This window comes from Puccinia triticina, chromosome 1A (genome assembly GCF_026914185.1).
Source record: "Puccinia triticina chromosome 1A, complete sequence".
NCBI lineage: Eukaryota > Fungi > Basidiomycota > Pucciniomycetes > Pucciniales > Pucciniaceae > Puccinia > Puccinia triticina.
The window spans coordinates 4485006-4535629 of record NC_070558.1 but is presented as its reverse complement, the minus strand read 5'-3'; the positions used below and the strand labels follow the sequence as shown (position 1 = coordinate 4535629).

The window sequence follows — 50624 nt, the reverse complement described above, 5'->3', positions numbered from 1 at the left end:
CCGGACCTGGCGCAGTCGGCGGATGAGGGATCAGCGGGTGGTGAACTCCAGCTTTTGAATTTTCGGGTTGTGCCGGTGTCTGCCTGGGGCCCCGTTGGTGCGTCAAGACAATTACGGGACAGGGCGGTTGTGGAGTCAGTCGCCTGGCTGCCAGCAGTGGGCCCTGGGGCAGGAGGTTCGCTTTGGCCTTCACCAAGGGTTTTGTTGGATGAGGATGCAGGCTTGTTGAGGAGATCAACGGGCTTTTGGCCTGAGGGCTTCTTTGGACGTTTGCGAGGGCAGAGTTTGCGAGGTGCCGAGTGCTTGGATGTCTTAGAGCTGATGGTGGCCAAGTGGGTGATTTTGATGTCCTCCTCAGCCGAAAGCGCCCCATCTGCTTCCCACTCTTCTCGAGCCCGCCAGAGCGTCAGTTTTGCGTGGATAGTGTTTGTGGCAGGATGATTGGTTCACGGAACAGGCTTACTTCGTTTGCAGGCTGTGATAGACAAGGCTAGCTTTTTGGCAACCCGTTTGCAACTTCGAGGGAGTTTGAGAGCGAGGATTTCTTCGGCTGATCGGGTGGCTGCTTCGATGGATCGTCCGAACTCTTCTGCACTGATCTCCTGTATCTCAGTAGGAAGGATCGCCTTTTTAGGTTGTAATAATCCCGGAGCGACTGACGACGGGCTCTGGAGTGCAAACTGTGCAAAAGATGGTGCAGTCAGTAGTGGCCTCCGCGAGGTGTTCTGTTCGAGTTCCTGTTGGGCTTTGGCAATGGTAGTGTGTCAGCTTGAGCTCAGGGCACTAGGCGCAGATTTTGCCGGTTCTTACTAGGAGGAGGAGTACCATCCGATGAATTAGAAGATTCTTCTGAAGACTCAGACTGACTGAAATCGGTACTGGGAGGTTGCATCTTTTGGTTGGCGTTTGACTTCTGTTGATGGGAAGGGAGGAGGAGGATTGAAATCACAGAGGGTTGGCCGGATTGAGTGGAGGGTGGGACAAACGAATAGGAGCTGAAATCGGTGGGCTTTTACACCCCAACTGAAAAGAAACACAGCCTTTGCGAAGTTGTGTCCACCCAGCCTTTGTATTCATGCTGTGAACATCTCCCTTGTTCAAACCTGCCAGCTTGCTTGGCTGCTCAGCGCAACGATGCAGCTGCCTTATTTGGGACAAAATGATGACATAATGTGCTCATGTGGGCAGTTTAAGATTCTTATTTTCAAGCATTGGTGATGAAATCTTGCTCACTGAAGAGTCAAGACTCATGCCTGTAGATGTCAGCCGTATCTGAGACGCAACTTTGTGAATGGCAGAAAGCTGAGGTCACTCTTGTGTTTGCCCGTCAGCAGAAATGTGTCTGCTTGTGGGCAAACACAAGAGTGGTTCCTCACTCATCGGTGTGGAGGCGTTAAGATGCGCTGCGTACCGACTTGGTAATCGTATATGCCTGTCCATGTCCACCGCAACGGACGGCCGTACGTTGTGGTGGACACTGATTTTGAAGGTGAATCTCGACTTGGTGGGGATTTGGTCCAAGCCTAATCATCCCTGAGTCCAACCGGAACAGCCGGGATACGACCAAGTTCGAGGACGCATCAGCACTGCCACGTCCCAGAGATCTCACTGCCAAGAAGTTCAGCTGATGTAGACTTGGCGTGGTCTACCTCCAGCACATGACTGATTCCCTTTCTGGTCCCACACAATGAGTACAGTCCACTGCGTGTCAGTGCCTGAAGTTGTCCACCGTAACGTTCGGCCGTACGTTAGGGTGGACACCCAATGCCTCACAGTGTCTGCACTGTGCACGAGTGACCAAATGTTTTAAGCAACGGTGCACCCTTCATGACACTTACATAGATCGTTCACCGAGGTGGGGGGGCCGAGGTGTTTGTGCTGTAGGTGCGTGCGTGAGTATCTGTGGCTGTGCGTCACAGTCACTTCAACTCGGACACAGACATCACGGGTTGGGCTTTGAGGAAGAGCCTCATGACAATTGGGCTAAAGTGGGCTGCGGCGCGAATTTGGGGGCTCCTTACACACTGTCCACCGCAACGTACGGCCAAACGTTACGGTGGACAACCATTATCATGGTTCTCCCCGTCACACCCATCTGAGCTTTTGCATCACTCTCATTTGTGCTCTGGGCCTCCACATGGCATCAACGAGTGAGCCCCAGATGTGAATCATCATAACTCGCACTCAGTCTCATGGACATCGGTCTACTGCAACGGTGCACAAGCTTTGCAGCGCGGTGAATCAAGATTAATCCCACCAATCCCTCACTCTTCAGCGGGTCGAGGATGAATAATTCATTACTGATAACACATTTTGAAAACGGTAGAACCGACCCCGTGGATGTATCTTGAGATTTTGAGACGCGGAAGAAGGGAGGAAGGGCGCCTCAATGATCTACTTCCATTGAGCCCCCTGGTGCTGACCCCGCCGGTCCTGATGCGGGTCCCTGCCCAGAGCCTCCGCCCGTCGATCCACTCGGCCCGGGGACTCCTCCAGGTGTGGAATTCGTGGCTGCCAAAGAACTGCTGGATGCCGAGTTTCCAACGTGCCGGTGGCAGAGTTTCCTCATGTTTTCGGCAATAGTCTTGAGATCCATAGCGGGGACTTTTGAGACGGTATCTCGCTCAAAACCGCTGAGCTGCTTCCAATATGACTGACTATAGCAATTGATTGGCAACCCGCGTGGTACCCCGACAATTCCCTTGGTGTGGACCGCGTGTATAGGTTGTGGTTCGCGGCAATGGTCTTCGGATGCTGGGCCTGCGCAATCACCATTTTGTCAAGGCAGTGGAGGATAGTCGTGAGATCGTCACTTCGCCAGTCCCCCACAACACCAACAGGTGCCAATCCCTTCCCAGAATCTTCAATATCAGAGCCGCATTCCTTTCGTTCCACGATGCTGGCCAAGTTGATGTTTTTGTCAAACGACTTGTCGATAATTTCACATCTCTTGTCCTTGATCTGAAGCAGTATACCATCACCCAGAAAACAACAGGTAAGTCAGCTGGCAGTACAGGAGACACAGAATATTATTACCGGGAACGTACCCTCTTGCGCCATCGTTGATATTGCTCTTTTGTAGCCTTCAATTCCTTCATCTTGTCGTAAGCGGCTTGATCCATATTTCGGTATTCCCGAATCTCACGTGACTTGGTGTTGAGCCATCGGCGGATGATAGCGGGAGCTTGACCAGCCTGCTGGTCAGACACCGAGGTCGTTCGCCGAATCCATTTGACTGCCTTCAACGCCAGCACTTCCGTTATAGATGAGTTCCAAGCAGAGGTAACATCCCCGCCGGCTTCCCACTGGAAGGTGACCCGTGAGATTCCAGCCAACGCCAGGGTCCTCTCGACATCGGCTGTAGTTTGGGCGTTGATTGGCTGAAAGCCTCTCCCTGGGCCCTTCAAGACGGCTGGAGTAAAGGGTGGTTGGGTCATGTTTTTGCGGATTTCTTTCTCAGCCACAGACACATAGTAGTCGATCTCTGCCTCTGTCTTGCCAGCAAGAGATGTTCGGACCCTATCCAATTGAGTGAGGATGGTAGCACTGCGCTGCTCAATCCAGTATCGGTTGTGCAGCTCACCATTGTTTGGCGAGACGGGGTAGTCTTGAGGCTTGTCTGGATTGCCAAGAAAGAATTTGACAAATCCCTGGATCTTCCGAGAGTAGAGGTCGTAGTGCTCGGCCAGTGATCCCTTTTGCGCTATTCCTTTGGCGCGTCGGCCCGATCGCCGCTTGCCCTCCGCATCCTCTGCTTGTTGTCTGGCTTGTCTGGCCTTGGATACCACAAAGTGAGGGTCCAAGCGCGATTCGTCAGCGACCTCAGGGCTCATTTGCTCTGCCAGAGGCAACCCTACCAAAACGTGAGGAATGTCAGTCCGGAGATCCTCTGGTGATGTGTGCAAGCTCTTCCACTTGCCTTGATTGTCAGTCCCCATCGAGGAATCACCGCCGACGCGGGTTCCTTCGGCCTGGAATTTGGGAACAAGGCGATCCACCAGCGAGGAAATCCATCCGTCCTCAGGAGCTCTCATTGGGGAAGAATCACCCGTATCCTCGGGTTGGTCACCTGGGGGACCACTTGCATCATTCATGACCACCTGTTATCGCTGGAAGGATTGAGACAGCGCGTGGAAGTACGGATTTTAGTTATCAAAGGGGCACGGCGGAGGGTCTGATTAATTCAAGCTTGATACGTCTGAGGCTAATTTCTCGGGAGATAGGGTTGCAATGATAAGAGAACTAAGTCACAACAGTGACTATGCTCAGAAGATAAAAAAATTCAGACAGACATTGGACTGAGATAGCTCTGACGGTGAACAGCGGAGTATCTTGGTCTTAGATTATGTGCGTATACAGCAAGAGTCAATTGAATCCTCTGGCTCCTTTGTTCCACTCCTGACTCGTTCAACTTGCCGAGGCACAGCACACCCTTTCACAGATACTTCATATCAGCTCTCCACCACGCCCTCCCAACCCTAAAGCAAACAATAACCAAAGCATTGTGCTCAGATTAACCACACACATCAGTTTGAATTGTAGCCAAACAAACTCACCCCGGTCCCCAATCCAACAGCACTCACGGTTTCAATAGGCAGTCCAAAGGTCCCCGCTGCGTGTGACATTATGGCAACATGCCCAATAATTCGATCGCTGTCGATCACCACTGCACTGTCATGCTTGGCCTTGACTAATCGACAGTTGAGATCCGGATAATCGCCATAAGGATCCTCACTCCTTTGAAGCTCGTCGAAAGGGTTGATGACCAACCAAGTTTTTGACGGTGTTTGGCCGGAACGGAAAATTAGTTCTGTCTCGCCAAACCGTTGATTCTGGCCTAGGAAGAACTCAACCAAGCAGTTTCCATGGTGCTGCTGCTTTGATGTGAAGGATTTTCTGTTTAGCAGAACACTTTTCACCGCTTCAACCGCGGGGCTCAAATGTTGATCTAACTGAGCCGAGCCCCGCCTGCCGCTGGATCCACTGTTGCGCGCCACCGCGCGTTTCCACTTCTGGAACAAAGGCTTGTCAAGGTTGAATATTGCGCCTTCCTTTGTCTCTAAATCATCTCCACCTGAAAAGCTCCGGCATGTGGGGTCATTGAGGAGAAAGGAAAAGTTTGAGTTGATATGCCATTTCGTAATCAAAGTCTTGGGTATCTCGTCTGTTGCAGAATGAATCAATGAGTTATCAACTTTGTCAGCAGAGAAGTACACATGAGCAAACACTGACTGAGGTGGTGGTTTGTCGGTAACCTCTGCAACATCCCGTTTACCCTTTCCTGCGCCCAAGCTGCCGTGGATCGAGGAGGGCCAAAGCAACGGATCACTTCGCTGAAATGCTGTGTGAGATGCAAGTTTGGCGTGCTGGGTTCTCCTGGCCACCCACTATGTAAACATTTTCGGTACTCCAATATCATACAGTCGAGTTCGCCAAGATCTTGCCGCTTGATCTTTGGGAGGGTCAGAAAGTGTGCAATTTTCGACAGTGTGGAGGTTGATTCTAGGAGGAAAGAAATTCGCCTCCTTCTCTCCTCTGTGGCGGCGTCCCGGTGAGCTTTGACCCACAGGGGAATCAAGGCAATAGTGTAGTACACCTTGTAAAGTATTAGCCACTCAGCAGCCTTCAAGGAACCATGATTGGCCGCGCCCAAATTTCGCGGCAATCTATCAATCCAAGATGGCAAGACCGTGTGTAGAATTGTTCGGCGCACAACGTCAAGTTCCTCTGGCAGCAACCTGGGACTATCAGAATCTTCACCTGTTATGGGTCGGGCGCGCGATTTCCTTTGGCCAGCTGTGATAGTATCATCGCTCCGGCCATCCTCCTCTGTCTCACTGATCTCCTCTTCAACATACAACTTTGAGAGGTCTTTCTTCCTTGAACGGAGCAGATAGGAATTTGTGGATGTGGATGAAGAGTCAGAGCTGGCCTGAGTTTGAACGATAGCACTTTTGGAAGGCCCAATGCTGGAGGCTTGTCGTGTTCTCTTCCTAGTGTGATCCGCGGCAGGAGGGTCCTCACTCGGATTGGCACGCTTGCGTTTGCTCCTGCGATTGACGTGCTGGGCCTGATCAGCAAATGGAGGCTCGCCGTACGATTTAGCATTCTGCCAGTTTTCATCGAGCTCTTGCATAGATTGGAGCCGGGCTCCAGCTGAGGCCAGATCCATAAAACGCATGCTGTGGTCCTTCAGGTCACCCAGGATCAACGCGTGCATGAGTTCAATTGAAGAGTGCCAAACGGGGCGCCAATAAGGAAGCTCGTTGAGAACACTCCATCGGACACCGTGCTCCTTGGAATACTTCTGGCGCTTGGTGTAATTGTCAATCCGGAGCCACTCAGATGCTTTTTGCAAATGTATGTCATCCGACCGGCTGGCAAATCGAGCTGTATTTGTCTCTTCTAGATGATTCCTGCTTAGGCAGCAGAAGGAACAAAACCAGGTGGCCGCGTGACTTCCAAATCCGGCCGTCTTCCGCAAGGCTGGTAGATCCCCAATAAGTGGGAAGATAGCTACTCGAATTGTTCTACCAGTGGGATGGAGACTTGTCGATTCAAAGAAAACACCTTTCCAAAATTCTTTCAGCTCGTTGACTAAGGGGCGCAATACGTGATTGATCTCTTCTAGCCTTGGTTCCTTTGGTCCTGGGATGATGCCAAAGAGAAAAATGTTTGCAGGCTTATATCGATCTTGTGGTGGCAGATTGAGACAAACTAGCATGATTGCCCCTATGTAAATGTGCTTGCCAAGATTTGAGCTGCCTTCTGGTCTGAACCAATCGAGATACAGGCTGAAGACAATATTTCCTGAACTGCGTGTATACAACCCCGAACCGTCATCCACATTTGGAAATGTTTGCCAAACAGTTCCATGCCATACGTCCTCCATTGGTTGATTGTCGTTCCAATTGTTAGCAGTAAGACTCGAATCAAGCAAAGCTTCAAACGGAGGTTGTGCAAGACGGCTGCTTAACCAAGATTTCAGGGAAACATACGTGAAGGTTCGAACTGGAACAGTTTTTCGATCCTTGTTAACCTTGAAGAGGGGTTCATCACAAGTTGGATTGATGTTCTGGGCTTTGGCCCACTTGCAGTAACCTTGCTTGTGCGAAAGAAAAGGCTTGGAGCATTGTGGAGGATCTTCACCGTTGTTCAAGTACAGTGCAAAGCATTTCTTGCAACACACCCGCGTTGTTAACTGGGGATTCAAGCCGAGGCAATGGAAGACGGCGTCGGGAGTCTTGGGGATTTGCTCAAAAATTGGCATCGGATCAATATTTGTAGAATTCTTCATGCTCCAGATCTGCGCAAGAAGTAGAACGTTCGCCCTCGCAGCCTCCAAGAAATCAGCGGCACCAGCTTTACTGAGCTTGTTGGAAAAGATTGAAGACACCAGCTGAGTCATTACTTGCTTGCAAAAAGATTCTTCCAGAAAGACCCGCGTCGCACTAGTAGTGGTGCCGGCAACTTGTGAAGAGCCCAATGGGTGGACAATCGGAACACTCTGCTAATACTGAATCAGCATGTGCTTTCATCTTCAAGCAGTAAATCACATTGATTCCACTCACAGCATCACTGGTTGACGGTTGGGGAATGCGTTCGGAGTGAGGTGGCTGATGTTTTGACCTTTCAAGCTCCGTCTTTCTCTGATGCGTTTGGAAAGCGCGCTTAGACAACACTCTCCCAGCAACGACGCCTCTGCCCTCTTCTTCATGTTGCTGTGTGTTGCAGCCATACGAAACACAGTGACAGACATGGAGAGGCCGGTTGACCATTTCGTGTTGTGCGTTTGTTGTTAGAGGAAGTGACGTTCAAGTATCAGAAATGGGAGTCAACTGCCGCCTTCACCAACAAGGACAACTAGAACTGCACGTCACGTTGAAGGCCTCTCTGCATGCAGGAGGCACAACCTGATCATGCCAGGCAAGCCACTTAATTTGACGCTGAAAACAGAACCATGGCTGATGGTGTTCTGGTGGCACCCTGATGTCAGCGCTGTATCTGTGTCACATCTGTCCCCTCAAACAGCGCCAGTCTGTTGGTACAGTAGAAATATATAGAGAGATTTGCAGGTCTGCCAAAAAAGCCAGTTACATAGTGTCACTGGGTGACTGGTGCTGCACATTGGAGGCGCATTCCATCCTTCCTTGGAAAAGCAAGGAAGTGCGTACACAAACTTGCAACAGTAAGCCCCTTGTTAAATCCTCCTTGGCTCCAACAAGAGACTATCAACATCACAGCAGACAAGCCACCGGCGGAATAAAGCAGGACCCCTGGCTCTCGTTGAAATATCTTAGTTCCTGTGGACAGACACAGGCTGTTGCAGCATTCATCTATCCAACTCATCATTCGCAGCCTGCCCACACTAGGTTTCCTTCAACTGCTAGTAAAGACCATCATCCCACAAACATCCCCACCCCCACACACACCCAAAATGCAGGACAACTCCGCTTTCACTCCCACCCAACTCAAATGGCTGCAAGACAGTCAGAAAGTGGTAGACTCTGAAATGCAACGGACCGTGGACAAATCACCGGGCGATGCAGATCATCAAACCGTCAACCAGAATTTGGCCTACCGGTTTCAAGGCAAGTTGCTGGCAGATGCCTTCGACAGGAAGATCCCCCGCTGGGCTGTTCCAAATGTTACCGCAACTTGGAATGCTATCAGAACCCGTCAGGGACTCGGTAAGAGCCTTCCCACCTCCCTGGCCCCTCTGAAGATGGAGGTTCTGATAACTCTGTTGAATCACTGCTCCCAGGTCCAATCAACTTTGAGGCGTGTATGGGTTCTACACAAGCGATGGCCAAAGAAGGAAGTTTGTGACTTCGCCACTTCCATGCAAAAAGGTCAGAGAGCACTTGTCACAATGTGTTTGACATCGCTTACCAATCTATGCACCCATCCCGTTGCGTGGAGCCAGGCACAAAGACGCCATACAGGTATCCTGATCACAAGCTGTCTCTGGTGGGTCAATCCTGAAAGCTTGTGAAATCGTATAGTCACTCCTGCTGGTAATCCTGGACCTACTTGTATCGGCAAGCTATCCCCTCCTTGGGAGAAAGAGCCAGCTTGTCAATTCATATGAACGCGGGGCAAATGTCACTTAGCACTCTGGCAGAGCTTGCAAGGCTGTTTCACAGGCACCAGCATGCATCTTGCCCTATCAAGTACATATGTGTCATGCTTGCGGCTATTGTACCTGCGCGAGTCATAAACGTCTCTGGTGGTAGGGCCTGGCTTGCCCTACCAGATATGTAAGGCGCGGCCAGTCAGGGACACACTGCATGGAGTTGGGAATGGCACCAAGATATTCGGAGGTGGCCTCCCAGCCTTACCCGCTAGCTGACAAAATCGTGGGCTGCTGAAAGAATAGTGGCAGCCACGTTGTGTTCTTTCACAGAGGAGTGAGGCGGCCCTCACCATCATTCAGTGGCTTTCACTTCCCTAAATGTGGAGTTTAGTAAACTCAAAAGACCACCCTCAGTGACCAGCAGGAAGCATGTCCACCTTAACGTTCGGGCGAACGGTAGGGTGGACAAACCTCTCCGCGCAGGACTGGAGTCTGGCACCCCAGCGGTGTGCCTCGCTGGCGCGTGAAAGCCGTTTAATCGCCGTGCTCCACGGCACATTTAATCACACCTGTCACAGCTTCACCAGCATTTGAGTCTGACCCATTGTCCACCCTACCGTTCGGCCAAACGATAGGGTGGACATGGATAGGTTTTCGAACCAAACACTTGTAGGACAGTGCCCTTTGTCACACATCCCCCTTTGAGCGCACGCGGGCAAGCCCACCCCTTTGTAAGACTCGACCCTCATTTTGGAGTTGAGCAATACTTAAGCTAGCAGACTTTTGCCCACATTCGGTACAAGCTGCCCCTGGAATCTGATTCCATCTCCACCATCCTCATGTCTAAGGCCTGTTTTTGCGAGGGCCCACCGCCACGCCCGGTTGCAAAAGTCAACGCAATGTATTCAACCATGCTTCCAACTTCGAACTCACCCTGCTCTCGCAGCATGTCAAGCTTCATCAGAACTCTGCTTAATTTGGTCCCGTCCAAGAAAAATCCTCCTTCAAACGAGTGGCAGATGCGTCCCCCGGCACACAACTTTCATGTCGGCTCCAACCTCCCGGACTCCATCCTCATGCACACAATCGATCCCATTCCGGAGGCAGCCCTGCTAGTCAAATCTCAGACGGTCAACCCTGCATTCAGAGTACTGTTTCTGCAAGACCTTTCCGGCTGTCACTTCCCCGGGAAGACCTTTCCGTGGGATCATCCGTGGGACGCGCACTGGAATCAACTCTTTGCTTCTTTTGTAGTGAAACACTGGTCACATGCGTACAAGGCAGGAGCGTTTACTCAATTCTACATTGACCCGGCAGAAGCTGGTAACAAATCACTTCTTGTTGCGCTACTCCACCGTTGGTTCATTGGCAGGCAAGAAGGACTCAGGTTGGGTCGATTCTCGGCCGACAGAAAATCCCAGAAGGCTAAGTCTGAATCCAAGTCAAAGATCCGAATGCAGGTCAGCAAACCAGATCCTCAGCCACATCCATGCTCCACATACTAATCATACAACATCCCACCACCACAGATCCACCAACATCGCCAGGAAACCCTCTCCAAGCTTCCAATCAATTCTGCTCTCAAGTCCTTATTTGACAATATCAAAGCTACGTCCGACACCGAAACCACACATGCGCCATCTCTAGTCAAGATCCCGTTGCATTGGAGGTCAGACGAATTCAACCGCTTTGCTCAACAAGTGGATGCAATTTATGCACAGAAGAAAATCAACACTAAAGGCCGCCTCTTTGCGCAAGGCTACATCTTGGAGCTCCGCAGAAAACGCTCTGATTCCATTTCGCATGTCACTTTCAACAATGTGCCTCGCAGTCTACCGGTCAACTGTTACAATCCACAATTCCTGTCCACACTAACCAGCTCTGAGAGAACGCTCCTGGACGAAAAACAAGCTGCAGAGTGGCCAAATTTGATTATCTCTCGCTGAACGGACAACCCCTCAGTGAGTTTTACATTGTCATTTCATCATGTCTTGCATAAGCAGCTGAGCACACTCATACTGCTCATTTCCTCCATTTGGTACACTTAACCTGCCAGCCTTAACACCAATCAGCGCCCTCCCGACGAATAGATCACTGAAAACATCTGCTTACAAGGCCAATTCCCATTTCCGCCTCTGCACCTGAAAGATATTTGTTTCCAAGCTCTCATGCATGTAGTATCTGTACACGTGCACTGAATGCTTTTGTCCCAAACGGTAAAGTCTATCGACGGCTTGATTTTCACTTGCCGGGTTCCAACTTGGTTCCTAGAAGATGTGCAAGATCAGTAGTCTGTGTGAGCCTTGGCTCTCTGCGCTGTGTGAAATGAGACTTGCCATGAGATACACGTTCTGAGCACATCGCAAGTCAATCCCCACTCCCGCGGCTTGCAATGATGCTAACAAGACATTGCAATTATTATCAGCCCGAAATTTTCTGAGGTTGTCGTCACGCCTGCCTGCAGTCAAATCGCCTGTGAGCCTTGTTGAAACGAGTCGATTCTCTTCCAGGGCGCGCCCAATGCTGCAGTCAGAGGCTATCAGCATAACAATAGTATTTGTTTTGGGGCAAACATCACTGCTGACATTTCCAAGTACCCGACAAAACTTGAGAACACCACCGCCTTTGGTCTTTTGATCCCTTGGGCCCCACTGAAGAATTCCTTCAGACTACCGATGAGGTATCTTGCCTGAATCCCCCCATCTCCAGGTTGGTTGAACAAGCAGCTCGCTTCTGGCAAACAGAGGATGGTTGCAAAACTGCCTTAGCATTGTCAGCTGTCGAAAAAACTCGGTATGGTCCCATTGTTGCCCAGCTGACCGCAACCTGCCAAAAGCTGCGACAAAACTTTGGTGCAACTCCCTCGAGACTTTTTCCCATTCCAGACTGTTCCTGACAATGACCCCATGTTCGACCTTGTCAGGAAGGTTTAAAATAGCATCTTTCGTTCGTCTCAAGCAGACTGTTTGCATTAGAAAAGTGAGACTCCTGATTGCTTCCTGCGCCCCCACATTGATTCGCGGGATTAAAAATCTCTTCCAAATCATATCCTCGTCCCACGGCGCGATCCTCAACGTTGTGATCAAACTCTGCAGGTCCGTCAGGCAATTTTGGACCGGCGTGCCTGTTAAGCATAGTACAAACTCGGACTGCAGTTGCTGAATATTGCGGGTTCGGTTCGCATCAGGATTTCTCATCAGGCTAATAACCAATTGTCAGTTTTTGTGCACTGAGAAGAGAAGCAGAGGAATGTATTGACTCACTGCGCTTCATCCATGACAATCCTGAACCAGCAAAGATCAAGAGATTCAATGGTTAGTTGATCTGCACGTGACCCATTTGCACTCTCCGCAATCATCTCGTAGGTCGTCAAGACCACCAGGACAGACTGTAGGTTCTTTCTACTGCACCGCTTCCGCGATTTTCCATGAAAGACTAGGTAAGGGATAGCGAGAACTTCAAAGTGCAGCCGGATTTCGGCCTCCCAATTTGATAAAGTTGCCAGGGGGCATATTACCAGAGTCGCGGCTGATCGGTGTGTCCAGTCGGCCCAGTAATAATCCACCGCTGCATCATTAGTCGCCAGAATATAAGCCAAGGTGGTCAATGTCTTTCCCAAACCCATATCGTCGGCAAGTATCGATCCTCGACACCTTGACACCATCAAGTTCGAAGTGGGGTTGATCCCAGCCTGATGTATCAAGGGGCAAAGCCAAGCGTTAATGGGGTGATTCCAAACCAACACTGGGTCGTTGTTTGGGGACTCGTTGTTTCTGAGGAACCGGAGGGCAGTCAGCTGGTGGGGCTTTAGATTGGTCCGACACTGGCGAAGAGCCGGAGCAAGCCAATCCTCCTGTGCAATACCATCATCCCCCACATGGTTAAAAGTCAGGTGTGGAATTTCAAAGAAAAGGCTCGGGTTATAGTTCCAAATTGGTGTTAGCTCCACGTGTGCAGCTTCAAAAGCGTTCTTCACAAGGCTGACATTCTCGTGACGACTAAAAACGCAACCCCGGAGCTCGAGCTGGTCGCCAGGAAGGGTCACTACGAAAGCTTTGATCTTCATGACATCGGGGTCGTTTGGAGGGATCTCGCGACCGGTAGCTGGAGTTGAACAAGTCGATATGGGCCCTAGTAACGGACCAAGGTGTTGACTTGCAGTACTGCTGAGATCACCTATCTGCTCCTGGGGTGCTCGATAAACGTGCACTCGCCAGCAACCTCGCTGCAGAAAGCCCACCTGGGGAGTGCTGTCTCGTAAATGCCGGGTAGATGATATCGGAATCATGAATTGGCCCAGACAGTATGTACTGGTCATAGTCCTGGCCGGATGTTGGTTTGTGTTGAAACCGATTCACTGATTGTTGAGATCCAAGAACAATGTTATCAGGATCCAATATGACGCAGAAAACAAACGCACATAAAGCGTCGTTTGGGGTGCAGTGTTTGGCCGGTGAGCCTGTGTTTGGTATGTGTCATTCCGGAGCGGCACCCAAACAGTCATTACATGTTGGTCAACATGTTACCAACAATCTACAATCCACAAGATTACCAAGTAGGCATCAGCACCGACATCCCAAACCACTCCGCTAAAGGTTAGCATAGCTATGGTTTTGTTGATGGACCAGATCGCAGCACCAACGTCTATTACATCCTTTCAGAGTGACAACGCAGGGTGGCACCTGTGCGTGAGTGGTTCAGCTAGCTGTTCCCCAGCCCCCACACACGCAGTAGTGATGCTGATGTGAGATCATAGACTGTTATCCGGCAGTATTGCAGGATATCTTTCAGCTCCTGCAATTCAGCCGCAGCTCAGCTGGCCTCTGCAACAGAAAAACAGGCGGGCACAGTCATTTCTTCACACACAAGTGAACTACATAGAACACATGTTGACAAACAGATGCAAGTCACAACCTCAGGTTGACCAGGAAAACAAGCCCAGGGACCTATTCAAAGGGAAAGGCGCAGGACCTTCACAAAAGGCCAGAATAGATTTGCCACACCAAGCAGTCCTCAGTCCTAATGTCATGTTTCTGCATCCTGGAGGACTTTGGAGCTCCATTCAACTTCCCATTGAAAGTGCACATCAGCGGCTGATAGTGGTGAACAGGAACATTCCCCCATCTGAGCTGTGCGCATCTCTCAATCACCCACCTGCCTGTGTTTCACCTTTTAGGGAGCAAAGGTGCTTGTGTGTTTGTTCCAGGTTGTGATTTCTAGGCTGCCCTGTTCATTTACACCTGATCAGCACTCTTAACTGAACTAAGTATGGCTAAAGACATTCACTGGAGATCCCAGGGCTCAGGCTTTGTGGATCAGGGGGCAGGAATAAAACAAAGGAGCAGTTATTATACCTGATATATGAAGTCTGAAGAGTTGGGTATGAGTGGACTCAAGTATCAAATACATTTGGCTTATGTAAACAGGCAAAGAGAGTTACGGACAACTCCATCACACTATCAAGTGCAATCACCAGTGAGTCAAATATGAGGTTGGACTTACATTACAGCTGGCACCCAGCTCACATCAGACTGCTTGACTCATAAAATTAAGGTTGGGCACTCTCTAAAGAGTGCCACACTTCCTTCCCTGGTGAATGTACTGCTTTACTATGTACTCATGTTGGATGAAAACCATTTAACCAAAATAACTTTTGACTGAGTGGAGCTATCCTAGTGGTTCAAGCGAGTGACTAGGGGTTAAATAAACTTTAGAATCTAATTATGCAATAAAAAATTTAAGAATATACCTCCTTCTCATGCATTCAACCATCACTTTATGTAATTTGATACTTGAAACAGATTAGGCACACCACACTGTCCCCATATTGATTGACAAATTTCTTCTGCCCATTCCACACAAATCTTTGTTGGACCAGGGCAAGGGTGCGGGATCGGCCTGGGTGGCCGCCACTTTGCTGTTATGTTGGCTTTTTAATATTTCTGTCCGCTGGTACCACTATCCGCCCATTTTCATACAAGATGCCATCTGCCTCCGTGTACTTGTTCTAGTTTCCTGCGGGGTTTTCAAATATTCTATCCCTCTGGTCAGTTGGGCGTCAAGTAAGGTCAATTCCCTGATTCTTGCAATGATCTCTGCATCCAACATCACCAGTTGATCCTCCGCGTCCATCCCTAGTACATTGACCTCAAACCAGTGCTCTGCGTCCTCCAAGTCAACAGACTCATCCTCAAACCAGGTTTTGAATTCTGATATCTTTGCAAACGTCCGCTCTGTGGTGTTGCTTGGCTTCAGCAGCTGTCCAAAGGTCAGGTTTTCACCAGGGGCAGGGCCAAGGTCCGGTCTTCTGGAAAGTGAATAAGGTTTGGTGGCTTGGCGGCCCAGCCAGAATATGATTTTGAAACCAAAACAGCCCATGGTCCCTGTCCACCGCGCCTGTCTCCGGGTGAGCTCCTTGGTGGTCATCAAGCTTTCCAAGTTCTGGTGGTCCGTGTAGACAATGGCAGTCAGGCAGTGTGGGTTTCCTTCCAGGTACTGCGGCCACTCTTTGAAAGTGGCAACAATGGCCAGTAGTTCCTTGTCAAAAATCTCATAATTCTTTTTTGCCTGCACCAATGATTGGGATAAGTAGGCAACAGGGTGGAGCTCTTTGTCTTTGTTGCAAACTTGAGACAAGACTGCTCCAAGACCAAAGTTGGAGCAGTCACATTCCAAGATAAATGGCCTGTACGGGTCTGCAATCTTGAGTATTGGAGCAGAGGTGAATGTGGTCTTCAGACATTCAAATGCGGAGTTGCATTTATTGTCCCACACAAACGGAGTTTTTTCCTTAGTCAGGTCATGCAGAGGTCTGGTCTTCCCCAAGAAGTGGTCAATGAACCGGCGGTAGAAGTTGAAGAATTCAATGAACCATTGGAGTTCCGTGACATTGTGCGGCACGGGCCACTCTGTTACGGCCTTCACCTTTGCGGGTTCCATTCTAATCCAATTACACACAATTAATAGTCCAAGATATTCCACCTCGAGGATTCTGTCCGCAACCAACATCTCACCACCTTTTACACAAACACCCCGAAACAACCCTCAACTAACCCCCAAAAACCAGAATCCCTCACAACCTCCCCCTCCTTGGGCCTATGGCCCCTCCCCTCCCACCTCACCCCCCTAACCGACCCAGTGGCGCGTCTGACGCGATCATGGAAGACATGGAACTCGGCGACGCGTCTACGACGCGTCTTCCTGCCAAACCGGATAGCGAGCCACCCCCCTCGGTTCTCCTCGCGTACCTGGCTAACTTCATTGCCAACCCCAACAATCGCTCACCTCAAGGAGCGGTAATCGTCGATCCGAGCTCGCTTGGAGCTATCTCAGCGATGATGGACGCGGAGGCGACGCGTCTCAAGGAATTGAATAGGCAGATGAATCAAATGTCGCGAATGGTCGAAACCTTTGATGCTCGCCTCAAAGCTCTCGAAGGCGGTCACGTGCCAATCCTTGACCCCAAGACTCAACCTGCTAAGCAGTCATACGCGAAAGTCACCGGTCCGCCGGTTACCCCCAGGATTCCTTCTATTGCTCCTCCTCCGAAGACGATCCTCAAATCATTGAAGCCTGGCAAGGCCATCATACACTCAGTCCCTGAAAAATCGGAAGTTCAGAACCTCGCACGAGGGTTTTTGGTCCAACGCGCGAATGAAGTCCTGGAGAAACTAGACGCAAAAGTCGAAGGAGAACGAATTGCTATCAGAGCAGCGCAGGTCCTCAAGTCTGGCGATGTCTGTTTTTTCTCGAAGAACAAAGCACACCAGAAGTGGCTCATGGAAAACAAGCACACCTGGTCGAAACAAGTCCACCCCGATCTCGAAGCCACACCAAGCACTTTCTCTGTAATCGCGCATGGTATTCCGAAAGACTTCAATCCTCTAGCAGCGTCGGCCATCACCAGACTGTCAGTCAAGAATAACTTCGCGGAAGGTGATCTTCTTCGGGTTAAGTGGCTAGCAGACAACTCAGAGAGCCCCAAACAAGCCGGATCGATTGTTCTGGCCTTCAGCAAAAAAGAACTAGCGGCCCGCGTCGAAAGATCCGGATTATTTCTCAACTGCGACTACCATCGAACAGCCAAATTCAAGCCCCGACCCCCTCAATGCTTCAAGTGCCTCAAGATGGGCCATTTCGGACAATGGTGCCGAGAGAAGGCCAGGTGCGGCAAGTGTGGTGATGAGCACGTTACCAAGGACTGTCCCGAAGGGATTGGAGGTATTAAATCGTGTGTCCTCTGTAAGGAAGGACTTAAGATGAAGATTGAATGGATAGATTCTATTGACCATACACCATTTAATGTCACGTGTTTTTTCAAGAAAGCATGGCTCAAGAAGAAGCATAACAGGTCTCAATGATAGTACAACCTCAAGAATCCACCATTTCACATTCTTCTTTTCCCCCCGTTCCCCCTCTCTTCCCCCTTCCCCCCCCCAATTTAAACTTACCTGTTGTTAATAGATCTGTACCCGATGCAATGGAAGCCACCTCTGAATCCAATCAGATTCCGGCCAACCAAGATTTGAAGATTTTACAGTTGAACTGTCATGTTTCCCGTGAAATCACACTAAGTATCCTAAATCAGTCGTCTAATTTCACTTTTCTGATATTACAAGAACCCTGGATTAACTCTCTTACTCTTTCCCCCCCTGAGCATCAGGATTGGAAAGTCTTTACAGCTTTTGAACACCGACCAACCACCTGGAATGACCGCCACAGAACTTGTATATATGTAAAGCGCTGGATTCCGTCCAGTAACATTAAACAGCTAAGTGATGGCGGCCAATTCCTTTTAGGCCTAGATATTTCTCTCCCAGATAACAAGACAATCAGATTGATCAATGTGTATAATACTCCTAAAACCTTCCCAGCGCTAGATATCCTTCGGCACTGGCTTGTGGCACACAACTCTCGAACAACTCCTACAGTCATCTGCATGGATGCCAATCTACACCACCCTCACTGGAACCCACCTGGAATACGATCTAATCACCGTCAGGCGCGCGACCTACTCGACATTGTTGGAAGCCATGGTTTCCGCTTAGCCTCCCCTAAGCACATCCCCACATTTTATTCTTCTAAAGGGGTTGGATACACAATTGATTTGACCTGGGCCAATTTCTTAGCTTCCCGGCTCATTATTGCTGCTGAGGTGACTTTAGAAAATCACGGATCCGACCATCAGGCAATTGTCCTTCGACTTAACCTTCAAAAACCGTCAAGAGAGATACGGAAGACCAAACCTAACTGGGCAGCCATTGATTCTCAGAAAGCATGCGCGAGAATGGAGAAACTGGCTGACAACTGCTTTGCGACAGACTATAGCTCCTTAGAGGAACGGGTCAAAGCAATCACTGAAATGGTTGCAGAGGCCCAGGACAGTTTTGGGAGGCCGGTCTCGGAGAATGGAACCAGAGCTAAGTCATGGTGGTGCAAATCCACCCTGGACCCCATCATCGCAACCAGAAACAGAGCAAGACAGTGGCTTATATTAACTAAAAGTGCCGAAGCGGCTGAGTGCTACAGACAGTGGAACATCTATTTTAGGGACACCATCCGCGTCCTCAAGAGGAATGCCTGGTGGCGCTTCCTAGACAACCCGTCGGATGAGGCGGTCTACAAGGCCCTTAGGTTCACCAAGAAGGCCTCTGCGCAGACCATTCTTCCCCTGAAAAGGCAGGATGGTACAATTACTACTGATAAACTCGAGCAAGCTGAGTTACTATTCACTGGCACATCGGTTATCCAGGCTCCCATTGACCTGTCTGATGTCCCCATCAGGTATCCCTGCAGAATTGTCTGTTACCCCAGAACCAGTACCGAGGAAGTCATCGAGGCTTTTAAGAAGATTGCACCCAAGAAGGCCCCGGGCGTGGACGGTATTGCAAATGAAATGATCAAGTTGGGAGCTAAGTTCCTTGCTCCCATCCTTTCTGATGTTTTTAATACCGCACTTGCTAGCAGTTCTTTCCCCGCCACCTGGAAATGTGCTGTCACGGCCATCATCCCCAAGGTGGGGAAAGATGACTACACTGACCCTAATGCTTATCGACCTATTGCATTGCTGAGCGGTATGGGCAAGTTATTTGAGCTCATCATAGCTCGTCGACTGACAGAGTGGGCGGAGAAGTCTGGAGTTCTGGCCGATGGACACCTCGGAGGCTGTAAAGGAGCGGGTACAGAAGACGCTCTGGTTCTTTTGGACACCTGGGTCCGTCGGAAATGGCAGGAGAAGAAATTTGTTGCTGGTTTATTTCTGGACGTCAAATCTGCCTACCCCTCTGTTCACCCGCGGAGACTGACCCACTATCTCTCTCATTTGAACTGCCCGGCGTATCTTGTCGGAATCATCGAGTCGTTCTTAGATGCCCGCTGTACAACGATCAGAATGGATGACTATACATCCCCCCCATTTGATATTGAGATTGGCCTCCCTCAGGGGTCACCTCTCTCTGTCATCCTTTATATTTTATACAATAACTCATTACTGATCAAGTCCTTTGGGTTAGATAATGATGTCGTCTCAATAGGCTATGTCGACGATGTGGTCCACCTGGTTGCCAACAAATCGGCGAGAGACACAGTCAGATTGCTAGGCAATCAGGGATCTCGCTCCTTACAATGGGTTTCAAAGTTTGGAGCCGTTTTTGATAAGAAAAAGGCGCAGTTCTTATGGCTGACCTGGAGGGCACACCCTTCTGATTCTCTCCCCTTTGGCGATCAAATTTTACCCCCCTGCCAGGAGGTTCGGTGGCTAGGAGTCCTCCTTGACACAAAACTGACGTACACGGCAATGTTTAATTTTTTAGAACGCAAGGCTTCGGCCACATTTTCGCAACTCAAACCGCTGGGTAACTCGCGGTGGGGACTTCGAGAAAAGGACCGTGTCAGACTGATGAACGCGGTTCTTTTACCACGAGTATCTTATGGGGCTCCAGTCTGGGCTACCATCTCTAATTCCGCCAAGCTGCAGCGACTAGCTAACAAAGTCAACAATCTTGCAGCTATTTACACTCTAGGCACCTTCAAATCCACCCCAACCCGATGGCACCGGGAGAGATCGGCGGTTGTGGATATTTCTTCAATGTGTAGAAGTGTAACGATTGGCTTCTTCACCCGGAAATTTATTCGTCGCCGTTTCAATAGCAACATACAGGATATTCTGGTTGGGAGAGGTCTCTGCCGGGATGACTGGATTGGCAAACACATTCCTGATGCCCGACAGCAACTCGACCAACTTGCTAAACTGAACCCGGAGAAGATACTCATTGTATACAACAACAGCTTGGACTCACACCCGACAACACCACCCATTAGGAATCTGGGCCTGTCAAAAGAGGCCGCCGTAAAGGCCACATCCAGCTTAGTTGACACCCTTCTTAACACTCCTGATTCTGTTGTCATCTATACTGACGGATCTTATGACTTGAACAAGGGCGGAGCAGGTGCGGCCATCTGCCCCGACCTCAACTTGGCATTATCCATGTCTTTAGGGGTAGACCCCCTCTTCTCAAATCATGAGTGCGAGGCAGTCGGTTTACTTCTGGCATTCAGACTCACCGAGCAGGCACTACGCACGCGGAGTTTTTCCAACGTGTTCATTCTCACGGATAACGTGGGGGTCCTACAACGTTTAGGGAGCTGTGATGCGGCAAAACCGGGGCAGTACCTCTTCTATGAAATCTCAGACATCTGGCGCTCACTCCCCGCTGAATTGAATCTTCATTTGGTATGGTGCCCTGGGCATGGGGGGATCCGTGGCAACGAGGCTGCCAACCTCCTGGCCAAGGAAGCAACGAATAGGAACAAGAGCCCGGACCAACAACTACACCATAATGCATGCAAACTCACAAGATATCTCAAATCTCAAATCACGACACCCTCTTGGAAGGAGCTGAAGAAACGGATTTCCGATCTCCCAATCTTGCAGTCGGCACTGATCAATCAACTCCGATCGGGCCATGCGCCCCTCAACGCCTACCTTTTTAAAGTCAAACGAAGACTGGACCCCATCTGCCCCTTCTGCGAAGGCCGAGAAACTACCAATCACTTCCTCGACCTATGCCCAGCATATCAAAAACCTCGGAGGGAACTTATTCGGAAAGCCAGATCAAAGAAGCTCAAGGTTGACTCAAACAGACCTCATCTTCTACTCCATCTTTCAAAGGCGCATAGCCTGATTTTTGAATTCATCAGGAAGACAGGCCGGTTTCATTTCTTGGATTGATCCTATGCACGCTCTTGTAGTTTCACTTTTTATGTATTTTCTCCTTTTTTCTCTCTCTTTCTTCTTTCTTTCACCTCTCTCTGATTAGCTATCCTGTTACCGTGTACTCTCCTGAGTTTAACAATCTCTTTATGTTAATTCCTCTTTCCCTCTTCCCTACTTGTAAGTAGTCAGATACTTGAATATTCATAGTGTGCAATGCTCAAGGCGAAATTACACTTAAAAAAAAAAAAAAAAAAAAAAAAAAAGATATTCCACCTCTGGTTTCAAAAAATCACATTTCTCTGGTTTCAGCCATGGGCCACTGTTATTCAAGGGTTGAATTTGGAGTACCACTGGACTTTCAACACATGTTACTGCATGTCACCTGACACCTATTCATATCACTTTTTTCATGGTGAACTATAGTCTTGTACTTCCAGGAAATACCCAATGGCTGAAAGTGAGACCGAGCCAACCAGCACAGGCCCCGACGCGCCCAACGGACCCGAAGCCCGCTCCTCAAGAAACAAGCAACATTGGCCGCAGGGAGGTGTGTAGATTTCAATCTTTTGTCCTGACTATCGAATATACATATGAACTTACACAGACGTCAACGCTTCTCCAGAATTGGCCGTCGGAGGTTTCAGTAGACTCGAAAGGAAGTTTGGTTCGCATGCGAACGCCGATGAAGATCCGTTCCCGAGGCCTACTCAAGAAACTTTTTCCAATGAACAACTCAACGTGAAGAAAGATCTCTTGAGCAAGCTACGCTCGAATCTTCTGCCGCAACTTAGACACCACACCACGACTCTTTCACGATCATTAGACCCAGATCGCTTACAACAAGATCCGGGCTTACATCTTAAAATCATTTTGGAGCTCCAATCCGACATCGACCAGACTTTGAATCAAGTTGCATTTACGATTTACGCGGTCTGCCCAGATCCAGAATCATCTCTGACAACGCGAATCAATGATCGACATCTCAAAGAATTCAAATTCTTTCGAACAGATGGCCTGCACTGTCGGATCGCGGATGAATTTTGTCCAGAGTTATGTTCGATTTTCAGCGAAGGCAAGGATCTTATTCAGCAAATGGAACTTTCAACAACGAAGTACCCCCACGCAACTCACATAGCTTCAAGCACAGAATCAATAAAATACCACACGTGGTGCGCCTTGTTTGAAATCGATTCGGCAATTGAATGGTTAGAAGGATCTGAGTTTGACCTTGTACGACGTGATTGGCCAATGGAGGTACGCGGCATCAATCAGTATCTGGAATTTCTCGGGGAGATAATCAATCGAACGGCGCACTTAAACGAAGCAAATACGATGTCTACTCCAGAACCCTTGAGCAACCAAGCCATTCAGCTATACAAGTCGCTATTGCCGAGCATGAAGCTATCCCGAATGTTCTTCAACAAAGTAGTGAACCGAGCAATGAGCCGAAAACGCCTCCCGCTGTTCACAGAAATGCGCTCCGACCAGCTGCGATCTATCGGCGAATTGGCCGAATTAGTGTGTTCTGATCTCCACGATATTATGGATGCATTGAAAACCGCCGACTCATTTGGCCCCGCAGTCACTCATTTCAAATGCAATCAAATAACCAAACGGCTCGAGGGCCGTTTTGAATCTGCTTTATTTCTCATACTCCTTTACTTTGCTCCTCTCATTCCGGACCCCGAGGGTTTTCCAGTTCAAAACGACTTCAAGGCTTGGTTTGCTACTTGGTACACTCAGTTCACTGTGGCCATTCAACACTTTAGTAACGCTGTCGACTCATTCAATCCCAATGTTGCATAACATCTGCGTTCTCATGCGATCACAATGCTGGATAACATCTGTGTTCTCATTCCTCTATCCCTCTTGGTACTTGATTCACTATCAAAAAAAAAAACAAGTTAACATTCTTCTTCCTTATGAGGGTCATCTTTTTTTCTCCAAACAAATCCATCGAGCTCTCTCTGGTGCCTATCTATCTTGTTTACTGCTTTATCGCATATAGGTTCAAAATTCAAAATTGCCGGATTTTTTTTATTCAAGTGAGAAAGAAATTGAAAAGGACATGAATGATCAGACCATTTGCATTGGTACCTGTAAAATTGAGGTTAGCTAACCTGGGTTAGCTAACCTACTAGCGTCAAACACACTTGTCCGGGTTATTAAACCAGTTGCTTAAATTCAGGTTACCGCCGACAGTGCAGCCACTTGTTTTGAATGCATTCAAATAACCGAACGGCTCGAGGATCGTTTTGAATCTGCTTTTGCTCTTATACCCGTTTATTTTGCTCCTCTCATTCCGGACACGGATGGCCTCCCAACTCAAAACTATGTACTTCAAGGCTTGGTTTGCTACTTGGAGCACCCAGTTCACTTTGGCTATTGAACACTTTATCGATGCTACCGAAGATTTCGATAACAATACCTTATATCATCTGCGTTCTTCTAGTCTAGCTCATTGCTTTTGGTACTTCATTCACTTCTTGTATGTAATCCCAAAACAAAAACCATGTCAATATTCTTCTTCCTCATCGATATAACTTCTCTAGCAAAACGTTGTGGGATAAATAGCAAATTAAATTGTAAAACTCTAAGGCAGTGAAAGTAAGCCAACATGGAAACCCAACTGAGAACACCCGACAGTACACGAATATGAGAGGAAGAAAAGAAAAGGCAATTACTGTATCGGACCAACAACAGCTAAAAGGTAAGACGAGAGTTCATGATTAAGGATAGGGTTGAAAGAAAAGAGAGGATCTGAAGCAGTTGTTATTCGCGTAGTTTATATACCGGAGTTACATGAAGTACAATATGTGGTGGAGGACGTATGCGAGGAGTAAAGAAGATCATTTGGGCTGTTGCTGTTGGCTATTGAGTTCGCCTGAGATGATGCTTGCATTCAATTCGGCTAACGGGATCAACTCGTCTTTCTTGATCAAATCAAACTAAAGATGTAAGATCGAGTTCATTAACCGAAGGGAAGAAGGATATTTGTATCAGAGAAAGACGAAGCAGATAACCGTCGGGAAGAGCAAAACAAAAGACGGACCTCGTCGATAAAGAAGTAGAAATGGCGGTAAGAAGTGTTCAAATGAGCCTCGATCCCCAGCGCACAGATCTGCGCGAAATGGTGGTTGTAGAGGTGCGCATAGACCCGGAACAATCGTCGGACGATCGACTGGATTGTTGTCTTGAATGTCTTTGGAAACTCTTGTCCTACACATCACGTCATATCAAACATTACATTAATAAAAACCCGTTCGTGGGTTTTTTTTCTTCTTCATTTGGTTTCATGGGGGCTGAGCAGTTGAAAGTTTCTTACCGATTTTGGATGGAAAGATCTTCTCATCATCCAAGAATCCTTGAACCCAATTCATCAAGTATTCGACATACTCTTTTTTTAAAAAAAAAAAAAAAAAAAAAAAAAAGAGAGAGAAGAGGATCAATGCGAGGGCACGAGAGAAATGGATCCCTTTGCCCCGGAAAAATAGGCGAATCTTACCCGGCGCAGAGACCTTCGTGGCTTTCTTGAACTCCTTCCCGTCATGCCAATGATATTCGTACCTAATAAAAAAATTAAGATTCGTCCGAAGTGAGTGTTTTTTCAGAGGATGGAAGTGTATGGGTTGAGAGGGAGGACTGACCGACTACCAGCACTCATGACGGGACATTCAGTAGGCGTACAGAACTCGGTCACCGTGCCATAGAGCATGTTAATTTGGTTGTAGAAATCCAGAGCTGAGACAAACAGAATGATCAGTTGAGTATGTCAGTGTTTGCTTGTTTGCTTTCTTGCCGTAGCTCGAAAACAAGTGGGTTGGAGACTGACTGTTGACGGCCAGCCATTCGTTCAGGTCTTCTCCTTCCGGCAACGTCACCGCGGCTCTCAAGTTGCCCGATCCAAGCGTGGCGTCTGCATATCTTTGGAAGCGATATATCATCATACCGGTCCAGTCAAGGGTGGGGGGAAATGCCATCAGTCGATCTACTCCTCTCTGTCTCTTCGTGTCTTGTTTGATATGAGGGACGGAGTGGGTTTACTTCTTCAGTTGGTACTGTTTCGTGTGTTCAGGCAAGTTCTAATGTCACATCAAGCAATCAAAAACGTTGCAATTAGAGCCCTGTGTATTTTCCTGTTTGTTAAGGGATGTGAATTTGATTTAACTTTGCGTGGTTTGATCACCGTTTTCTGTTTCCCGCCCGCACTGATGGGAAGAGAAAGGTTAGGCTTGCTGGCTGGTGGATAAAGGGAAGCAGGGAGGGTACGAACAGTCCTCCAAAGAATGACGACATGGTGCTTGATGGTCTTCTTTCCTTTCCTGTGTGAGGTGGTTGTTGGTGGTGGAAGTGCGGCTGGCTGTGGTTGAGCGCGCGACCACCTTTTCCCCGCCGCAACCTCCGAACCTCAACCAACCACGCCACGAGACCACGCTGCTCCAGCCAGCGATGACCAAACAGCGGGGCAAGGGCCAGCCAAAGACGACGACGACGACGACGAGCGCGAAGGACGACCCGCCGGCGAACACTCGGGTGGTGCCATCGATCAACCTGCGGACGAAGTACTACTCGGTGGTCCCGCTCCATCTGCTCTTCATCCACTTCACCGTCTACTATCTGCCTGGCAAGATCCTCAGCAGCCCCGAGGATGGCCATCCGGCAGCAGCAGGAGGAATCGGGCCGAGCGTCCAGCATCTCGTCCGCCACCCGATCCGCTCTCTGGCCCTCATCAACCTCGGCACGCTGCTCGTCCAGCTCTGGTTCACCAACTTCCTCCGCTCCTGGAGGAACTCGCTCGTCGGTCCTGCCGATCCCTCGGCCTCTTCGGAGAAACGCCGGCCGCTGCCCGAGAAACGTGTGCTGGCCAGCCAGCTCAAGAGGCTCTTCCTCAGCCTCATCTCTGCCCCTCCCTCCGAGTTCCCCAAACGACTGGCCAAGGAACTCGACCCCAAGCTACGCGCGCTGATCAGCCGGGCTACCTTGGTCAGTCCCCCTTCCCCTACCCAAAAAGAAAACCCATACGGATGGCCGCAGCTGACGTGATGTGCTTGGTCCACAGCTTCTCAAAGAAGCCCTTCTCATCAACACCGTGATCTTGCTCGCTCTTACCGCCCTACTCGTCCTCCTCGGCGCATCCACATCCTCGTTGTCCCAGCTGCTCAAGAACCTCGGACTGGCCTGCTTCCTGGGGCTGCTCGCCTTCTTCCCCGCCTCACTCTTACTCGGATGGAACCAGGCCAGAGAGAAGCCCAACTGGATCCGCATCTTCTCCACCTTCCAGTGAGCTCCAGCTCTCGTCATCATCATCATCATCATCGCTTTTTTTACCTTACTGGGAGATTGCCTGCCTTAAAACCGTCGATTTTCCTTCTTCTTTTAGACCAAAGAACGAGGTCGAGGTCGCCCTCCTCTTCCCCGCTTTTGGCGCCTGTATTGGTACCTGGCTTGGTGCCATCCCGATCCCACTAGACTGGGACCGTCCCTGGCAGGTATCTCTTAATTCCATAGAACCCAGGCCCCTTCCCTCTGCGCTCTCCGTCGAACCAATTAACCAATAAGCTGATCCAACTTTTCTGACTTGCTATGATAATTTAGGCTTGGCCAATCACCTGTCTCGTTGGTGCTTCTGTGGGCCACGCCATCGGATCCGTCGCCTCCGTCATCCACTCCGCTCTCTATTCATCCCCTTGAGATGGACTCCGCACCCCTGGGCCGTCTCCGGTTCCACAACCCCATCAAAACAGAAAAAAATAACTCTTGTAATTACGTGTACAAAAGAGGAATAAACTTACACGCAGAAAGCACGCGTTTTTACCAGCTTTGGGCGCACTTGCTTTTGTGGAGCTGTCCAAAAGTCGTGCCGACTATGTCACAATGTTATTCTGTGTCACGTTGACAAAGTGGGGTTCATCATTCAACTTTCTTGTGCTGAGTGAGCCCATGTTTACCAATCAATTCCGTCTCAAATAAAGAGTCTTCGATCAACATGGATGCACAACTTTCTTCTACTAGAGTAATAGAAAACAGCTCATATCGAGCAACAAAAGTAGACAGAAAAAAGAAAAAAGGAAACCTATGACACCGTCTCTTGAAATCTTCGGGCAGAAGTTTGAAAGTTGTCAATAGCTAAAATCATCAGAATATGCCACCTACAAAACCAACTTTGATAGTAATTCTGATCAGGAAGGCCATCGGTTTCGGGGATCATGGGGATAAGATGAAGGAGGATCATGAGCAATCCACCTGGTTTGGAGTGAGTCGAAATATCTATGATGTCTTCGCAAATACGGTAGGTTTCATCTGGGGAGATCGCAACATTGGCTTCGCTCAGGAGTTCCAACAGGCTGTTTAGACCATGGCCAGTTACCTGACAAGAGTGACATACAGAGCCTAGTTGAGCAGAGTTCATCTCCGAATAGGATGATAGGTGCTTCCTGCTGACGATCTTCTTCAAGGTTCCGAAAAACATGCGGGAAAGCTTCGCGATTGGTACTAGCAATTTGAGGAGCTCGATCACCGGTTCGCGGACGATTTCCACTGTATAATATTGCTCATGCTCTGCCAATTGAAAGTGAGCTTTTGGGTCGAGCATCAGTAATGCACTTCTGAGCAAACCATCGATCCAAACCGTTCCACTGAATCTTTGGATAAACTCCATCTCAGATTCTGTTTTCAAGTACTCGATGGTCCATTCAATCAGATCAATCGCATCAACATGGGTTAGCTCACATTCAGAATGTGAGTCATCTTCGTGAGTCGATTGCTGCGTAGAGAGCCCCATTTGTCTGATGCGTTCCCCGGCCCAATAAAAAAATTCGCACGGATCGCTGATTATATTTTCGGTTGCGTCAAGAATCATATGAAGCCTATACGTTTTGAATTGTCCCCCATGTCGATCATTGGTCTGGTCTATGAAATATAATGGTCGAGGACAGATGAGGGCAAGCGCGGATTGGACTCGAATCATGGAGTGAGCGATTCCGGCTTGGAGCTGCAAGATTAGCGCGAGTTTTGTCCCTGGATCTTTCTGAAATTCGGCCGGGTCTAGCAGTGGCAGGAGAGCGTTAAGCTGCTGGCTGAAGAGAGGCAGAATCCATGAATGCAACTGAATTTTGACATTTTCCCTCGAAGCGCCTGGGTAGTCAAAGAAGTTGGACGGACTGCCGAGGCCACCGAAGACTTGCGAGCCTGCTTCGACTTCCCATTTATCTATATCCCACAGGCGTCTAAATAAGTCAATCACCCAGACTTTTTGGACTGCGAGGAAGTTTGTCAAAAGGTCAATTATCAGTCCGGCAACCAGTTCACATTAACGGGTTTGACGAGACACTGGACGATGGTTTATGATACACAATTACACATACGTGGGAGCCGATACTCTGCCATAAAGTCGGCCAATGGCTGGTTGAGTGGATCCATGTTTCTTTCCCAATCGGGTGAAACTTCTGGCGGAGGTGAAGGATCGAGCCCAGGGAGAAGAGGTCTAATCAGCGCTTGTCATTTCACCTTCTTTAGAATTGACTACATACAAAACCCAATTATGGTACATAAATATCTATTTGGGATGAGAAAGGAATGCAAATTGGGCCAGTACACCACGGCTGCAAGCGAACGTTTTGACGTGGTTGTGGTATGGTTTCCAAAACGTTCGCAATACAATTGGTACGATACGTCGGGGCGAAGCCCCCACGGAAACCACTTTGAGAAGATTGGGGAGATATTTGAACAAAAGTTGAGGAACCGTCACCCAAACGGAATTGAAACTAATAAAGTTGGGATGTGGTTCCCCCAACTTTATGAGTTAGCTCAAACGTTTATGTGAACGCCTCCAACGTTTCCACCAACGAGGAAGGTTGAGGGAAACGTTTGGATAACCACGCAACTCAATTGACAACGTTTTCGGAAACGGCGAACGTTATGGAAAACCGTTGCAGTTTCCGAGAACGTTACGGAAAACGTTATTGTAATTGCCGGGTGCTCTCAAAACTGTTCGGCTTCACCCTGCAAAACGTTTTGCCGGACGTTCCCGGCCGCCAATTCCGTATTACTCCGATCAACCAGTTGTAGAGTAGAATAGACATTCATCATATGTTGTATTGCGCCGTCGTAGTAATATAATGATAAGAAACTGAGATAGACAAGATGTGAGATGGAGCTAGAACCATTGCCGATATACACGACAACATAGACAGACCTAAAACGGTGATCAAAGAGATAGATAGCATAGACAACAAGATAGATAGACGACGTGACAGGCAATCAAAGTTGTAGATAGGATAGACGACGAGATAGAGAGAAGAGAGAGCAAGTATGAGGAATCCGGGCTGGGCTACATGTCCTCAAGGTCCAATGTATCTTCAGGGGGAGGCAATGCTGGATCTTGACCTTGGCGCCGAGCCCGTTGATTCTCACATTCAGCCTTGATTTCTTCCTTGGTTGGCAACGCAAAGTCAGCGGGGTCGACATCGTTAACCGTTCTGGTTTTGTTCCACAGGGCTCGATCCTTCTTCAGGATCAGCCGAGCAAATGCAAAGTGGTACAGGCGCGGCTTACCGATCCGCGTGTAGAGGTCGTTGTCCAGTTGATGCCAGAAGGTCACCTTGCTGCCTTCGTCACGTGCGATACGGTTGAGGTTGAAAACCATTCGCATGTGGGCCAGTCGAGCCTTGGCCGGCGCCTTCACCTCCGCATTGATCTTCTTGGGGCAGGCATCCTTGTAGCGCGGCAGCATTCCCAAGAACACACTCTCAACGAGGTCAAATAGGTCGGGGACCGGAGGTGGTGGTTTGCCCGTGGTTGGGAGGTTGGATGAAATGAGACCAACCAGTTTGTGCTTCTCGGCCTTCAGGTCATTGGTGATAAGGGTGTCGAATTGCGAGTTCCACGCGTCATTGTCTTGCCAATTGGCGGGAAATTGGGAGAGGAATGCCGAGTCCTGCTCGCCAATGAGGACCTGCTTGATCGCAAGCAAGAAAACACTTTTGATCAGCTGCGGGTCCAGGCTTACAAGGGCAGAAATTCAATTGACCCACCTTCATGGCCGTGAAAGGTGTGACAGCTCCGTTGATACGTCGTCCACGGAGGCGGCCATAAGCGTTGAGAGAGCCATCAAGTAACACAATACGAAGATTGGTGTGCACGAAGTTCTTGAGGGTGCCCACCACTTCTGATTTGGGAGCCAGTAGGGTTGTGGTTGCCGGTCGACTCGCTTCCTCAGTGCAGGATTTCAACTCGCTCACCAGCTTCGTGACCATACCGGATTGGATGTCCTCAAGCCCCGCGAGAATCATGACCATGGCTGCTGGCCATCTCTCGTGCTCGGGTCTCTATTTAGTTTGTGATCGGGGGGGGCATAATGTCCCGCGGTGAGAGACAGGTCAGTCACCTGGGGAGGAATTATGGTAAGGGGGGGTGGACTGTCTATTGACTTACGTTAAATACTGGCGCGGCAACCCTGATAAACTCCTCGGTGTTGGCAATGTTGGCACGAAGCGTGCCGATGTTGTCTCTGATGAATGTGAGAGTATCGGGACGTACCAAAGCCAACGAGTTTTCTGAGCGGCTTGAGTTCCAGCTCGTCGCGGCGGAAAGGGGCCGCTCCGATGCAGGTGGGCTGCTCATGCCTGCACCGCCAGTCGGTGGAAGGGGCCCGGAAGCCATCTGGGTCGGTCTGCGGCTTTGTTCAGGTGACGCCGAGGGCCGCTCATGTTGGGCCAGAGGCTCATGGCGGCTATAGCGGTACGGGCTTGGGCTTGGGTTAGTTGGGGTATGCCGGATCGGTCCAGGTCCACCGGGGTCGCTCGCGCCTTGCCGGCCGTGGTATGAGTGGGTGGGTGCTGGGGGAGTACCATTCAGTGTTATACCCCAAGCAAAGAGGAAAATGTAGCTGTAGCTTACTGGTGGGATTCATTGGGGGCCCGGCCGCCAAGGAGTGTTGGTATGATGCGCCTGAGGCCGCCCCGGGGCCTGCGGTCTGACCGGTAGTGTGATCGTTAGCTGGGTGGCCTTGGATTCCCCCTTGGCTTGCCATCATAGGCAATGGCAATCCACCTGGGGCCCCGTGGTGTGTGCTAGACTGAAGCGGTGCACAAGCGGCGAGAGCCGGTTGGTGTTCATCATGTAACAAGTCCCACCCATCTCCACCTGGCATTGGCCAGTTACCGCTAGCGTCGGGGCAAGGATAGTTACCGGGAGCATTAGCGTCGGGGCGAGGATAGTTACCGGCGGCATTAGCGTTGGGGTGAGGATAGTTACCGGCGGCATTAGCGTCGGGGCGAGGATAGTTACCGGCAGCGTCGGGCCGAGGATTGTCTACTTGCGGGTGATCCATAGGTCTTGGCTGGGGTCTGGGGATGGATCACGACGGAGGGGAGTGTCTGGGGGAGTCAAGGATCAGGGGCGAGGTATACATCTCCAATGCGGTCGGGGGAAGGAAACTTGGGGGACTTACTCGGAGACACCGTTATCGACCAGGACGGTCAACGTGGCAGGAGGTTCTAGCGGGGTCGAGCCAGTTTGTATCGGCGGTGGAGGTGCAGGTATCGGCTGGGGTCTGGGGATGGATCACGACGGAGGGGAGTGTCTGGGGGAGTCGAGGGGACTTGGTGGATCAGGAGCGAGGGATACATCTCCGATGCGGTTGGGGGAACTCGGATACTGCGGTATGCGCAGCGCTAAGGCTCCCCTCCACTCCGGTGTGGGCAGTTTTCCCCCCTTTATTTAAGGACTGTGTTTGAGTGCCAATAGACACATATCCCACCACTTTGTTATTCTTTCTTTTATCATCCTTACACTTTATTATCTTGAAATAACCAGAGGGATACTTATAAAAAATCACATCTAAAAATTACCATCCCTCACAACACAACACATAAAAAGTTTTTTCTTCCTCAACCGGGTTAATTTTAGGGGCCATGTCTGCAGAAATACCTGGTAAGGATCTGTGCTCTGCTCTTTGGATTTGGCTGATGCTGATTTGGATGCTGCCATTTAGGGTTTGAAAAACTGGCTCCAAGGAATGGACAAGTGAGATATAGGTGTCTTGTATGTGGGGTTAGGCCTTGTCTTCCCAAAAGTATTGCTGCCCACGTAAAATCTAGGACCCATGTGAACAAATTGGCACAAATGCAAGCACTACTGAATCAGCCACCACCTGCGCCTGGTCCTCAACCTCAAGGACGAGATGATGTTGACATGGAAGATGGCACCTACGTTGGCCCATTACCTTTGGAGGAACCCAGGCCACTCCCAATGAACATTGATGATATGCGACCTGACGAATTTGGTCACGACTCTGATGATTCTTCATCCAATGATGACTCTGAACACAGTCTGGACCTTCATGATTTCTTTCAAGATCAGGAAGATATCATTCAATCCCACTTACAAAATTTGGGGCTGACCCCAACAACATATTCTGCTCCCAATACTTACAAGGTGGATATTAATTGTCCCTGGTACCCATTCCCCAACAAGGAGGTATGTTCTATCTTTTCCATGCTGAAGATGCCTTCATCTGCTGATCAACAATTTATTTTATCACAATTCACCACAGTACCTGGTTGGAACCCTGATGCTTGGACACTTGCACACAATAATGTCCAGCCAGATCTATGATAAGATCCGGTCCATATTATTATTGTGCAACATGGACCTTCCCCACTGGGACACCATCAGAAGGGCCCGGACCCGCATAAGTGACAAAATCTTGAAATATGAAATCAAGCAAAACATCTCTGTATTCCAAAACAAGACTTACATGATCAGCTTGAAAGATCTCATAGCAGGGGTAATACAGATATTTCACTTGGGGTGTAACATGTTAATGAGGAAGCTGATTAATTCCATATGTTTAATCCACCAGGAACTGGCCAATCCTCTTGTTTCCAAACACATGGAGTTTTACCCCCATGACCCAAAGGGTAAAAACATCTACGCACTGTGTCAAAGTATCAAATGGAGAGAGGAGCTTCCCCGGGAGTGCCGAGTGCAAATGGTTGAAGTTCATGACAAGCATTATTACATATATGAGCCAGTCACAGTGTCCCAATCACTTGGACCTGATATAATAATGATTCCAGTATATTTTTACAAATACAAGGATATACTATACTCCAAATGCATCAGGCCTAAATATCGCAATGTTGTGGAAATCCACAACAATGTAAGGATCAATGTCACACAGATGTTGGTTCCAGGGCACCTGCCGTATACCCACCACCTTCTTGACGAAATCCCAGTATCACACTTCCGCCTGAAATATGATCAAATATTCACATCTGTAGGCGGACTGTTGATAGCAAAATGCAATCACTGCATATATGGCAAGGAGTTTTCATTCACACTCACTAAATAATGGTGATTTCAAACTGACTTTCCTACCTATTCATTCAGAATGTATTCCTGGTGGTGGCACAAGGAAGATTCCAGTTCCAAATCCTTGGCGGGAAGAAGCAAATGGGAAGATAATACGTCATGTACCTATCACCTTGTATGCAGATGACACGTCAGGTAACAATTCCAAGCGATGGAATAAGCACAACTCATTTTGCTTTACCCTCAGTGGCCTGCCCCCAAGCCTCTCAAACATGGAGTACAATTGCCATTTTATATGCACATCTAATCGGGCAGGCCCTCTGGAGCTTGCTGAACCCATAGTTCAAGAGTTGAAGTAAGTTAACCTATCACCTTTATGACAAAATTCTGTAATGATTGACCAGATAAAATTGCAGTGAATTGGCCACAGCAGGTAGTATTGCTTATGATTCAAGTGTTAAGAAAGAAGTCATGTTCATGACTGTTATGCTTGCATTTGTTGGAGATTCACCCATGGCTGCTGAAGTTACCAATACACCAAACCCAGGAACCTCCAACAACCCCTGTCGCATGTGCGGACTGCAATGCCCTCAAGGGGAGGAAAGATGCACAATGGAATACCTCAGACAATTTTTTGGCCACCCTCATATGCCACCCCCACGCACATGGCATGAAACAATAGACAATACATATGACTTATGGGAAACCTCCCAATCGGGCACCCAAAAGGAATTTGAAAGAAAGCATCAAGCATATGGAATCAGGGACCGCATCAATTTTGCATTAATTGACCTGAAACGCTCTGATTATGAAGAAAGGTTGAGAATAGTCAAAATGCAGGCAGATACCCCCAAAAGTATGATTAACCCCTTTGCTCATTTGATAGCATTTGATGGTTGCAAGGATACTCCAATAGAAATACTACATGTTATACTTCTTGGGGTTGTCAAATACCTTTGGAAAGATTTCATGGGTCAACTGAAAGAATCTGATCACCCAGAACTGGAAGCACGCTGGCGCGCATTCAATACAGAAGGAATGAATGGTCCTCCAATACAGCCGCAATATATGATTCAGCATTACAAAAGCCTCATAGGGAAAGAATTCAGACTGATCCTTCAGGCCACCCCATTTGTGTTATTCCCCATGATGAATGAGCAACAGCAGGAAATCTGGACTTCACTGTGCCAAATTGCAAGTATGGCATTTCAGACTCACATAAACGATATGGACAAATTCATTTGGGAAATGGAAAATTGAATACATCTATTCTTATATCACGTGTGTATCATGAATGGCAGGTGGGCAAACAAACCAAAATTTCATCATATCTTGCATCTTCCCGAATCAATACTCAGATATGGCCCAGCAAGCTTGTTTGCTACTGAAAAATTTGAGAGTTTCAATGGGGTGATAAGGAATGCCTCCATTCATTCCAACCGCCAAAGCCCAAGCAGGGATATAGCCACCTGCTTCAACAACTTCAACATCATAAGGTTGTTGTTATCAGGAGCCATACTATATGATCATGAACACCTTACATATTTTCAAGCATCCAGGGAAGTACAAGCACTTTTTGATAATAATGTGTTTATCCAAAAAGCCATGGGATACAATTCAAATTGGTTTGGATCCGGCCAACTCAAACCAACCATTCATGGTCACAGGGGGGCACGCAAAGCAGGGGAACTTGTCCCAGTGCCTCTGTTGAGGAATTTCCCCACACTTCTCATCACAAAGGTTCAAGCTGTCAAATTGGATGATAAGGAAGTCATCCGCAATGGTACTTTTGTCTTGGTGAATCCCATTTGTCTCAATTCTGCAAGTTTTTGTGCTAACCAAACATTTCGTGGATGGAGATAACAGACCCAAGACCGTATGTTTCCCAATGGTATGATTGGATGTGTGGATTCCATATGGGAAGTGGGAAATAATCAGTTCTATGCAAAAATACAGAGATGCACCAAATCAGGTACTCAGCCAGAGAATCAGATGGCAATTCTGGTCAAGGAGTTAAGTTTTTATTATGAGCCTGCACAGGTGAGCCATCAATGGAAATTAAGACTTGGAAAATGCTAATCATATTAATCATGAACTCTGATTATATTATTCATTGACTGATTCAATCCATGTTATTTAATCTAGCGCATCATATGCACCATCAATGTTCAGCATAACTGCTTTGCAGCGGATTGCCCAGTCAGGACCAAATTCATGCCTCTAACTGGACACCAAGAAGGAGGAACCCACGTGAACTATATAGAGCACAATCCCATGAACAGCTACCTGCTCAATGCAGTGTCACATCATGCACCATATTTACACCGTCTGCATTCAAACCTGTTTGTTCGTCCCATACCTGAAGATGTGATGACATTAGCTCTGGAGGAAGGGTTGCATATGTGGCAAAGGGAGGGCAACTGAAAGTATTTCCTCCCCATATAACATGTTTCATTCATTGTGTAGTGAAGATTCATAACCACCATTACTATTTGGGCTCTTATGTGATAAGTTGATGAGCATTATATGCCAGTCAGATTATCAAATTAATTGGTGTTTGTTTACTTGTGTCTTGTTGTGCATTCTGTGTCTTGTTGTGCATTCTATGCAATCAGTTTTCATTCATCAAATCATTTTTTCATTCATCAAATCATTTAGATAGTATAGGTGTTTAACAGAAATCTGAGTAGAAACTTGTTTGATATTGTCTGATGAAAATATTTTGGGAGAGTAATAATCAGACCAATTGTGGGTGAAATTGCTTCTTATAGCTTATAAAACAGACCCATTGTGAGAAGTTTTGGTTATATGTATCATGTATTTGCATGGCAGGAATTGAGACAGATAGACTGATAGACTGATAGACAAGGGCAGCACATTCACTTGAGAGAGATAGAGAGAGCAGCATTCAAGCAAGAAATAGGAATAGACTGATCACATTACAGTAGACTGAAGACAAGACATATCACGAGATCGGGAGTCAATTGGCATAGCATCGGGGAGGAGGACTGGACCCGCAAGGCAAGGACTTGGAGCTTTGGCCTGTTTGGTGCCGCCGCGCAATCGCTACAGCTGTTGTCGGTTGTCATCTGGGATCTCCTCTAAGATAAATCCGGCCATTCTGTGGCGACACTAAGAATAGTGGATATTGTCAGCAGGGATGAAGGGAGGCAGCAGGAGAGGGACTTACTAGTAAGGACATTACTGCGTTGGGTTGGAGAGTAATCGACGCTGGGTCCATCTCTAGCAAAAGGTATGTCCTACGCCCTGCGTAAACGTCCATGGACTTGTACTTGAAGACGGAAAAGCACGAGATCGGTTGCATCGCGATATTGACAGGCTGAGGGACCGGACCTTGCGTAAACCCGTAGTTCCAAGTGAGGAGTCCCCTGAAATCGGCGTAAACCGCCAGTATGTCGAGCGAGTATCTGTTGGTGGCCTGGCAGCGAATGGCTTTCATGACGCGCGCCTTGAACTCCGGGAATTCCATGGCCTGCATGTCCTGGCCGCTTATGTGGACGGGGGTGAGATGGCGCTCCGTCTCGATGCTTCTGTAGGAGTGATGATCCTCATCATCGTATCGGACCTTGGCGAAGAGCTTGTAGTTGATGAATAACGTGATGCCGGAGGTGGTGGTTGGAGCCACGTAATGAAGTTCGCGGAGGTTGCAAGCAGTGGCCACGCCAAACGGCGCCTCATTGTCGCGGTGCATCGGGCCTTGTCGCGGTTCCTGGGAAACTCCGTAGTCTGAAGGGGATGGGGCGGGGGAGGACATCGCGATGGGCGGAATGGGGAACAAGGGGATGCGATGGTTGGAGGAGACTTGAGAGCTTGATATCCGAAAAAACCTTTGCACTTGGTTGTGCAAACGTTTTATTAACTTATTGTTTTGTCAAAACCGGTCCTAAACGTTTACATAGCTCAAAATTGTTTCAAGAAACGTTAAATTCGACCGTAAACGTTTACATTGCTCAAAAACGTTACATTAAACGTTGTATGCGCGGTAAACGTTTTCACCAACCAACTGAGGGCCATGCAAACGTTTTCTCGAACGGAATTGGTCTGGCGAACCATTTTCAAACGTTTGTGATCAGTAGGCATGCACAAACGTTCATGTCAACCAGTTTGGTTGTGTGAAACGTTGCAGAGTGGTTGAAAACGCCTGAAACGTTTTGTCGAACCGTTTCAAAACCTCAAACGTTTCTGGGAACCATTGGGCAACCAGAAACGTTATGAGTGACCATGTTTCAACTGGAAACGTTTCCGGGAACCACTTTACAACCGGAAACGTTCCCAGGGACTGTTTCAAACCCTGAAACGTTTGGGAACGGTAGCAAGATACTTTTCTTGCAGCCGTGGTGTACATCTTATGCTAACTTATCAAAGTGCCTCCCTCGGGGGAATTCTGGTGGGAACGGGGTGAGTTTTTTTGACACCAGGCAAATTACGCCATCAAATTTACGCTTACTTTGCTCTTATTCATTGGTCAATTCCTGGGACTTCAAACAATCTGTGGCTGGTGGTTCTTTGTCAGAATCATCCAGGACTACAGATTTGCTTGCCTTTTGTTTCTGGGAGGGAATGATCTTGAGTGTCAGCGGGCGCTCTCGCGTAGAGAGCTAGCTGGACAAAGGTGCAGTAAATATAGATGTATTTACTGCAAATCTAGATACAACTAGGAAAGAAGAAAAGGAGAAATAAAGATAAAAGGAATAGGATTATTTATGAGTTTTACTTTAAGTGTATTATTTGCTAGTCCAAATGGACTGGTTGAGCCGCAAAAGCTAGCCTCTCCTGATAGAAGTCTATAGGAGGTTAGATCACAGATAAGTATGTGATCTTATGGTTTCTTCCCGGCTATATTAGCGCGGATGGGTTATTACCAAAAAACCCAAACGTTTATATTTATAAAGATGTTTAGATTTTTTAAATGAGTTTAAGTATGATTGAGATAAGGAGAATAAGAATAGCGGAGTGACAATGAGATCACTATATGTAGTAGTTTAGATTGGAAGGTGAGAGCTTACGTGTAACGACCCGGTTTGGTTAGCATGACTTATGATGAGCGAATCATGCTGATTAATCCTTGAAGATTGTTAGATTGCAATGCAGATTCAATTGGCATTGGGATTTCTCCGATGAAAGTTGAATTACTTTATCATTTTCATTATCTATGATGTGTTAACCTTTCCAATGATGTCATCAGTTCTCTCGTTACTCTGTTGGTTTTATTGCTCTCTTTGGTTGTTCTTTCTCCCTCTTTCTTCTTTATTTTCCCATTGGGATATTCTTTGTTATAGTCCTTCTTCACATTATATTTTGTTATCCGAGAAATCTAAACTCTTGTAACTCTAAACTCAAAATATAATCTACATTTATATCATCATTGTGACCAAAGACCCTAAATCTTAATTATCCTAAGTTTACTAGGCAAGCATTTGGCAAACTATCCTCTTGGATAGTTTCATAGCCACTTATAGCAAACTGTTTAGTAGGCCAGGCTTCACATTACGGAGTTGATATCCTAGGCACTGTTCTCTAACAAGTACGGGTAGAAGAATATGGAGGTGCTGGACCGACATGTCGGACAGCTTTTTAGTTTCACTTTTTTTTTTAAAAAAAAAAACAAAACAAGAAAGAATATTTGTTACTGGGAGCAAAGTGGGAGCAAAGTAGCCCATGACCGCCTAGCTTGGTCCCTGTACAACTGTAGGATCCTATAAGCACTTCCGTGACAAGGGGCGCTGTAGATTCCAGCGTAATCACGTGCCAGCGGAAGTACAGGGAGGTGTGTACATAGTCCACTCAGTCCCTGCCTGCCCTTTTGCCCCCAGGAAGGAACCGTTAAACTTTCCACTAGTGCCTTAGTAATTGCTTCCTTTTGGGTTGCGCCTGCTCCCGGAGGACCCACTTTGCTAACCCCTCCTCCCTTACCAACGTTGCTCAGCCAAGAGATCCCTCTTGGGCAAGCTCTAGCCGAAGCAAGGCCCTTGGGAGGAACATTCTCAGCAGACCGGGGATCAAAACTCCCTCCAACCCACACAGAGTCTTGGGAAGCCCAACCGGCTTTTGGGACTCCCCAGGCGCCGCGGCACGGCGCCAAAACTGTGAGCAGAAGGATGTGTTACCCATGGCTCAAGCAAAAGAGACCAACCACCCGGTCCCCAGTGCGTCCAGGATTTTGAACCAGCTCATTGGTAGCCCTTGGGAAGCCAAGGTACTTTATAAACAACTTTCCAGGAGCCTTGGCGATCAAGTGGGCAACAATGAAATCTTGCCACTGGCTGGTAAGGTATGTACATGCAGCAGCATGCTCCTCAGTGATCTTGTTGGTGGGAACAGGTCTCCCTTGCAGAGTCCAGTTGACTCACAGAAGTTGAAGCCATTGGATTGGTCTCAATTCCTCAAATCAATGCTCTGTAATGCTGTTCTGACTCTCCTGGGCACCTAACCGACCCCCAATCAAGTCAGAGAGCAGCATGATATAGAGAGCACAATGTCAAAAGGCAGCATGTAAACAGCTTGACCAACTCTTCAGGGCACCTAACCGACCCCCTGTTGAATGATAAAGAAGTTGCCGAGAATGAGGGGGGAGTTGGAGGCTGGAGCGGGTTAAAACAGAAGAGGTATATATAGGAACCAGGCTGCTCACCTTACTATTACAGGATGTATAACAAATCCTGACACTGAAACCTGTTTGAGTACTGCTACACATGCATTATATAAATACATACACTGATACAGACAGATACTGATCCCACATGTTTGGTGGATGCTGGAAGCAGCAAGGAAAGATGGCTAGAGTCAAAATATGAAACATGACTGACAAGAATTTCTGGTTCAGAGCCATTTTTGTCTAGGAATGTTGACTCAGGCACCATGTTTGGCTAGGAATGACGGCTCAGAGCCATGGTGGCTATTTTTTTGGGCTAGAGGCGCCATCAGACCAACACCAAGATGGCTGGATTGTGCTCTGAAAGCATGACAATGGCTGCTTTGTCAGTTCATCTGTCCATTTTGTCGTGGATTTACTGGCATTTCACAAAAAAACATAAAATTGGCTGTTTTTGTTGGTCCAGCACCTCCATAGAAGAATGATTTCTCTGAGAATTCTATAATATGAAGAGTAGGAGATAATCTGAAGTCAATATTATTTTGATCTCATTCAAATAAGTCTAAAGAGTAAGGGCTAGTCAAATAGAGTCTATGATTTTGGGATACTAATAGTAACACTGAAATAAGTCTATCTGAGTAGCAGTCTTTACCTTGGTTTTGATATCGGAGTGAGATGTTGAAATAATTGTTTGATCTCTGATTCTCTGGGTTGGAGGTTCTCTCTCTTGTCCCTCAACGGTATAATATTTCTCTCTCTGCAACTCCAACTGTGCTCTCCTCATTGTGCAGCTCTAAGTTTTCCTTTAGGAGTTTCTTCTTTCTTTGTAATTTCATGAATATCTTTTATAGTGATTGTGGTTTTTAGTATTATTCATTTCTTATTCATTATTCATATCTTGAGTTCCGCGCCCGTGTGTTGCTCAATTAATTAATTATTGTCTTTTAGTTAATCCACTTTTGTAACCCTTTTGGACTTGTCAAAAGTCTCAAGGGTTGACATTGAGATTGGGCAGCAATGCTGGAGCCTGAGGATGGAGCTGGTGATCCTGAAACACTTCCTAGTGCTGCTGGCTGCCCTGGTGAATCTAACTTAACACAAGTTCCTCACATCAGGGGGGTTCACAATAGAATTTTAAAAAAACTTTGGAGCCCATCTCACCTTTATTACCAACCTTTTTTGAAAGATTGTTAAGCACATTTGGGTAAAGTTGTTCATGTATAAAGGCCTCAAAATGGGCTCTTAAGGTTTCTTAAAATTCAATTGTGAACCCGCCTATTGGGGGGGGGGGGGGGGGCTGGTACAGCCTGGCCAGGCTGTCATGGGCTGGCACAAAGCACCCCGGAGCAAGCCTCCAAAGGAGGGACTTAGGACTCATAGTCAATTTCTTGCAGCACATCCACCAAATGGGGCAGCCAGACCAGATGGCCAAATTACAGTGGCTCTACCATATGGCCGTTGGGGAAGTAAATTGATGCACACCATATGTAAAAATGACATCTGTACTCTTTACTCAACTTGTTAATGATTAATTTTGTTGACAAGTAGAGTAGTGCCAAGTGAAGCACTTTGTGCTGATCTTTGGTCAAAGGAAAATCAAAATGTATTGTCTCTTGGCCAACCAGATTGGTTTCAGCTGGACGCTTTTGTGTACATAAAAGGGTCCAGATGGCCTAGCGCTAACCATCACCCACGGAAGCTTGGTGTCTCCCCTGCAACAACATAGTATAATCACTTCGAAGAGAGTGATGAGTCCGGTGTTCAAATCCCAAATACATGTATAAAAAATTTTCAATTTCAACACCCTTTACCCAATTGAATCAACCTGAAAAACGGTTGCACCCCATCCACCCCACAAAACCCACATCACAACTCATTCTCCCTAGTTGTTAAGATTACCACATCCTCTACAGAACTTGGCCCCATAGAAACAAGTACTGAAAAAAACAAACTACAAACATAAATAACAAAAATGCTTGTAGGTAGATAACATCATATTCATAGTGTGCAATGCCAAAGGCAAAATTACACTTTAAAAAAAAAAACGGCCGCGTGGCATGCGACCCTGTGCGGCAAAATAAAGATGGCGTGAAATCTTGCAGGTTTTGTCCGCTCGCGCTTCTGCGGAGGTGCCAGATTGCACGGGAAGTGGTCCAGTGCTCCCAATGTCCTGCAATCTCGGGTGTTATTTTCTGTGAAGACTTGAGGGTCTTTTTCAAGCCCCTTGGTTTATCTTTGAATGAGCAATCCAAGCACCTCAAACAGATCGATAAATTTACACAGGGACAAATGACATGTCAAGTCAGGTGTCTCAAGAAGCGCCGGGTATGAATTCCATATCAGCAGCAATGTTTTGCCGAAATCTGGTGTATTTGTGTTGTTTCTAGCTTGATGCAAGAAGACTGACTGAATTGTAAGGGTACTCACCCAAATCAAAGGTGATACCACAACGCTCAACAGTGACGGGCTCGAACCAAACATGGTTAATCCAGCGTAAAAAGGTTTCGTAACAATAATCAATCAATCAAAGAAAAACGCGTAGGTAGGGTGTCGTGAACAGAAAAGCAAATCAAATCAAGGTTACAACAAAAAGGACGAGGGAAGAGACGATCCATGTGCAAATCTTATGAAAAGAAAGTGCATGCGATCCAGCTTCAGAAAAGGACGGGAAAAGGGGCTGAGGGCTGGGACTTTCAAAGAAAGAATGCGGTAGACAAGAGACCGATGACAGCGAAAAGTGAGTGAGGGGCGGTAGCGATAGCGGCGCTGTTCTGAGGCTTGGCAGAAGTTGAGTTAGTTGAACCAGCGTTGACGGGTTGCTTAGACTGGGTTGTTGAAGATGTGTTGTTCTTAGAGGCAGAAGCGGAGGTGGAGGTGGTATTGGTGGACGCCGGGGCAGCCGGGGCAGTTCCGTTAGTAGTCGTGTCAGCGTTCGGGTTCCCACCGGCGGCGATGATGTACGACTCAACGCTACCCGGACCAGAGGCGGGCGTGTTGACTCCAAGAACCATACCCTTCTTGCATTGGTCATCGACCGACGAGAAAAAGTAGAGCGGCTATAGAACGGTTGAAGCAGAAATAAGCTTGTGGTCACCACATCAGTCATTCGGATCTCAGAGAGGGAAAATCCACTAACTTTGTCGTCCTTGACTTGGCTGATTGATTTAACAAATGCGGGAAGAAGATCAGTCAGTTTCAGTTTATTCCGGCAGCAGAAAGTTGCTTACAAAGTCATGGTTGGTGCTTGACCGGCGTTTTCAGGGCCAGTAGTCTTTGGTCCACTGTCGAAACCACCGCCCATTGGCTTGCAAGGCGCGTCGTACGTGCCCTCTGAAGAAAGGCAGAAAGAAAATTAGACGAATTGTTTCTTGTGTCCGAAGCTTGAGGGTTAAATTTCTGCGGTCAAAGCTTACGGGTGACACTGTAGGTTCCGGTGGCAGGGTTCTGGATGTAGGACGGGATCAACCAGCTGAAGGTTATGGTGTCGCCAGCTTTGGAAATTCAGACGTATTGTTGTTGTTTTATAACGTGTTAGATTGAACCGAGCAGGGAAGAGTCATTGGGGCTGATTGATTCTGGTGGTGAGAGAACCAGTGGCTTACCGGCTGGGACGATTCGGTTAGGGTCGAGCCCGGTTCCTACTTGACCGGTGATTTGAGAGATCCCGACGGTCACCTACCCACGTAAAATGTTAAGCCAATGTGATGAGTAGCTGACGACCGAGGAGAAAGACCTGATTGTACTGGTCATGAGCTTACACGAAAGTCTGAAGCCATGGCCACCCCGACTGATGCGAAGACGGTTAGGAGTTGCGTGTTCATGGTGATATCAAGATAATTGGGCTGGTTATAATAGGTAGAGCCAATAGGTGGGTTTGATGATAATGATAGGATGTGATTGTTGGGTGCAGTGAGATGGAAGGAAGGAAGATGGATGGATTATGGCTGGGATGTATAAATATTTGGAAATGGTGAAGAGGTGGAGAGCTGGAGTGCTCAAAGTGGACGGATTCGAAACGGAGGAGCTGGAGGAGGGCAGTGGGCCTTACGTAATCCGGGTCCAAGCTTTGTGCGCTGACACCACAGCAGCCCCGAAGAGAATTTTCACGAATCCACCGCTTCCAAAGACTCTCGGACTTCAAAGGCATGAGACAAATTCCGGTCCGTGTTCCTGTCATCTCTTCCTCAAGCCGGCTGTCGATCCCCGCGGCAAGGTCACGTAAGGAACCAATCGAACAAATACTTGGGCGGGAACTTGTAGGTCTGTAGCCGTGCCCGTGACACCCGGCCACCGGCTCCAAGATTCACCCGACCCTCGCCCTCCCAACGGGCTTGGGCCTTCTCCTCGTTTCAGGATTCTCCGCCCTTCCGGCGGGCTCCGACCTCACCCTCGCCTTGGCAACAGCCCCGGGTATTCTTACGACCGGCGCCTCCGCCTCAAGACGACGTTGGCGCCCCTTCCTACATTTCTTTCCTCCTTACGTGCTTCCATGTGTGGGCTTTAGGCCCGTTTCATTCATTGTATCCCGGCTTGTCCCTAAGATACCACGCCGGTTACTCCCTTTTCTTCTTGTTACGCCACGAGCCTCTCAGGGCTCTCCCTGAGGGAGCGCCCCTCTTGTCTACGATATCTCATGATAGCCGCAGGGTATAAAGAGACCCTGCTGGCCCGTTGTTTTCCTCCTCACTCATCTACCTAGTACAAATTACATACGTACCCATTTGAGCTTTCACACTCCTTACACGTGCCATTTCACACAGCTTTCACCTGTCCCGCGTAGCCTATAGCCCACCCAGCTATAGGTCAGGGCACATATACCCTTCATGTGTTGTTTTTTTCTTTGCCCCCAGTCGTCTCCTTACCCTGATCCAATCCAAATTTCCTTCGCTGGCTGTCGTATTCAGGTCCAGCTGAAGATGAGTGCTTGTTCCTTGGGTTATAAATCCGCTGTTGGCGCACGTTCTCGGAAAGTTTACAGCCGGGTCTGTCCGCACGCAAGATTTGTTGATGAATATTATTCCTCAACTTATCGAATGAAACATGCCAACTTGCAACCTCACAAACTGATCAGCAAATGATTCAAAATGGATTGAATTGGCTATTAATTTGATTCTACTTACAACACTTTCTTGAGACCCTTGACTTGAAAGGATGTGGGACGCTACATAGATTTTTGCATCAAGAGAGGGGAAAATGTATTTCCTTGGAGCGAAGGAAATGTCTTTGATCTTCAACCATTTACGTTCATCGACACTCTTGAGACTGGCTGATGCCAATCAATAGTGCGATCCCCCGATAGGTTGATCTGCGCTAACTGAGAACCAGAGAGCAGGATATTCTACTCCAGGATAGGAGGCATCCTAAAAGAAAGAAAGCAAATCAGAGTTTACACACATCGGAAGACTGCTGTTTTTCGTTATCGATTCATCCGACTTTTGTAGTACAAGGCAACATCAGCCAAGTGCAGCCGAACCATGCCTTTTCATCTTCAGCAGATCGTCAAGCTCCTGCCGCCGTAATGCAGAATGCCACTTGGGTTTGAATAATCGAAAAAAGATAGTTGAGAGTACGGGGAAGTTCGGATACGACCGATGCCAGCTGAGCCTATTACCAGAGCCTTTGGCCATGGAACATTAGTCTTGATGTCCCCGCTTGTGAGGATAGGATAAGGTGTTACGGTCTGCACACATACCAAACAGACTTCCAAGACTCATGAGCAATGAATACTATGGATTGAAGACATCTTTCGGGATATATTCCCAGTCAACAGGTCAAGAACTCTTGGCTGAACCCGCAGAGATTTCAAAGGGTCAATATCACCGCACAAGCGCCAAAAACTCTTAACAGGATACGGATGCCTAGGAGGAAGAGGTGGTGATTGTAAAGCAACCGAAGTAACGAAAAATGGCAAGGTCGAATGAGACCCAGGAGAAAATGGAACAATTAGTCAGGATATCCTTCAGGTATGTCGTCACTCCGCTGTGGAACTGAGAACACGCACCTTTGAGTTCAGCTGGCCATCATTTCTTGAAAGGCAGTTATAACCAGAGATACATAATTAAATGCGAATGTTATGTGCGGGTGTTGTTCAAAGTGGTTAGGCGGACAGGCCCGCATATTTGATGCAATGAAGACTGCTTCACTTGTTACGCGTTCCTCTGATGCTACGAAGACCCGGAAACTCCATTAGCACGTCCGAGTAAAAGTGAGACGGGAGTTCGTTGCCGCTCCTAAGAGAAGATGAAATCGTGACTCACATATGCCATCTGACGCGTCCCACGAATGAGAATAGCAGAAGAGTGATTGTTCCTTCGCTTCCCATTGAATTCCGTTGGGATACGTTGTCAGAGAAGAGCTTCGAATAACATCAGGCTCAGCGAGTAACGTTCTGTTCGGGACGTATTGCAGATATTGACTGCTGAGCCAACTTCGAGAAGGAAAGCCAATATAATGAAGCTGAGCATGGATGTACACTGCGTTGGATAGGCCCAGGTGAGAAACATGCAGCTCAGGCGGGATATCTCCCCTGGTAAGCGGAAATGAGAAAAAAGGAACTTCAGTTAGTTGCGGCTACATAATATGAAGAGGAGAAGAAGACTCACATACACAATCCAACGCGTCCAATTTCTGGCATTAATTGAGAATGAGCCATTGATGTGCACCTCAGGTTCATACGCTTTGTGTTCTCAAAAGGAACATTAGAAGTCATCAAAAACTTGTAACAGTATTCGGAGTATATAACTTGCAGACACAAACTGCTAGCGCAAGCCTAAAGCCACCTCAGTCGGCGAAGAGAACGGAAATGGAGAAGATTGTGCACTTGGCGTGCGCTATCGATGAATCAGAATTAAAAGTGCTGCTTGAACAAACAGGTTGTCCGTAGCGCTATGAATCATCTATCACTCTGATTGGACGCAATGATCGCATTGAAAAATTTTCATGGTTCATCAGGGTGCGACCTGCTCCCACTAATGAGATTGTAGAAATTGAGATAGAAACTCGATCCATCTAGTTGATGGTAATGGTTCCAGAGAGTTGTGATGACATTCGGCGAAATCGAGAATCAAGAGAACCAATCATGACCAGTAGACCATGGTTCACGCTGCATGGTATGAAGTCGCCATGAAGAATAAAACCAAAAGGAATGGACCGTGAAGGAAACGTCGATGCATCAAGATCAAGCTATTTCAACCTGCGACATTGAAGTGACTGTCTGTAGTCACGTTCTGCAAGCGTTTCACGACCAGGTTTGCAAAGTCGTGCTCAAAGAAGTTGCGGACGAGTACTTCCATGGAAGTAGCGACTAGCGATTCAAATTGTTGTCGAAGAGGGACAGCGATTGAAGTCTGTCACGGGCCGACTAGTTCTGTCGAGCATCAAAGATAAAGGATAGGAAAGGCGAAGATGGTTGGGAGGATGAAGCAAGCAAAGAAAGGAGTAAGAATTTCGGGAGGGGGAGAGGGTGAAGGTTAGTCTTGGGATCGGGGGAAGACGAAGCTGATTGGCATGAAGTCTGAACAGACAGACTGTCTGACTGACTCCACCTTTTATATGCCAAATCAAACGCGGAAACAATCTCTGGTCACCATGGAGATTACTGACGCGGCCAAGCTCAGCACGCTATTTATGTACCTTACATAGGCTCAAAACAAAGGATAGATTGCTTGTCTGGTGCGTTCTACTTCAGCCTACTCGATGTTTAACCTTCCGCTGACCCATATTCTCTCTTTTTTCAGGTTCCTCTGTGCTACACGAGGCACCAAAGAGTTCCTCCTGCTAACAAAATTCCGATACATACAACTGAATTGCCCTGGGGCCGCCGCCTGCATATTCATATTAGCAACAGTGATGATTTATCATTGGAGCCTCGAAACCTGGCCTGTTAGAAAGCTTTTGGATTCCTGGACAGGGCGCAGCAATCGACCGATTCGGTTTGATGAATGAGTAGGATGTCTCCCGTCATGAAACTCACAAATCCCAGCCAATTTGCGCTCTCAGGATGGCGGACTGGTTCTTTTCTCATCAGCCAATAAACCACCACGGTTGAATAACTTCATGGCAGGCATGCGTCGATCGGAAGGCGTTTCAATCCATGAACTAGACTGACAGCACCTATTATCTACAGTCCAGGCTCCAACGCACACAAGAGGTGCTCCGCCATCCACATTATCTCGTCACAACCGTTCCACGATGGGAATAGCTCTGTAAGCCCGCCTTCAAGTTCCATTGAATCAAGATAACAAATTTATATGTACCGATTTTTGCCTAAAACACCTCATTCTGGGTTCGAATTTTTAGAGATAATTTGAGTACACACATGAACATGATGTATGGCTTATGGAGAGGTGAAACTTCTGATTCTTTATTCGACAATAAGCGCAACAGAAATAATCAATTGGGGGATAAAGCTTGGGTAATCAGGGGCTGTAGGTGGGTGTAGAGTCGATGGGTGTAGAGTCAGCCGACCTCTATCACTTACTGTGGTTCAGCGTTGTTCACATTTTTGGCAGGTGTGTTTCTTCAAGGTAAATCAAGGCTCCCAAATGGAGGAGTATATCGTTGATTGTGATTGACCGCAAACAAGGATTAATGCATGCCAAAAGAGCCAGGACCGAAAAAACTGTTCCAATCCCAGGGGCAGGTTTGTCCTACAACCATTCATAGGCGGTCCACTTATCTTGATGTTGTCTAACCTTTGGCATCGGGAGTTGCCAGCCAATTGTTTGGCAGTTTTACCCCGTCGTTATACATTCCACCGGCTTGCCATAGCAACTGCTCCTTAACCAGTCCCAAGTGCCAAAAGTCACTCAAGGGTCAAGGTTGGAGGATTGAAAATTAAAATCTCTAGTTTCCAAAAATCCCCCTTGTTGTGGGCAAGTAATACTTTTTGTGGGTATTGTTTTGATGGCTTGCCAAAGGTGCTTCAAAGTCAGGTTTGTTACAAACCCCTGTTCGAGAATCACATCATGATCCCCACTGGGCAGGTGTTCCTCACGATCTCTATAGCCTTCCACACCCGAACTTTCATGCTCCGAGGTAATCTTGCACCGAGTTCGTTCCACTGACAGTATTTTCAATCAAACTTCACAAACCTCAAATATTCTGGAAGATTGCGCACATGACGTGTTTCAGGCATGCAATTGCGTCTTACACTGCTGGATATATGTAGCCAAAAAAAGTCAGTTACGTCATACAAAATGTGCCTCGATAGCTCAGTGGTAGAGCGTTCCACTCGTACTCGATCATGTCCGCACGGATTCATGGAAAGGTCTGGTGTTCAATCCACCATCGAGGCATCACATTTTTGCGCGCTGGATCAGCAATCGCAACTACAGTAATTTTTTTCTACATAGAATCCCAATCTCCGTTGAGGTGGTGGTGATCTGTGGCAATCGTTTAGACAGACTTTTTCTGCACAGTACCTTGGCTTACATGCATATATTCATGAATTAATTAGAACTAGCTTATTTTATTATGAACACGGTCTCATTGGCATGAACTGATCTTTTGAAAGTCCAGCGGCCGGCAAATGAAAGACATCGAGAGGAGGTGTAAGTCCCCTCGACGACTGTCTGACCAGACATCGAGAGGTGTTACTCCCCTCGATCCCTTCTTAGATGAAACTTGCCCATTACTCAAGTCGTTAATTGGTAAATTCACTCACAAACGGGGATAAGGGACAGACGCATGATCGTGCTTCGTTCGCCGCTCGTCATGACATCCTGCGAGCAGTGACAATAATGACAAGCGGACTCAGATGCAGCAAAAACTGCGCCGTCGGGGATTCGAACCCCGGACTAAAGCTAATTCTCATGGAAGGCTTCAATGCTAACCACTACACCAACGGCGCCGATACCCCCAGCCCGGCTGGCAGGTAACCATACGTGTCTTGGTACAGGCGATGCTTGATTTATGTTTCCAAATTTTCTTAAAACTCTAGATGGATGGATTTTCTGATCATTGCCTCATTCACAAGAAATGTAAGTTTAAAATGCATCATACTACTGACGGTGCATTGAAGTACCTGCCTGAAAATACTTGGGTCAATCTAAATGCACGCCAAAAAAGTGGCGTGCACGCCTGTACGCCAAAATAAATGGCGTACAGGAGCAGTGCACGCCATTTGTTTGGCGTGCGTAGCCCTGCACGCCAAAAATACTCTTTTTTGGAAGAATTTTGGCGTGCACAAACCCTCCACGCCATTTTTTTTGGTGTACAGGCTTTGCACGCCACTTTTTTGGCGTGCATCTAGGCAAAAAAGTGGCGTGCACCATTTTGAATGCAATTTTTTTGGCGGGAACAGTTGCGCACAACAAAATAGGGTGTGACCACTGCGGCCCAATGACATATGCCATGTACTATTCATAGTGCCTCTGCCAAGCTCTGCGCTATGAATAGTGCCCGCG

The 50624-nt window shown here is 47.8% G+C and overlaps 9 protein-coding genes across 9 annotated transcripts; 4 read left to right on the top strand and 5 right to left on the bottom strand.

Moving 5' to 3' along the window:
• Nucleotides 1-16173: 16173 nt before the first annotated feature.
• On the top strand, nucleotides 16174-18411 carry PtA15_1A524 (uncharacterized protein; the record flags this gene model as incomplete). The annotated part of the gene is made up of 2 exons (XM_053165561.1): nucleotides 16174-16572; nucleotides 18397-18411. 2 exons carry the CDS (start codon nucleotides 16174-16176, stop codon nucleotides 18409-18411), a joined length of 414 nt encoding a protein of 137 aa, XP_053016740.1.
• Nucleotides 18412-20162: 1751 nt separating this feature from the next.
• Nucleotides 20163-21305, top strand: PtA15_1A523 (uncharacterized protein; the record flags this gene model as incomplete). Its single annotated transcript, XM_053165560.1, has 1 exon — nucleotides 20163-21305. One exon carries the CDS (start codon nucleotides 20163-20165, stop codon nucleotides 21303-21305), a length of 1143 nt encoding a protein of 380 aa, XP_053016739.1.
• A 432-nt stretch (nucleotides 21306-21737) lies between these two features.
• PtA15_1A522 (uncharacterized protein) lies at nucleotides 21738-23096 on the top strand (the record flags this gene model as incomplete). The annotated part of the gene is made up of 2 exons (XM_053165559.1): nucleotides 21738-21837; nucleotides 21913-23096. 2 exons carry the CDS (start codon nucleotides 21738-21740, stop codon nucleotides 23094-23096), a joined length of 1284 nt encoding a protein of 427 aa, XP_053016738.1.
• A 1043-nt stretch (nucleotides 23097-24139) lies between these two features.
• On the bottom strand, nucleotides 24140-25586 carry PtA15_1A521 (uncharacterized protein; the record flags this gene model as incomplete). Its single annotated transcript, XM_053165558.1, has 9 exons — nucleotides 24140-24238; nucleotides 24343-24509; nucleotides 24616-24687; nucleotides 24796-24857; nucleotides 24938-25031; nucleotides 25123-25214; nucleotides 25335-25372; nucleotides 25459-25498; nucleotides 25564-25586. The coding sequence occupies 9 exons, from the start codon at nucleotides 25584-25586 to the stop codon at nucleotides 24140-24142; spliced, it is 687 nt and encodes a 228-aa protein (XP_053016737.1).
• Nucleotides 25587-25739: 153 nt separating this feature from the next.
• On the top strand, nucleotides 25740-26981 carry PtA15_1A520 (uncharacterized protein; the record flags this gene model as incomplete). The annotated part of the gene is made up of 4 exons (XM_053165557.1): nucleotides 25740-26273; nucleotides 26350-26570; nucleotides 26671-26779; nucleotides 26886-26981. 4 exons carry the CDS (start codon nucleotides 25740-25742, stop codon nucleotides 26979-26981), a joined length of 960 nt encoding a protein of 319 aa, XP_053016736.1.
• Nucleotides 26982-27363: 382 nt separating this feature from the next.
• On the bottom strand, nucleotides 27364-28709 carry PtA15_1A519 (uncharacterized protein; the record flags this gene model as incomplete). Its single annotated transcript, XM_053165555.1, has 2 exons — nucleotides 27364-28547; nucleotides 28655-28709. The coding sequence occupies 2 exons, from the start codon at nucleotides 28707-28709 to the stop codon at nucleotides 27364-27366; spliced, it is 1239 nt and encodes a 412-aa protein (XP_053016735.1).
• Nucleotides 28710-30710: 2001 nt separating this feature from the next.
• PtA15_1A518 (uncharacterized protein) lies at nucleotides 30711-31620 on the bottom strand (the record flags this gene model as incomplete). The annotated part of the gene is made up of 2 exons (XM_053165554.1): nucleotides 30711-31126; nucleotides 31188-31620. 2 exons carry the CDS (start codon nucleotides 31618-31620, stop codon nucleotides 30711-30713), a joined length of 849 nt encoding a protein of 282 aa, XP_053016734.1.
• Nucleotides 31621-31736: 116 nt separating this feature from the next.
• PtA15_1A517 (uncharacterized protein) lies at nucleotides 31737-32279 on the bottom strand (the record flags this gene model as incomplete). The annotated part of the gene is made up of 2 exons (XM_053165553.1): nucleotides 31737-31835; nucleotides 32220-32279. The coding sequence occupies 2 exons, from the start codon at nucleotides 32277-32279 to the stop codon at nucleotides 31737-31739; spliced, it is 159 nt and encodes a 52-aa protein (XP_053016733.1).
• A 10632-nt stretch (nucleotides 32280-42911) lies between these two features.
• PtA15_1A516 (uncharacterized protein) lies at nucleotides 42912-44039 on the bottom strand (the record flags this gene model as incomplete). The annotated part of the gene is made up of 6 exons (XM_053165552.1): nucleotides 42912-43274; nucleotides 43355-43373; nucleotides 43446-43548; nucleotides 43632-43709; nucleotides 43821-43893; nucleotides 43977-44039. 6 exons carry the CDS (start codon nucleotides 44037-44039, stop codon nucleotides 42912-42914), a joined length of 699 nt encoding a protein of 232 aa, XP_053016732.1.
• Between the last annotated feature and the right edge of the window lie 6585 nt (nucleotides 44040-50624).